Below are 60,948 nucleotides of genomic sequence, written 5' to 3'. Positions count from 1 at the left end.
GAGTGTCCCAGCTGTCACAAGCCGCACCCCCACCCTTGCTACCCCCGCCACTGAAGGGGTAATAGCATGTGCTCCTGATTGCTCAGCTGTCACACCTACACCCTAAATAGACCATATCTGGAACACTCCATTTCTCACTCAATAGGGGTTTGCGTGGTCACCATTTTTCCCTTTCCAAACATTAATTATCACAATATTTTGATTGTCTTGTGCTCTAATTCATTATGTACTTCAGAACAAATAGAAGCAGTGCTAGGAGTTCAAAGCTGAGGTTTCTTGACAAATGGGCTGTCTGATACGTGCTGTGGTCTCCCCCAGTGATGGATGGTTTAGGTCTCCATCCCAGTTGTGTATCAGTCACATAGAGATAAATATAAATGCAACTTGGTGGTCTGTTGCTCTAAGAGTAAAAGTTCATAAAGAGAGCTGCAAGAGAGCACATGGTCAGCCATTGCTGAATTGACACTAACTACAGGAAACTACAGACACCATAAAACGGTATGTGAGTAAATTAATGTTTTCCACAGACTGGAATAGTTTTTATTTGTTTTATCTGTAGTGACTGGAATGGAGCATTAGGATGATAGCTTATCTTTTAAATAATAGACATTACTGGCTTTACCTTAACATTGTGTGACAGTAAAGCCTCCAGGAGGCCAAAGTTTTGCCCATATATGGCATGAGGGTATGGACATTTAAAGTTTGAGATAACAGGGGTGTCTGGCCATTTGCTAAAAACAGTTCAGAAACAGAAGTAAAAGGTAAGTAGTGTGAGTGCAACATAGTATATATATTGTATAATTTATTATTTACAATTTTCTGCATGTTTTTGGAACTAACAGGTTTGAATAAAAAGATTTTAATACATGCTTACAAATGTTTTATATATATCTATGCAATTTATATTGTGCATGTAGCGAGTGGTTTTTTGATATACTTTTAAATGTAATAAAGGTTTTGGGGTTTTTTTTGGTAAATTGGTATATCTCAATATTAGCCAGATATATCAAGGTGGATGTATAGCCAGATATATCAAGGTTTATTTAAGAATACAGAAAAATATACCATTGAAAGCCTGTCTTCATGCATTCAGATGGGAGAGATGGGAGACCCAGTCCAGCTGAAAGATGAAGGTAACATGCACTTCCAGGCAGGAGAGACTGACAAAGCTATTGAGTGCTACACAAAAGCTCTCAAAGTTTGCAAGGACAAGAATTCCCAGGCTGTCATCTACAGAAACAGATCTGCCTGTTTCCTAAAGAAGGTATTTGACAGTATTTCGATGACAACCCTCCACTAATAAATATTTTACCTGTTTTAGATAACTAATCTTGTGTTTTGTATGTTAGGAAAATTATATCAATGCTGCTTCAGATGCCTCCAAAGGTAATAAATGGAGCTATGCCAAAGATTTAAATAAATTATTATTAATGAATATTAATATGCTAAGATTCTGACATTATTTGTCTTTGTTATGTTTTGTTTTGTTGCTGCAGCCATAGATGTGGATGCTTCTGATATCAAAGCTCTTTACAGAAGATGTCAAGCATTAGAAAAACTGGGAAAACTAGATATGGCTTTTAAGGATGTCCAGAGATGTGCAACACTGGAACCTAAAAACAAGACTTTTCTTGAGACTCTCAGGAGACTCGGAACTGAGATCCAACAAAAGGTGAGACTTCCTTATATGCTAGATGTCAAAAACTAAACTAAACTAATCACACTTTTGTTGTATATCAACAATTGGAATATGAACATTCTTCTAAATGCAATTTTTGTGTTTTATGAATTTAACATATTGAGAATCTTTTTTTTATTCTTTATGATATGACAACATTATTTTCTCCACAGCTGAAGACCACCTTCTCTACAGACTCCAGAGTGCAGAATATGTTTGATATCTTGCTGAGTGATGAAGCAGATAAAGATAAGAAAGAAAAGGTGGGAAACTATGTGTTTCTTGGACCATCATACCTTCACCTATAGATAATAAGATTTATTTGAATTTGTTTCTTTGAACTGTAATTCATTATGGTTGGTCTTCAGGCAGCTAATAATCTGATTGTCCTGGCTCGAGAAGATGCCGGCTCAGAGAGAATCTTCCAGAATAATGGAGTGACTTTGCTTTTGCAACTCATTGAGACTGGAAATATTGAGATGATTCTGGCTGCCATTCGGACCTTCTCTGGAATGTGTACAGGCCACCGAGCAAGGGTAAGTAATGCAGGACATGTAGCCAGGTAGACACCTAAGACACCTATATGAGACCTAATATTTAAGAGTGATTATTATAATAATAAGTTAGTATCTTTGAGGTTAATCATGTTGTTTTTTTTGGATATACAGGCCACTGCCATCATCCACATGGTAGGAATTGACAAGCTGTGTAGCATAATGGCCATGGAAAATGAGGAGATTGTTCTAGCAGCATGCAACTTATTCCAGGCCATCTATGACTCCCTGTCTGGAGCAGACAACAGGGTTTATGGCAAAGAGGAGGCCATTGTGCTTGGTAAAAAATAATGAAAATATTTGCTTATGTATTTTAGCCATTGACGGTGGCTCTGTAAAGTTATTATTTAACTGTATTCCATTACTATACTATAATTTAGCTACATCTTATAAAAATGCATACTATTAGCATCTTATGCATATCACACCTGTCATAAGATAAGACTTCCATACATATGTGTGTAAAATATGGTTTCCAGAGAAAATCAGTAATCATTATCTTAAAGGATAAAAGATAGGGGTGTCAAGAACTCTATGATAAGAAATTAATAATTTAGCTAAAACACCCTCTAATTATATTAATGCCCATTTAGAATGTAACTATAACTTCAACATTTGTAACTTTATTTCATTTAAGATGACTATTTGTTTTTATTTGTTTCCTTATCTGTGATTATTTTTCATAATCCTGCCCCTGAGTGTTTCTTGAAATGTCATTATTAAGCTTTTTTATGATTTAGCCTAAGATGGTGGTGGAGGTTTAATGAAACTTCGCTGTCTGCTGATTTTCCTGACACTGAACCATATAAGGTGCAGTATAATCAATAAAATGTGAATTTCTCCTTTTTTTTTACTGTTTGTCCTCAAGACTCAAGCAAGGACTTAAAGACTATTCTTCTCAAACTGCTGGACATGCTTGTCAATAAGAAAGTGTCAGGACATGGACGAGACCAGGCACTTAACCTGCTTAGTAGAAACGTGCCCAGAAAATGCAAGAAAGAGTCGGACAACTCCAGGTCCTTATTTACAATCGACCATGGTTAGTACTACATGATAAAGTGATCTGGATCATGTGAATAGAAAGCTAATGTCTTGGTCTTAATATGTCTATGTTAAATCTCCATCCCAGGCCTAAAGAAGATTCTGAAAGTGTGTGGTCAGGTGCCTGAGCTGCCTGATCAGTTGCCCTTGACTGATAATACACAGCTTATTGCCAGCGTGCTTCTTAACAAGCTTTATGATGACTTGCGATGTGATCCTGAGAGAGAAAACTACAGAGACATCTGTGATGAATACATCAAGTCAGTTGAATATAATGTGAATTATATTGTCATGAATATGAGCTTTCAGTCAGGTCACTTAACCAACTTATAAATCTGTCCACAGGAGCAAATTTGATCCCAATGACATGGACAAAAATATCTATGCCATGAACATTTTGTCAGGCCTGATGCAGGGTCCCTATGAAGTGGGAAACATGCTTGTAGGTCGGCAAGGAGTAATGGAGATGATGGTTGCACTGTGTGGTTCTGAGCGGGAGGTTGATCAGCTTGTAGCCATCGAAGCTCTCATTCATGCCTCCACCAAAATGAGCAGAGCTTCTTTCATCATCACTAATGGAGTGTCTTTGCTTAAGGACATCTACAAGAAGACCAAAAATGAGAAGATCAAAATCAGATCACTTGTGGTAAATCTGCTTTCTGAACTTCTGAAATGAGTGTTGGTCAGATATGTACTTTGTACCTATTAATATACAACATGCTCAATTTGGATCAGTCAGAGCAAAGCAATTCCTAAACAGTGGTTCAGCTGCACAGTTTTTAATTAATGCACTGGTTCTATTTATTAGCATTAATGTTTATTTCTGTTTAAAACAATATGGTCAGGTGTTCTATGAAGAGATGCTTATTTAGCATTTTTGGAAGGAGTCTCCAGTGTTGGTATTTTGTAACACCTGTAATTTAATGTATTCTCACACAATAACATGATAAGCTGTGTTTATTAAAAGTCTTATTCTAGGAAAAAGAAAGGCTACAGAAGAAAAGATTACAGTTTTTAGCTGTTCTAACGTCAATGAAATCAGGAACTAATTTGTTTAATGCACTTTCAGATCCATGGATAAAATTTCAGTCAACAAAATGTCATGTTAGGGTTAGGATTAGCACCCTTACACCTGGCACCTCAATAAATTAAAATGGTTAGCCCTGGGGTATGCAAGGAATAAAGCAGTACAGGTTGCTTTGTCAGGCCACATCATAATTGATTAGTTTTGCATAAGAGCACATCCCAATACAGGCGTTATTCCTTTCTATGTTTCATTATAGACTATAGGCACAATTATATAATCACCATTTCTATACAACACATTAATTTTCACAAATTATTGCTTATGTAATCACAGAGTGCAATCTATTAAACCAATAAATGCTAAATAAACATAATCTGACTAATAATTGTGCATTCTATTCTCTGCAGGGTTTGTGTAAACTGGGCTCTGCTGGAGGTGACGATTATAGCATGAGACAGTTCGCTGAGGGCTCCACTGAAAAACTGGCCAAGCAGTGCAGAAAGTAAGCGCCCTGCTTTCAGGAAATACCAGTGAAATTCTTCAGCAATAAACATGATTTTAGTGAATAATACTTTTATAAAGCATGTTTTGGAGCTTAATAATGATTTAATATTATCAAACACTTGATTTCAGGTGGTTGTGCAACCCCACTCTTGACGTTCGCTCAAGAAAATGGGCGATCGAGGGTTTAGCGTACCTGACCAATGATGCTGATGTGAAAGATGATTTTGTTGAAGATGATCCAGCAATGATGGCCATGTTTGAGCTTGCCAAGGTAGGATAGGACTCAAAACATTTAATGTTTATTTCAAAATAGAAGACATGAGATGACTTCAAAGATGACCAATTTGACACTGTATTGTTCTTTATGCATTAGACGGAATGGTACACTGTTGTGTATCTAAAATCTAAAAATGTACTGTAATGAATTTAACTTCCTCTTATAGTCCACAGATAAAACTATCCTGTATGCTGTTGCCTGTACACTGGTGAACTGCACTAATAGCTACGACAAGAAAGAGATCATTCCTGAGATGGTGCAGCTGGCCAAATTCTCCAAGCAGCACGTCCCTGAGCAGCACCCAAAGGTAATAAACACACCTGAGGCTGGTTTAAAAAGACCAAGTAGCTGTGATAATTACGTGAATAAAAAACTGATAACGCTGTGCATTTGCATGGAGGTCTGGGAAAATCATTCACTGTACAAACCCACTGTGCTGTACATTATAGTCTGACTACTGCACTTTTTCCTTAAACTAAAATGTTTCTCATGTTCATTTAAATCACAAATCAAGTATTCACATATTAAAGTTTGCTTACTTCCATAGGTTCAAAAAGGAGAAAATTACATTCTAAAATTATAGTCTAACTCTAGCTCAGGAGTAATCCAGAGATTTTGACAGTCATTATTTGAATATTTTTTTTATCTGAATTTTTTTGCCTTATGTCTCTTTTAATATGACATCTTGTTTAATGTATGATATTAACCTTGTAAAGAAATGACATGAAGCTAACAAGGGTATAGATTATAAAAACACGATTTCTATAAAAACACATTTTTCACAGATGATTTCACAGTAGTCATCGATATAGTTTGTGTTTATACCACCAGGTTTATTATTTATCATTTATGCTAAATATTTTCAGATTTGTCCATTTGGCTGTTTACAGACAATGATATCCAAAAGGTTTTCCCAGATCACTATGCAGATGTCCTATTATGTCCCTAGCATAATGTGCTATAGTTTCGAGGAAATAATAACACATATTTTAATTTCAGGACAAGAAAGATTTCATTCAGAAGAGAGTGAAAAAGCTCTTGAAAGCTGGAGTGATATCAGCACTGGCTGTTATGGTCAAAGCAGACAGTTCAATTTTGACTGATCAAACCAAGGAAATGCTTGCGAGGTATGGTTTCAAAACTTTGCTTTGCCCTTGTGGTTTGAACTGATCTGACATACTCTATTAGTATACATTTACCCTAAGTCAACACAAGTAAAAATTTTCACTGACTTTTTCATTATTAGGGTGTTTCTTGCTTTGGCTGATGATCCAAAAGATCGTGGAACCATTGTCGCACACGGTGGTGGAAAGGTATAGAAGAAATATCTAATGTTGGGTCTAATGCTGCTTAAATAAACCATGTGTTCAAACAAGATTCTTAATTTTTGTGTTTGATTGGCACAGGCTCTGATTCCTTTGGCCCTAGAGGGAACAGAAACTGGTAAAATAAAAGCTTCCCATGCTCTGGCTAAGATTGCTGCCATCTCCAACCCTGAGATTGCCTTCCCTGGTGAGAGGGTAAGAACATTTTAAACCCTTCTAGTGGGGAATAGAGACATGACAGGTGGGGCGCAATAAATGGCATGATTTATATAAAAAAGATTTTCTGTTCCTTTTGTGGTAATTTTGTTTTTTTTTTTCTATGAAAAATAAATGTCATGCACTCAGAGCAACCACAAAAAAACAACCAAACAATTAGGTCATTAATGGAAATAAATTAAAACAACATCAAACAACTACACTTATTTTCTCTATTTTTGAACTTGATGCTATTTGATGTTATTGATATAAAACTCAAGATTTTAAAAACTAGACATTTTTTAACTTGAAGTATTCATTACTATTTTTGGGGTGAAAGAGGACAGGTGGGGCTTGAAAAGCACCCCCCTAAAGTTGGCAATGGCAGAAAATGTTTGAGAACCACTGCTCTATAGCAACATGCAGAGTCTTGATAGCAATCAAAACAGGTACCTAGGTTCAAATTATGTTTAATATCAATGCTTTTCTCTCGCCTTCTCTCAGATATATGAAGTTGTACGGCCACTGGTGTCCCTGCTAAGCACAGAAAGAGATGGTATTCAGAACTATGAGTCATTAGTGAGTCTCACTAATTTGGCTGCAATAAATGACAAGCTTAGGTGAGTACTGTACATCACAAATTCTAACAAAAATATATACTGACCTTTTTTTTTTAAAATAACCCTATTTCTATTTTGTCCTTGTCTCAGAGTGAAAATTCTGAAGGAAAAGGCTCTTCCAGAGATCGAAAACTACATGTTTGAGGAGCATGAACAAATCCAACTGGCTGCTACACAGTGCATGTGCAATCTTGTGTGTTGTAAAGAGGTGAGCAAGAGGGGTTGGTATGACAGACAGTAATCAATCCTGTATCTAACCTGCTGTCTAAAATAAATGTCTACCACGTCTAGAAAATAGTGAAAAGTGCTTGATCTTGTCTTGACAGGTTCAGCAAAGATATCTGGAAGATGGTAATGATAAGCTGAAGCTCCTCATACTGCTTTGTGGTGAGGATGACGAAAAACTACAGATAGCAGCAGCTGGTGGTTTGGCCATGATCACGGCAGCTGAAAAGAAGCTGTGTGTCAAGATGACCAAAGTGGTATGTACGATGATCCATGACCTTAACAGTATAACTGAGCAATTTAGAGCAAAAAAATTACATACAAATGGTAGTCAACTACTGTGTAAAATGTAGACACCATACATGCATGGGTGACAGACTTGTTGATTCAGTGCTCTGCTTCATCTTTGTTAACCTTTTTAAATGGCAGACTGAGCAGTGGCTTGAGATCCTTCAGAGGCTCTGTATCCATGACAATCTTCAAATCCAGCACCGAGGCATTGTGATCATCTTTAACATGCTGGACGCTGATGCAGAGTTGGCTAAGAAGCTAATGGAGACTGAGATACTGGAGATCCTTACCTACATCGCAAAAATGGAGGACAATCCCAAGAAACAAGAAGCAATTGATGCAGCACGTGCATGCCTGTCCAAAGCCATGGATCTTGGCTTTATCAAGCCTTTCACACAATAAGACAGGAAAACTGGTTCATTAAGATTTGTAATTATAATAATGGCAGAATGGTGTGCTTTTGAGCAGTGGTGTGTATAGATTTTTAGACATGGGTTGGGAAAGGGGTGCGGGGGCAATAATATAACACTCTTTTATGATTATTATTTGTCATACTGTATAAGATACTCATAAGATATACATTCTTGGCTGAATTTAATAGCAGATGCTTCTGTACTGTGTTCTCCGTCTCTGATTATATGATGAAGATTCTATCAGACCTATGATTATAAAAAATGATCAAAAGGAAATCTCCTGAAAAATTTTGTAAAAGTTAGCTTGAAAAAATAAGATTAGTTTTTCTAAAGCCGATTTAAAGGGCGAATTATATATGGTTCATTTTTATATTTCTAAATCTCTGATGTGTTACTTAGTTAGCTGCATAACATTACCATAGTTGTTTGCTATACATTTTCCTATTGCCTATAAGGGTTTTGGCCTTCAATGCTACAAAAGTTGGACATAATTCTGCATTAATTGACTAATAGAACATTCAAGTTAGGGTTAGACCTTTTTCTAGGATAGCAGCTGCACCCTGTGGCAGCCATAAGGTCGTGCCTCTGCCTCTGACACTGCTCTGCTTTCTGGGAAAGTGTCAGTATTGCATGATTTTTTTTGTTCACTGTTTTAACTGCTTTTATTTTTGTTTGTTTTTTATTGTAGGTCTGTATTTGACATATGTTTATTTAAAAAAAAAATACAGATTTTTGACAAAAACAAATGTGGTTTGTGCATCTTTTTCACTGCATCTGCACACACAGTAGAGTGAAGTTCTGTGTTCAGTTTATTACAGTACAATTCAGTTCGGTTCGGTTCAGTACAATACAATACGTTTGAGTACAATTCAGTTCTGCTCCAAGCATAGCGTCACCGAAGTTGAGCGAGACGAGCATGCGCACTGGCACTTCGCCTCTTTTCTCCCTGCCTCTGGCCGCCTTCCCGCCTCAAAGCGACTCGGAACAAATGTGAACATTTCAAACAAAAACACCGGCTCATCTGTCGCGCTCGCTCTCGTCTCGTCTACGGGGAACCATGGCGGTGAACTTCGGTAAAATTGTCGTAGGCATTTACGTAGAGATAAAACGGAGTGACGGTGAGTTCACTAGTTAAGTTATTTCTCCTTTTTATAAGCTGAGGTAGGTTGTAACGAGCTATGAACGGTTAGTCATTTTTTGCTTCGCCCAGCTAGCATTGGCTAGGGTAAGTGCTAGTAATGCTAGCATTAGCAAGCCGACAAGCCTTTTATATGAACTAGTGCCACTTTGTTGACTAGCCTGCGTTCTACATCTCTGTTGCTGTGGTAGTTAAGCTAACGACCTACATTCCTAGCGCAGTCAACACAGCAACGGTTGCTAAGCTAAGCTGACTAGCCTGTGCGTTGACTTAGTGATCATGTCTACCAAAGACGTATTAGAGTAGTACAGTCATTTTCTCTATAGACTTTGACCAATAATTGTATTCACCACCTTTGAATTTCTGAGTGCCAATGTTCATCATTTACACAAAACACCCAGAAATGGTAAGGTTGGGTTACACAGCTGTCTTTCCAGAGCTTCCTGTCAGAAGTTAGGCATTAACTAGCTAGTTTTTTTTTTACTAACCCGTGTGACCTCGTTTATCATTGCTTTTAACACATAGCCCTCTTTTTTAATGACATCCTAGTCAAAAGTAAGTATCAATCTAGCATGATGAATGAGGAACACAAGTCCATCAGCTGGACGTCCTTTAGGTAACCACTTCATTTACTAACACACATGACACGACTGGTTTAACAAAACCAGTAGGTTTAGGGCCAGCTCTTCTACAACCATCACCATACAGCACTCTACACTACACTTCTAGGGCACTCATGGCTCTAATGTTTTACTGATTTTACTGCCAGTAATCATTAAGGAGTTCAGCTGCAACCTGTACATTCTGTCATTTCCATATAATTATAGGCATATATAATTGATTGCACAATGCATAATATGAATTCATATGCATAATAATTCATTGCATAGCCTAGATCATCTTCTACATGTCTGTGTATCATCTGTATATTCACTGTAGGTGCATAGAATGTGCGCGCGCGTTTGTGTGTACTAGGGCTGTCAAAATTAACGCGTTACGCAAATATTTACTTTACCGCCACTAATTGTATTAAAGCGGCACGAATTTCTGTTTGACCATTTTTAATAAAAATATAAATAAATATCAAAGAGGGGAAATTTAAATCTTCAATGTATAACACATATTTATTCACAATGTCCTTTCTTTACTCAGATATATATAAAAAAAAGTTTAATCGCTAAACATTTGTTTTGTTGATGCTCCCAAGTCTCAAATAAAGCACCAAAATCCGCTATGATACACACATCTGGCAATTAAAACCGTCCAACCAACGTTCAGTGTGGTGTCCTGATTATCAATGTAATAAAAAACACCATAATTACTTTAAAACATTCACATATATTTTGTCTTTGTGCTTTATGTTGAGTATGGTTTCACTAATAATAAACATACATTTGCATAATGCATCGATATTTGTCTATGCCCATGTTGATTTGAGTATTAAAAACTTATAAACATACACACACACACATACGTATGTATGTGTATGTATATGTATGGAGAATGTAAAGTTTGGAGCTGAACTACATGATGATTATTGGCAGTAAAATCAGTAAAGCATCAGTGTCCTAGCAGTGTAGTGTAGAGTTCAGTAGGGTGATAATAGTTGAAAATAGCTAGTTGAAATGTATGTTACAGCAGCTATATATAGCTAGATAGAACTTACACACACACACACACATATATATATATATATATATATATATATATATATATATATATATATATATATATATATATATATATATATATATATATACACACACACACACACACGTGTGTGTGTGTGTGTGTATATATATATATATATATATATATACACACACACACACACACACGTGTGTGTGTGTGTGTGTGTATATGTATGTGTATGTATATGTGTGTGTAAGTTGTATTTAGCTATATAGCTGCTGTAACATAAGTGAGATTAAGCACTAACCTGTCTAACCTGATGCATGCTCCACAAAAATAACTAACTATAAATTGTTAAAAATCATGACGTGTCATTCCTTCATAAATGATTTTTCTAAAATAAATTTCCTCTCATTTGATGAGGGCTGTAACTATCGATTATTTTAGTAATCAAGTATTCTATCAAATTTTTTTTTATATATATAAAGAGCAATAATATAAACAAGAGAAAATAAGACAGGTCTCTTAACATAACATCTTTCAGTTAACATTATATAACTAAGAAAGATTAAGTTTTTTTTTTCCCTGAAAGTGCATACAAGAATATCTGTGAAAGCTAAACTCATTTAGTGCATTTAATTGCCATGTTACATCTAAATACAAATATGTAAATAAAAAATAAATATATTACAATACATTTCAGATTATTTCAAAAAAGTAAACGCACTGTTCAGTGTTTGGAACTTTGGAAACTTTCTGTTGTTTTCGTTGGCCTGAATCTGTGGAAGCCTGTTTTTGCCACAGAAAACAGACTTTTTTCTTGTAATTCTATTTTTTTCTAACAATTATGCCTTTTTTTCTCGTGACTGCCACTTCGTTTTATTTTTGGTGCATCCACCTTTACCCATGCTGCCTGCCTGGAGTTTGAAGCTGTTGGTGTATGAACGATGCCAACTCAGCTTCATCTGTCTTGTTCCGTCTTCTCCAGAACTGATTGTTAGTTCTCTTTGGATTGGAGGCTTAGTTTGATACCATGCGATTCTATTGATTTGTAGTCTTTTTCATTTTCAATGTGTAAAGCTTTCTGGCACTACAGAGGGGGTGACACTGCTTGATTGGCTAAAATATAATGTGGGAATTGTGAGAAATAAAGTCGCAAATTTTTACAAGGGGGAAAAAACTTGCAAGTTGCAAGAAAAAACTCGGAATTTCAATAAAGAAAGCCGGAATTAGGAAAACTTTTTTTTAACGTGGCGGAAATAGGGTTCCATATGAATCTTCTCGTCGCCCCTCGCTGTATCCTCTATTTTTCATTCTGCAGTGTCGTCTGTGTTTAAATGTCCAGAGCGCTCTAGAGTTTAGCGGGTGGTGCACCAGTAATAATGGTCCATGGGGAAACACAATGCTTTGTGTGTGGTTAAATAGATTAAACAAAGCAAATAATTTGCCTTAATAATTTTTATAAAAAAAAAAAAACTCAAATTACTTGAGAAATTGTTGCAGACCTACTTTGAATACTTACTTTGAATACTTTCCCTTTTTTGTTTATTTTATATGTATAACGAGGAGATTAGATCCTAATGTGTTTTATTGTTTGTTGGTTAATAAGTGGTTTGGCCAATAAGTGAGATCCTATTCACTGGTGCAAAATTATTGTTTTTGTTAATATTATTAATATCATTATTATTATTATTATTATTATTATTATGACAGCAGGTTTGGCATGGGGATATTTTTGCAAATAATACATCAATACTCTGATAGAGTAGTGTCTGGTCTACAAACAATTTCTACCTCACATATAGTGTTTCTGGAAGAGGGAAAATACTTTTCCACAATGCACATTTATCGCCTGTATTAAATATTAAAATGTGTTTTTTAATAGTGATTTGCTTAATAGGGAAAATGGAGCTGGCTTTTTTGTGTGACAGTTTTTCAAAAATGCATATTATAGTGTGTTTAACCCTGTATTATCATGTTATTGTATTAGTAACATTAATTGCTGTTTGTCCAGTATCTGACAGATTCTTTCATCTGGTGAAAGAAAGTTCTTAAAACTTTACACATAATTTAGAGCATTGGATTCTTTCATGTGAAGTGTCTGTATGATTCTTATTGTCTTGTTTGTTGATGACATGCCCTTTAAAACAAACCAATGTTAAGACAGAGGCAGCGTTTAAAGACTCGTCTTACAGGAGAGGTCACAGTGTAAACACTTGAAAAGGTCTTATATAATGTACTTTTTTGTACCTTGTTTTTCATTTCTAATTTTGTTGTTAGCTTTTGTACTACTAATAAATAAATAAATAAATAATTATAAACGAGATCCCCCCCCAGATATTTTGTAAGATATTGTAGATACTCTTAGAACACTATTGTTACTGCTATTAAATAATTACACAGTGAGTGAGATGGCTTTTAATAATGAATCAGAGACAAGGCTGTTTCCTCAATAGTGACAATTACATAAGAAATGTTCTGAAAACATCAGACATTTTTTCCAAGATCAGACTTAGCTTTGTTTCTAGATGATCTTAAATAGCATATCTGTTGTTAGGGATGTGTAAAATATGTATACAGAGTTTCTTGTGCAACATTTTCCAAATATTCACCTCTCAGCATTATTTTGGTTTTATTGCAGGACGAATACATCAGGCCATGGTAACGTCTTTAAATGAAGATAACGAAAGTGTTACTGTTGAGTGGATCGAAAATGGAGACACAAAAGGAAAAGAGGTAAGTCTTAAGGTCTTGTGTAAGCTTATAACACTCAGCAATGTATGGAAGAACAGAGCCAGTGTTCAGAGGCCGGATGAGGACAACAAGCTGCACTGCACAAAAGTGCTCATTGTGCTCTGCAAACACTGATGCCATTTTCATGTATACAATAAAAATGTAAAAAATAAATAATAAAAGTAAATGAACAAATTATATCCTAGTTGTGTTTGAAAATTATAATCCGGAGACAAAGATTTCTCTAAAATATTTAAGCACTTAGATGAGAACCTGAAGTTTAGTAACCAAAAAAAAAAAGAGTACAACTTTTGTGTGTTCTGGCCTAAATGCCATAAAAAATCATCTTAAAAAGACATACAATATACAGTGCAATTATAGATATGAGGATTGTGGGTTTTGCTCAAGGATTATTTGTTGGATCTGTGGCAGGCCTGAGTATGTTTATATCTATACATACAGAATATTTATTGTTGGACATGAAGAGATCAGCCAAGTGTGATTGTATAAAAAAAAATTGCAAAAATTATGACCATATAGATTTTTTACTATAAGGGGCAACTCAAGTAAATATTGACATTTTTAATGCAGTTTTGACATGTTTGCTAAAAGTATTTTGACAATAATCGCTGTATGATAAGGTATTTTCAGAGGACAGTAAATCTATACTGCTATACAAGCTGCATATTGACTACTTTAATATATATCCATATATATTTCTATGGTGTTGTCCCTTGAGAAGATATGCTAAAATGGTTGCTAAATTGTGAGGGGTGTACTCACTTTTTTGAGATACTGCAAATTAACCATTCTTCCTCATTTGTACTGCATACTGTGTTTCCACAAGGCCAGTGTTAGTTTCATTTGAAAGAAATCAGGAATTTAGGTTGGGGTACAAAATGGATAAAAAAAATCTGTCTTTTCTCTTTAAACAGATTGATCTAGAGTGTATATTTTCACTAAACCCAGATGTTGCTCTAGAGGAGGAGATATCTCTGAGCCCTGTAACACCACCTCCACCCACCCCAACTTCTATGAAGGTCAACAAGTTACCCAAAGTTAGTATGAACCATCCAAGCATGATATCAAACTTGCCTTTCATATTAATCATAATGTCTCAGGTGAAGCGTTTTTTTTTTTTTTAGTTTTTATAATTAATGCTCAAACCTAAGACATTCGCTTCACTTTATCTTTAAAAACTTACTTTAGTTTTTTTTTTTTGCTATGTAGAATCGAAGGACAATTGCTCCTGGAAGGGCTGAGGTCCCATCCAGAGACAATAGAGGTATGATTGTCTGTGTGGCTCTCAGACTAAGTAAGGTAGTGTTTTAATTGTTAGGTGTATAACCATTGCTCACTAAAGTTTGTCTGTGCGCGTGTGTGTTATGCTTTCAGTTGGATCAACTCGGGCGCGTCCTGCCCAGCAGCAGCCAGAGCCAGCACTCCCTCCACCTGCTCAGCAACCAGCCCAAACTTTACAGTCCCAAACACAACAGAGCCAACAACAGCAGCAGAATGGTAATCACACACCACTGATTAAAATAGCACTGTTCTTGACACATAATGGCCTCCAGTGGAGTGGATTGTACTGCATCTTTACAAGTCTTTTTCTAATATTACTTTTCAGACCATTTTGGCTTTCACAACCTAAAGTTCAACACCTCAAAATAAGCTTCATGTGGTGTCTTTCCTGATTTGCTATGGTTTTGTTGTACATTTTTACAGCTTTGTAGATAGATAAATTCTGCAACAAGATTTCAACGAGAAATGTTATTTACTCTTATACTTGTCCTTCCAGTTGGTAGTGATTTGTACTCCCTGAATTATTTGAATTAATAAACCATTTTAGTATTTGATTAGTTGTTCCCTAATGCTGAATCTTTAGAAGTGTAGGCACAGAAACAGAGAGAAAAGAGGAAAAGATCCTTTTACAAAGGAAGTGAATTATGCTATTGTTTAGTCAGGTTTGTCTGACTGTATTGTAATGTTTGGCAGCAAGGAGGAAGTCCAACTGCGTGAAGGAGGTGGAGAAACTGCAGGAGAAGAGAGAGAGGCGGCGACTGCAGCAGCAAGAGCTAAGGGAGAAGAGAGCGCAGGTCATTGCAAGCCTGTGACTTTCAAAATTCAATCACAATGTTGCATAGATTATCATGTCTTTTTTTGACATAGTAAATTGAGTACTACACATGTACATAAAAACCTTAGGGCAAAGTGTGTGTATTATTTGTCCTGTGTTTGGTTATTAATATATTTATTTATATTAAAGAGTTTTGCAATTATTAATTCTGGATAGGGGAGCTGGTTATACATTCAGCTTCTATACAAGTGGTTATACCTCTGATTTTTTTCATGATTGATGCTCTTTGAAGGAGGTGGACACGACAATCCCCAATTATGAAATAATGCAGATGATCAGAGACTTTAGGGCAAGCCTGGATTACAGACCATTAACCACAGCTGACTTGGTGAGTTACATTATTTAATTTTCCATTAATATTTGGCAAATCTTTTATCAAAGTTTTATTTACTGTGCTGATTTAAAAAAATGGTGGTATTGTAGCTGCAGTAGTAAAGATACCCTTAATGTTGGCAGATTGAAGATCACCGAATATGTGTTTGTGTGAGGAAACGCCCTCTTAACAAAAAAGGTACAATACATTTTTGCATATTTTCTGAATTGTTAATATTATCATAATGTGGCCTGTAATTTTCTTTAATTTTGTTATGACTCAACTTCAGCGATTGTTTTAGGTTCAAGATATTGTAACCAATTCTAAAGACTAGGAAAATAAAACTCAAAGTATATAAAATAAAGCCTAAATGCAACAGATGTCTTACAAATTAGTGATTGTGAGGTGAGCTATGGTGTGTCTCATTTGTTGTAGAATCTACTGCAAAGGAGCTAGATGTTATCACCATCCCAAGTAAAGATGTCGTCATGGTCCACGAGCCTAAGCAGAAAGTGGACCTCACCAGGTACCTAGAGAATCAAACCTTCCGGTTCGATTATGCCTTTGATGAAAGTTCGGCGAATGAAATGGTTTACAGGTTTGTATTTGTTTTCAAACCTTCATCTTAGTCTGCTAGTGATGAGAGCTTGTTGCTGTCTAGGGTGGAAATGTAAATTAAGGAGTTCTTCTGTGCAGGTTTACAGCAAGACCATTGGTGGAAACCATCTTCGATAGAGGAATGGCTACATGCTTTGCATATGGCCAAACTGGAAGTGGAAAAACACATGTGAGGGAAAAAAAAAGCATTCTATGATAGGTTCTTAATTTAAATATATCTTTTTTTTTTTTTAAGACTACTACCCATCACATATTAAAGAAAAACATATCCTTCAGCATAAAGTTTACACTGATGCTTTTGTTTTGTTTTTTTAGACCATGGGTGGAGATTTTTCAGGAAAGAACCAGGACTGTTCAAAAGGAATCTATGCATTAGCTGGTAAATGTTTAACAATTTGCAACTTCTTCTAAGATTTTAAAATCTTTTAAAAATTAATGAATAAGTTCAGTTTTAGCACTTTTAAAAATTTGGTTTATTTTGCTGCTTCTCCTCCATGCAGCTCGTGATGTTTTTCTCATGCTTAAGAAGCCCAACTACAAGAAGATGGATCTTCAAGTTTATGCAACTTTTTTTGAAATTTACAGTGGAAAGGCAAGTGACTTAAAAAGGACTTACTTCTGGTCAATCTGCAGAAAACAGTGCTTTAGACATTGAAAGGCAATTCTTAATTGGTTATTAAAGGCTTAGAGGATGTGCAATATCGGTTTATAAGTGCATATATTTCATACTTTATGTGGCCCAAGTGACTTACTTGTGCATATCTTGGTGCTGTGCCCAGGTGTTTGACTTGCTGAACCGTAAAGCAAAGCTGCGTGTACTTGAAGACGGGAAACAGCAGGTGCAAGTGGTTGGGCTGCAGGAGAGGGAGGTCAGATGCACTGAAGATGTCCTTAAGCTTATTGAGGTTGGAAATAGCTGCAGGTAATGATATAGAAAAGTCTAATACTCTATCTTGTAAAAAAAAAAAAAAAAACTTTTTACTTATTCATTGTAAACTGGTAATTATTATTTTTTTAACCTTTCGATCCCCAGAACGTCAGGACAGACCTCTGCCAACGCTCACTCGTCCCGCAGCCATGCTGTCTTCCAAATTATTCTACGCAGGAAGGGGAAGATGCATGGAAAGTTTTCATTGATTGATCTGGCAGGGAATGAGCGTGGTGCTGATACATCCAGCGCTGATCGGCAGACAAGACTGGAGGGAGCAGAGATCAACAAGAGTCTGCTTGCACTGAAGGTCATTCAGTTACCAGAGAGAAGTACAGTTACATTCAGAGCCAGAACCTATTTATAAGAAAATTCAGGACACTGATTTTGATTCATTCAAAATTATTAGATTGTGTTTTCCTGATTTATTAAATGCTAAATTTGAGAATTGGCATATATATTTGAAAGCACCTTGAGATGGTGTCTAAAATGGGTGGTGTCTTTGTCTTCATTAAGGAGTGTATCAGAGCCCTGGGACGGAACAAACCACACACACCGTTCAGAGCCAGCAAACTTACACAAGTTCTTAGAGACTCATTCATCGGAGAGAACTCAAGGACATGCATGGTGAATAGCCAATTTTTTTTCATTAACACAACTCTGTTTTTTATTTAGTGGAACCCTGTTTATTTATTTATTTTTTTTGACAGCTCTTGATTAGAATTTAATTTATAAATTATTCTAAATAATTATCTTTTTTTCTGATTAGATTGCCACCATCTCTCCTGGAATGGCTTCCTGTGAAAACACTTTGAACACACTACGATATGCCAACAGGTAAAAATTTGTGCTGTACGATTAATTGTATCACAATCGCGATGTCACCTTGTGCGATTATATGATGGCAAACGTTGCGTTTTTTAATTAAATAAATAAGTGCATGTGTGGACACATTTTCTGAGAATAGTTTGCAGATTTTTCGCACCACTAACTAAACAAAAAAAGAATGATAGTCTCAGTTTAGGCAGTGCATGTATGTGGTCGCGTGACTTTCCGGAGCGCAGTGCGGAGGCCATGTAAAGATGGTTGCCGAGCAGACCGACACTGAACTGGAAGCCAAAAAATCTTGATGTACTGTGCAAGATTTGCTAAATTAAAGTTGACAAATCTGTAACTGATCGCACTGGGCACTGGTTCCGGGTTGGAAGAAAGAGACGACAGGCAATGGTTCCACAGACAAAGCTTTCTTTTATTTTTAATTAACTTTTGTGTTGCCGTTTTCCTTTCCTCGTACTCAAGCCGGGGGACACACCCATTCGCAGTAACGTAAATCTTTCCTCGAAGGGGCACACGCGGATTGGCGCACCTTTACCTGGCAACCTCCACTTTCCCACGCACATCCCCGTGGCTCTGCACTCCCACCACAATGCTCCACTCCCACACCACACTAATAATTAGCAATTTTCTATTAAAAAAAAAAAAGTTTAAACACATTTAATAATAACGATTGCAAAATGACCTGAATTCAAAACAGGGCAGTGACGGGACATATCCTGTTTGTTTGGGCAAAATATATCATATCTTATTTTTGTGAAAACGTATATTTATTTATTTATTCTTATTTAATTCTGCTGTTCTTTGTTATTTCGTTAAAAAATGATTCATTTTAAAATCCTTTATATTTTCACAAATACACATTTCAGCATTATCACTAATCTGTATGCAATTTTATTGATAACCAATCAAGTGGACTCACGATACCATTTATTATATTGCAATATTGACCAAAATAATTGCAACGTGACATTTTTCCCCAAGTCTTGCAGCCCTAGTAATGCAATCTCTTTATTTTTCTACATGTGTAGTAATTACTGAATTTCACATTTAGTCGGTTGTCTTTATTTATGAAATACAATCAAGTGAACATTTTTTTTTTTTTTTATTCTTTATATACTGAAATAGTTTATTAAGAGACATAATTTGGGTTAAAAAGGAAAATGGTTTTGTTCTTACTCTTTCTGATCTGCTTACTGCTCTCTCTTTCTCTTTACTTATCTTTCCTGCTTATTCATTGCTGCTTCAGAGTAAAGGAGTTCGGGATTAGTCCCTCAGATATCCCGTTTTCTCAGGGAGGAAGTCGCTCTGGGCTCTCTCCTACTTGCGAGTATGAGCACAAGCTTATTTATCCAGCTTCCCATCCTCCTTATACAGCAGATGCACATTCAGAATTTGACCCATGATGCATGAGAAGAAGCTTACACCTTCATGCTAGTCATATGCATAAATAACACGCACGGCCTCCCATTAGAGCATTTACAAATGCCACTTCTCCCTCTCATTCTGAGTGGTTTGTTTGGTGAATATTTTTCATCAGCTGCCTTCTCCCTATTATTAATCTGCTTTCATTTCAATTTCTAACCATGGTCATGTGCGCTGTGCCTTTGTTTAGAGCATTAAAGCATCAAATGTAATGACACCATAAGCAGTAAGATAAGCAGTGGGAATCTAGGTATTGATTTGTGTCGATTAGTGTCAAATCAGTGTGCATATATACATAATGGTTCTTCTTTATGCACCTTGATGCATTTTAGATTTCTACAGATTTTCTTTTTCAAATACAACCACTTCCTTTTTTCAGCATGCTATTATTTGTTACTAGGCTTGGTGTTTTTTCTATTAGAACACATTTCATGCTTCAATATTATAATAATTATTATTATATTTACGTATTTAAGGGGAAGGGTATGCTATCTGCTGCTTTAGTCACCTAACAGTGGTATCTGGCCTAGTACCAGCAGACCAATTTAATTGGTTTGCTGGTTTGATCTAGCAGACCAATTTGAGCATGCTTTCTTTCATTCGCATAGAGTGAAGGAGCTGACTGTGGACCCAAACGCCATGGCTGAAGGAGTCCGAGCCAACATTAATGCTATCACCCAGCTGGACATTATGGAAGAGGAGTGGGATTTGAGCTGCTCCCCTCAGAGAGATGACCTCAAGCTACTCTGTGAACAGAATGTATGGAACAGACTAAAGATTACTTACTCAGAAACCACTACTAAAAAAATCAACGTATTTAATGTTTCAAAGAAAAACTAAGTGCTATTAGTAATTTTAATAATTATTCATTTTTGCTTGCAGTAAAATAGTTTTGATTTTTTTTTTCTTTCAGGAAGAGGAAGTGTCTCCACAGCTGTTCACCTTTCATGAGGTGGTGTCCCAGCTGGTAGAGATGGAGGAGCAGGTCTTGGAGGATCACCGAGTAGTGTTACAGGTGACCTTCTACACGTTTATACTAAGAGCTAAAAAAAAAAAAAAAAAAAAAGGCTATGTTTCGATGTTTCTTTTTTGATTAATATATCTCCATAGTGTGAAATGTGTGTTTATTATTTTGCTTTACTGGTCATTTCATGCAAGTTTTTCTTTTAAATTATCTTCAGTTAAATTTTCTGTTGTTACCTGTGTGTGTTTAATGGTGCGTGCATATCTGTGTCCAGGAGTCGATTAGGTGGCTGGAGGATGAGAAGATTCTGCTGGAGATGACTGAGGAAGTGGATTATGATGTCGACTCCTACTCCACCCAGCTCCAGCAGATACTTGACCAGAAGATTGATGTCCTGATTGAACTCCGAGGTAACTGAAATCTGGAAATCCTCAGATCGTTCTTTTAGATTTTTGCTGATAACAGGCATTAATCACGTTTAAGTTTTGTTTTTTTCTTCAAAATATACTTAGGTTAATAAAGGGCTGAAGCTCCTGGGAACATAAATCTGTAATGACTTTTTAATTATGATTAACATGGCCTTGTGGGCACAAATGATTGCATACAGTTTAGTTAACTGTGAAAATAACTACCAAAATACCAGTAAATCAGCCAACTGTAACTGTATACATGTACTTCACTAGACCTTCAGAACTAGTACTTCAAATCAAACAGCAGGTGGCATCAGTGATTTGCCTCGAGGCTGCTCTTGTACTGTATAATGACTGCAGACTTCTTAGCTATTCCAGCACAGACGAACCTGGAAAAACTCTGGATTTTGCTGTTAGTTCCAGCAATCGGTGCAGATTAATTGATAAAACCGATGAATCGGTCGACCTCTGCTTATAATCACCACATAGCTTTTATAAATACTGCACATTCATGTAGACTAATTAGTAAAAGATTACTTAAGACCACCTATTAACATTAGCTCTCTGATATATCAGTACCTGTTTGCAGCATCATTCATAACTATGATTGACACGACAGCCTGGGAGACTTAAGTTCATTAGAGCTTAGAATATGATGATTATTTTTATTTTTAAATAAAACATTTTCACAATCATCCACCTTTCATACTATGAAAATATCTAATGGTATGTCCTTTTATCTGACAGATAAAGTGAGGTCATTCCGCTCAGCCTTGCAGGAAGAGGAACAAGCGAGTAAGCAGATCAATCCCAAGAGGCCTCGGGCTCTGTAAACTGGGACTAAGGTCTCAGGCACAAGCATAATGGCTAGACACTTGGCAAAGTTGCAGCAGTTTCAGCAAAATACCAAATAACTGTAATGTCTGTCCGTGCTATACGACTTGCTAGTGTCCAGCAGAGTTTCTCTGAATATGAATGTGTCTGTTTGACTCACATATGAAATATTCAAAACATTAGCTCATTGCATTGATGTACTGCCCTGCTTTAAGTGGACTGCTGATCTTCAAGCAATGTCTGTCAGAAGCTGCAACCGTGCCCATCTACTAATAAAACATCTCATACAAAATTACACTGAATAACGTTTTGAAGATCAGCATGTGCCTTAAGACAGCTGTACAAGCACAGCCATTCACATAAGCAAGTGGGATTAGCATTTTTGTTCCTATGCTTTCTGAAGTGAATCTCTGACATAGACTTGGGAAATTGATTTCTTTTGTATTTGATTTGTATTTATTTACTTTTTTTGTTTAGGTAAATGGCTGTTAAATACATGTTCCATTTTTAGGGTCTTTACCACCACCTTTATTTGATGCCGTCCTGAACTGAATGCATGTGCTTTTAGTAACCTGCTCCACATTCTCCATTACCAGCATGGCAGACCAGTTGCACTTCGTTTAAGTTGTATTAATCTATCATCATCTTTCGTATGGTCAGTTATATCCTTTAGTGTTTGTCACACTGTTGAACTTAAATTGTCTAAATGAATGCCCTCGTGGAGGCTGCTGCTACTCTGGGGTGCGAGTAGATCTGTATTCGTTAAATAATACTGAAGTTTGTTCTTTCTCTGTTTTGCTAGTGTGTTGTCCTCTTACATTTTTTTTTACTCTGTGCTGTGGCACTTTTTAAACAGCTGCAGAAATCTTTGTGCATTAGCTGTGTCTAGAAAACCTAGGTCTACCATTTTTCTACTTTCAGAAAAAAAGATATTTCGGACAGATCCTGTCATCACTTCTGTTGTTTTCACTGTTGGCACCAAACTCTGGTGGTGACACATAAACTGACGTGACAAGAATATTATGATATTTGTAAAGTTTGCAGTGTAACAGCTGGCGCTTTTCTTTTAGAGCCTCAGGAGAGTGGGACAGTGCAGGTACAGACAAATCCAGACCCAACCTCATTGGAGCCAAGCACTAGGAGGACAAGTTTAGAACCAGGTAGTCAGAAAGACAAGACTAGCTATACTGTTAAAAAGAAGTGATGTACATAGTATTTTAAGATAAAAACCCAATGTGTTTGCTTCATAAAAGATTGTTATATTTGGAAGGGGAAAATTTGAAACACATAAATGCACTAATCTTATGTAAGCAAAGATGACCGCAACATTAGTCAGTATTTTGAATTGTATGTGGGGTACACATGCATTGGTACCAGTACTTAGTACAGGTATTGAGAATTTGAGGCTACTGCCAATGCTATGAAAGTTCTTAAGCTTTATGTACAATACACCTGAAATCATCCTATAAAGCATTTTAACAATCTAAGACATTTACCCAAAAGGTTTGTTTCCAGACGGTGGCTAAATGACAGGAAGAAACCAACACGAGTCTTCGTGCAGCTTGTTAAGAGGTATAAGGGTTCCAGGGACCAGAGTTCCTCTTTTATGAAAGCAACAGAAGTATATTAACTGTATCATCTTTTTTTAAGATAGGAAAAAAATCTATTGTTTGTGGTTAGAGGTTCAGCTTTTCCTGATACTCTTCCTGATCCAGAGAATTCTTAATCTCCTCTCGTAGTGTTTTACTGTTTACATTTCTTTTATAAAATTAGGGGTGGGAATCTTTAGACTTCAATGTCATTTCGGTTCAAGACACAATAATGCAGTTGCTCTTATTCTCAATAAATCTTGTTTAATTTGCAATGTTATGTTCTATAGGAACAGAGACATTTTCCCTTATAGATGAATGTGTGATGTAATTTAAATTTTAGTTGTAGTCTCTAAATCATTTCTTGGTGTGACAGAGCTCAGACATGGCATGTGTCCTGTCCAGCTTTTCTTTCTAATTTATGACATCCAAAATTTGCACATACATTTCTATTCAAATAGAGACCATGGATCAGAGTTTGTTCACTTCCAAACCTAGCAACTTTTTCACACACATACCACACTTTGTTTACACTGAATGCAAATCATTTTGTGGCTTTTCATTGAAACTTTAAAGAGTATGTAATAGGAAATTTGACTCTGGGTTGTTCTCAACCGCAGTTAAACTAAAGTTCTGAAATGTTTGCTGTTTTAGTGCCACATTAAAAAAAATCTTGACATATTTTGAAATGTTATATTTTGAGAAAAAGTGTCAACCTTGCAAGAATAAAGTTGTAGCAATATGCTACAAGAGAGGCAATTTCCACAATGTCTGATATTTTCTTATGAATAAATAAAGTTTCCCACATAACTGCTGCAGTGTCCATTTACTAATTATAGCTCTGTGCTGATGCACCAGAAGACAAAGTATTTAGTTATTGCTAAATCCTAACCCGATGTAGGATTTAACCAAATCCTCCACATCCCTTTTATGCAAAACGTTTCTTGCAATTCTACAATTTCTCTCAAAATATTTAAACGCTTCCATCTCATATTTCGAACAATTTCTCTCATATTTTCGACTTTATTCTTAACATTTTTTACTTCTCAAATCGCAGCGACTTTATTCTCGTAATCTTATTTTAACGTGGCACTAAAACACCGTTGTAGAAACGGGTTCAAAACACACAGAAAAAAAGTTTTTTCTGTGAAATACTGTGTTCTTTATAATGAAGGAAAATTGTTCATTGCACCTTGGGATTAGCATCAAATTATAAGGTGCACTATAAGTAAAATGCATTATCAAACATCATTATTCAGTCCAGGTATTCTGTGTTTGAGCTTCATGAAAAGTGGATCCCAGCAGAGTTGAATGCATGAAGTAGTCTGAGGGCAAGAAAGAAACAAGAAGCAATGTAATTATTTATCTATATATTATTTATCTATATTAAGATTAACTTCTGGGGGGAAAAGGTTTGTCCAAAATATCTTCACTTACACCATGAAGTCATCGATGTCCATTGATCGTGCCCGTTTTTCACTAAAATCAGCTTCCTGTAGAATGCTCTGAAGTTTCTGGGAAATGCTGAAGTCCTGTGGTACTTCCTAATAACAGAATATTAGAGTGGCCAAAAATCTAATGTCAGACACCAAATGTGCCAGAAATATATTAACAGCACCACTGAGAAAATATGAGCAAATTCAGATTATGTACCATAGAGAATATTCTGATGAATAGTGGGATTAACTTTTACTTACTATGTTGTGCATGGAGCAATGAATTCTGTAGTTCTTCTCCAAAAGCTGCTCAACAGCAGAGGATCTTGGAGGGAAAATAAATACAAGACGGAGCTGAAGATGTTTGCTTGTAGGTACAGCTGACAGATGTTAAGTCGTTCAACTGAAATAAATACTTACTTGAAGGCTGCGCTTAGAGTTTTGTTCTTTCTTACAAATGCGATTCGGACAAGACCGTCCCATTCCTGCAGTTAGAGATAAATCGAACATTTTAATAAATAATACATATAACCTAAAGTTCATATTTAGTGTTAAATAAACTGCACTGACTCAATAATCTGACCACCTGCCTAATATAATGTTTTTCCCCTTTTGCTGCCAAAACAGTTCTGACCCGTCTAGCATTAATAGCATTTATATTTTCAGCAATTTAAAAATGTCCTGGTCTGTGGTGGCTCTCTACAAATTTCGGTCAATATTTTTATACACAAACCATCTTTCTGGTGTGCATTCCTATGAAAAAAAAAAAAAAAAAACCTTCTCATCCTAAAATTCTCATGCACATGAAAAAAAATCGCTGTGAGACAGTTAAAGGTGAACAAACCTGAAAATTGATGGGCGGTGGTGGATTTTTGGGCTCTATCCTAACCACACTAGATTCCACTTTAGGAGGGGGTCTGAAGTTGTTTTTCCCAACCTGAAATAAGAAAGCATAATCATGTGACCCTTTCGTTCGCTGATTACATGATGAAATGCAGCAGGGTATGATGTTTACAACTCAGTGATTTTCCCCAAAGTGTTTTATTCCAATTATACCATAAACCTTAAGAAGTGAAGAAAAAAGTGCAGGCAGGGTGGAGAAGAGTGATAGGAGTGATTTGTGATAGAAGAGTATCTGTGAGAGTTAAAGGAAATGTTTATAGGACTGTGGTGAGACCTGCAATGTTTGTATGTTGTATAGTTTAGAGACAGTGGCATTGACTAAAAGACTGGAGGTAAAGCTGAAGATGCGATTTTTTTAGATTTGTATTGGGAGTGACGATGATGGACAGGATTAGAAATGGCTTTATTAAAGGGACAGTGCATGTAGGACGTTTTGGGGACAAAGTGAGAAAGGCCTGATTGAGAAGGTTTGGACATGTGTAGAGAAGGGACATGGGGTATATCCACCAGAATGGCGCCACCAGGAAGGAGAAAAAGAGGAAGACCAAGGAGTAGGTTCATGGATGTGGTAAAGGAAGACATGCAGGTATTTGAAAGAGGCAGATGTAGAGGACAGGGGGGTATGGAGACAGATGACCAGCTGTGGCGACACCTAATAGGAGCAGCCGAAAGAAGCAGAAGAATATACCATCAAACTTTCTGGGCAATTTATTATTGATTAAAAAGCACAAGAGCTGCAAGACTGATCTATTTATAGCTTGCTTATTTGTCCTTAAATATAATCACTCCCTGATGAGTCTCTCATTTTCTTTTTCTTGACTGTAATACATAAATTAATTGTATAATTTTATAAAAAATAAAAACTTAATTTCAGCTGAACCACTGTTACGCTGAAGAGTCCCTCTGAACATACAGAACATCTCACTTAAAACTTTAGTGTAAACATTTTGAAATCTGTATATGGGGCAGGTTTGTCCTATGTGCATGTTCTTGAACTGATGTCAGAGCTGTTGCTACAGATAATCATGTGACTTATAAGATTCTGTAAATCTGCACTGGAATAAAAACAGAAGCCCTACCTTCATGAGGTGGTCTACTCTGGAGAGTAGTTGTGTGTTGATGGACAGTCTGCAGTATAACTTATCTCCAGGCTTCGCAACAAGCCGCATGGCAAACTCCCTCTGGAACATCAGCACTGCACATCTGTCTCACACACAGAGGACTCCAAATGAGCCTAACATTACTGGTACTACAGCTGGAGCTGATCAGAAAAAGGGGTCATGCTACAATAAGGTTCTTATGTAGCTGCTTAGGGAAAATTGTACTTTTCTGATTCAGAATAATCAGGGAACAAACATGTCTGTCTATTTTTCATACCTGAAGAAAGGTCTGTGAAGGAGTAGCTTGAAGACAAATGGTGATGATATCTGTAAAATACATTACACTGCAGTTAGTGTTAAAATGTAAAAGAAATTAATTTATATTAAATTCACACATACACACACATTTCTGTATTGTCACCTGATAGGGTAAATTTGCTACACAAACGTCAAAAAACGGCAGTTCGGTCTTCAAAACGTCGCCAACCAAAATCTGAAGCTTCGTCTGCATTGGTCTGGAGAAAACAAAACACTGGATAATTTAGCCAAAAGAAAAAAAAATCAAAATTAAGGTACAAAATAAAGCTCGAAATCACTTACGTGCACTGCACTCGTTTCTGAAGTTCAGCCACAAGCCTGGTGTCCAGCTCACATGCAACAACCTTAAAAAAAAAAAGTAATTAGTACGATTTATCTTTGTTCAGAATCAGGACATAAAACCAACAATATTAAAGCACTGATACTTTTTTGGCCTTTTCCAGAAGCTTCACGGTCATGTTTCCAGTTCCAGGTCCAACCTCTAGTACCACATCTGTAGGTCTCAAGGCTGCCTGTTGATACACAATCAGTAAACATTCATTCGATCACCCTGGGGGTCGAGAGAAACGTGTTTTTCTACGCAAGTAAGTAATACATATAAAGTGAGCTGTTATAAAAAATAATGCCATGGCAGTTATCACCTTGAAGACAATTTTCCAATAACAGCTGGTGTTTTATTCCCCTTATATCAGAGCCAGCCTTTTTGAATAAAGAACAATCTGACCTTTTCAAACAGGTATGAAACATCATGAACTGGAATAGACATCAGTTTTACCAAATTCTCACCTCCAGAAACCTGTTGCTTGATATAATCACATTTATTTGCATTGGTTATTTTACTTTGTAACACAACTGACTGATAATTAAGTGAATAGCTAATACTATACAACGTTTCTTTTATTAAAGGGACAGCGCATGTAGGATGTTTTGGAGACAAGGTGAGGGAGGTGAGATTGAGATGGTTTGGACATGTGCAGAAGAGGGACATGGGGTATATCAGTAGGAGAATACTGAGAATGGAGGAAGGAGGAAAAGAGTAAGACCAAGGATGTGGTTTACGGATGTGGTGAGGGAAGACATGCAGGTAGTTGGTGTGAAAGAGGCAGATGTTGAGGACAGGGGGGTATGGGGACAGATGATCCACTGTGGCGACCCCTAATAGGGAGAAGCCGAAAGAAGATACTCTAAGACACCAATCTAGATGATGCACATATTAAAAATGTGTTCATCAGAACAGAATAAATTATCTGCACATATATGTATTTTCAAACCAGATTCATAAAAAACTAACCTGTTCCTGATACTATTATGTGATGGTTGGACAATGGTGTGTTATAATTCTGGAAGTATGAATAAACATCATTCACGAAGGGATTAACTTGATGTGTTGTCCATATACAGGGTGTCAAAATACATAGGGGATAGAAACACTATTTAGATGTGTCTTCCAAACTCATATATTTACTTTTGTATTGTATGTCTGTAGCATTAAATTTGTTCCTTTACTTAAACTAGGAGACCCAACCCTGTTTTAGCATGACAGTGCCCCTCAGCTTTGGTTTGTCTTTAAATGCATTGGAATGGAAGATCTTGTATGGCCTATACAACAGCTATAGAGCTCTGACCTCAACCCACCCAATGAACACCTTTGTGATGAATCGGAAGACTGACTGCACCCCAGTCCTCCTCACCCTACATCAGTACCTACGTTTACTAACACACTTGTGGCTGAATTCACAGAAATCTCCAAGTGGAACATCTTCTCAGATGAGTGAATGTTATTATAACAGTGAATGGGGACTAAGTGTGGAATGGGATGTACAAAAATGTTAGGTGTTCACACATTTGTCCATATAGTGTATATACTGTATCTATCCAGTCAGCTTTTATAAATTCCTTGGACAAATAATAATGACTAAAATCATGATCATGGCTTGCTCTGGAAACGTTTTAAGGTTGCAAAAGAAAAGTACAAAAAAAAAATCTCTGTTGCCAAATTGGGAGGCAATGCTGGGAGAGATGCCTCTCTGGGTAATTATAAAGAAATGGCAATCATGTAGAGGAGATGTTTTGGGTTTAATTCCTCATATGTACGAGAGATTTGGGACACAATGTCTAATCATATCCTATATTACTCTGTAAGGACAATTTGGTAAATTTAGTCTGCAGTTCTGGTCTGACTTACTAAAGCACTTTGGTAGTTTTTCAACCCAGACACCTTCAACTGGCTAAGTTTATTAAACATCTAAAATCAAACTAAAATGACAAAAAGTGGCCTAAATCTGGGCATCGGTGTGTTATACGGATTATTAGTGATAAATAGGGAGAAGCAGGCAGATTTTACCTTCTCAATGATTCCATTTACGACCAAGGGATTCTTGAGAATGTGCTGCCCAATCCCGGTATTGAACATGATCCCTGAAACACAAACATCATTCACTACATTCACGCATCACAGGAATGTTTTTTGATATTTTTGAGAACACTGATGACTGTTCGTTTCCAAACAGCTGACTGACATTATACACAGATCTCATAAAACCCGACTCCCAGGACTTCATTCAGCAGCACTCACCCTGACTCTTCACCTCCTGGTGTTGTCGACATTTCTTTTCCGCTTTCACTTTAGGCATTGTGATGAATCCTCTCCTAAAATCCTGCAGAGAAAACTGCAAAGTTTTTAATCCAAAGTACGAGCTTTTCTCAGCACGTGTGACACCGGAAATACGTCAGAGAGGAAGACTGTACCTTCCTCGGCTGTAAATGAGAAGTGCGTTGGGTTTTATTTTTGCCGTTGCTTTACTGCCAACTAGTGGCGAATGTGGAAACAAAGAGAACGGAAGTGACGTCTGGATGCTGTTTTCGCGGCAATCCTGACTTGTCATATAATCCACAGCAGCGATAGTAGTGACAGAGTGCGAGTTATTTTATCACAACGAGCAGGTAAATACGCTTTTTATTCCGTGTTGAAGAGATAACAAAATAGATAATATTTTAAGGATTTGTTTTTGATTTGGGAAATAGGATGAAGCTTGTTCCTGTTGGCTCGCGCGTTAACGTTAGCCGTTAGCACACAGTGCTTTATGAAAGCGCGTCAGTATTCTGTCCTCATGACGAGTTTTCCTGTTTTTGTCTCAGGTGAAATTGAATTGAAGAGGAGAAATAAAAGCGCGAAGTTTTTGTCTCCAGCCGGACACGATGGCGGCGGTGACGGCGGAAGACTTGAGACTGGAGCTGGAGACGTTTGATATCTCCTGTGAGGAGGACGCGGTGCTGGACAAAAGTGAGCACGCACGCACTCAGTACTTTGTTTACATTCATGTTTACATTCATGTTTACATTCATGTTTACATTCATGTTTACATTTATGTTTACCTCTCTCTCTCTCTCTCTCTCTCTCTCTCTCTCTCTCTCTGTGTGTGTTTTGTGTGTGTGCGCCAGTGCTGGAGCAGTGTATGTGCCACAGACTGAAGGGACAGGATATTGTGTATGAGTGGGTCGCTTTCAGCACCACTAAAGGCCAGTTGAAGCTCACGCTCAACAACCTGGAGATATTCGAGCATGAGGTGAGCACACCACGAGCAACAGTTTATCCTCCCTGCACACATCTGCTCTGATGAGTTCATCCCAGACTGTAAAGTTTAGAGACCATTTTTAAAAACTATGAAAGAAAAGAACACCTAAAACGGACAAGACCCATAGCTTGTCTAAAATAAACTGGTTTTCATGTACAAAAATTTGTATTTCAGCATAAAATGCTGAAGAAACATGAAGAATTCCTTACTGATTTATCTGTACACCTACACTACTTATTTGCAGATTTTGAACAAAAAGCTGAAGAACAAAGGCTCATCAAAGAGCAGCAAGTTCAGCACCACCAGGGATGTTCACTCCATCCAGGACCTGTATCCTTCTTCTATTGCATAGTGTTCTCACTTAGACTTTGTCAATAATTATGTAACATTGTGTGTAAAAGTCTGTGGTAATCAGATGAGTACCCCATCTCACAATAGTAACATGGAGGAACGTGTCAGCTACTTAGTTATTTGTGTGTGTGTGTGTGTGTGTGTGTGTGTGTGTGTGTGTGTACACAGCACAATGTTGTGGTCTGCTGTTAGGTTTGATGTGTGCATTGCTTGAGTTTTGGTACACATCCTGGTGGATTTCTTATCCCTATCTGACCAGAATTAAAGCAGAAGAGGAAGAAGAGAATTTACTAGATTCCTACACAACACCAGGGAAGGTGGGACATGTTTTGTTGAATGACAATTCTTTTTTTTTTAAATGGTCTCATTGCTGTTGCTTTAGTGTGTGTGTGTGTGTGTGTGTGTGTGTGTGTCTCAGGGCTCTCAGAAGCGCACTCTCACCACTCCAGAACATCCCAAGTCCAAACGCACTGCTGCTCGACTGTCCAGTCCGGGTCTGCTGTTCTCACCTGCCAGCTTCTCTCCATGGTAAATCTACACACATACTGTTCTCTCCTGGCATAGATAATACCTTTCCTGCTGATTTGGATAGGTTCAGCTGCTCTTGATATCTTAATCAATTAAATTCTTAAAAAAATATGCTACAAGTGAAATGCTTATTTCTTTCACTTTAGGCTGTGCTTACCTGCTTGCTAATAACTGTTTGCGTGTGCATGTACATTCGCAGTGCGACGCCTTCTCAGAAGTACAGTGCGCGTGGTGCACGTGGAGAGGTGGTGGCCACATTCGGTGCTGTGCAGGGTCCCCGCTGGACAGGAAAGGGTCAGACTGCAGTGCACGTGGATTTTTTTGAGGGACCTGAAGACTCGCTCACCAGCTCCTATAAATACATGTTCCAGAGGCTCAGAGATATACGAGATGGTATGTCCACCTTATTACCTTTTCCTGCCCAGATTGGCACAGTAATTCCAAAGATAGCATTTTGTATATCACAAAATCTCCCCTATTTGAGCCAAAGCGATATAAATTATATACACTGATCAGGCATAATATTATGACATTTTAACATCATGACCGGTGAGTGAATAACACTGATTATCTCATCATCATTGCACCTGCTAGTGGGTGGGATACATTAGGCAGCAAGTAAACATTTTGTCCTCAATGCTGATGTATTTAAAGCAATGGGCGAGCATAAGGATTTGAGTTTGACAAGAGCCAAATTGTGATGGCTAGACGACTGGGTCAGGGCATCTCCAAAACTGCAGCTCTTGTGGGGTGTTCCTGGTCTGCAGTGGTCAGTATCTTTTAAAAGTGGTCCAAGGAAGGCGACAAGTTCATGGGCAGCCAATTCTCATTGATTCAGCTAAGTCTAGCCCTTGTGGTCCAATTCAACAGACGAGCTACTGTAGCTTAAACTGCTGAAGAAGTTAATGCTTTTATGCTTGACGGTTCAGGTGTGTTTAAGCAGCAAAAAGGAGACCATCACAATATTAGGCAGGTTGTCATAGTGTTATGCTGTGTTAGTCTGTGGCCATAAAGTTATGCCTGATCGCTGTATGATTAAGCTGTTTTATCAGAATAGAAGTTGATCAGCAAGAACAAATCCTGTCTTAAGAGTTGCATTGAGTTTTATATAAAAAAAATTTAGTTTTTTCATTGTAAAATTTCATTGAGTTTTACTAGAGTGGAATAAGTTGTTTTCTCAATAGAATATCTGCTTATAATAATAATTGAATTGTTTGTTTTAATAATCATACATTTTTGACAATAGAATGGAGTTTTACTGGGATAGAAAGTGAAATATTGATTATTGTTGTTAAAAGCATTAGTTCAGGCTTTACACACTTAAAGTACAGAAGATCAGAGAATAGATGGAAGAAAAGAACACCTGGAAGAGGGGCAAGAATTGTAGCCTGTCTAATATAACCCAGTTTTCATTCACAATAATTCCTCTATTTAAACCATTATATAATTTTTTTTTTGCCATCATAGAAGTTTATAAGGAAGAATATACATTTCAGAGTAGTATAGACTTATTATGCGATTTCTTCAGTTTTGATTGAGAAGATTGACTTGCTGGGGGAGGAGCTAAGATCCCACTTCAGCATAGAGGAATTTTCTCCCGTCTCGCTTCCTGCTCAGGTACATCAAGCTCTTGCTTCCTGATCTGATTGCTAACTTTGATTTAATATTTTTTTACATTGTTTAACTCAGCTTGGTATCTTTGTGCAGGACACCGTATCTGTGTTAGGTCAGGTGTGCTGTGACAGTAACGGGAAGCTGAACGCTCAGTCAGTACTGTTGGAGGCGAGTCAGGAACACGGGGCCAGACAGGTGCCTGTAGATTTGTCCGAGCTCAAAGACTACTCGCTCTTTCCTGGACAGGTGAGCACAAATGTATATGCATGTTATTTTTACCTCATAGAGGTGGATTGAGTACATACATCGGTATTACAGACTAATACCGTTTTATTGTAAACAATAACTAGAAACTGAGCTGTTGTTTCAGGTTGTCATCATGGAAGGATTAAACACTTCTGGTTCGAGGTTTGTTGCTTCCAAACTCTATGAGGTATGTGTCTGGTATAGAATTAACACTATTACTGTATTTTTGTAATATATCTTACATTTTATCTCGCTTGTCTTTTCATGTTCTCCAGGGTGTTCCATTGCCCTTTTACTCAAGTCCGGAGCTAAAGCAGGAAATGAATGACCGTAAGAAAAACTGTTAGAATTGTCCTGTTTTAATACACAGCAGCTCACTGTGTTCTATAAATTGTACTTGTGTTTTTGGGTGCCGTCTCAGAGCCTGTGATGGTATTAGTAGCCTGTGGGCCATACACCCCTTCTGACAGCTTGACCTACGACCCTCTAATTGACCTGATTAACATCATTAATAAAGACAGGCCTGATGTCTGCATTCTGGTAAGAACAACATGCTTATAATGGAATTATGTTTATTTATTTATCCTTCAGATTTTTCATTTCATGTCTTGTCTGTATTAATGTATTTGTCCTGACATGGCATCTCTTATGTTCTATTTCTAACACAGCTTGGACCGTTTGTTGATTCCAAACATGAGCAGATTGAGGTAGATTATTATTATATTTTTTTTTTATGTTTGAAATTTTTTGAAACATCACTACATGCAGACTGTCTGATTGTTTCACAGAAAGGTCAGGTAACAGAAACATTTGAAACCATCTTCTCCAAATGTATAGAGAGCATTGTGGATGGAACCAGAGGGTGTGTATTACAGACACTAGTCCATTTTGCTGTATGTGTTCATTTTTCTGTTTTTAATATCTTTTTCCCCCCCCTTTCAGGACAGGCTGCAAGTTAGTGTTTGTTCCCTCTCAGCGAGATGTACATCATCATTACATTTACCCCCAACCCCCTTTCACTCTGCCAGACTTGAAGAAAGACGATGTTCCAGTAATTTTATCCCTTTATGTTTCTCTGAAACCGAAATAGAAACTGCTGTATAGTGGAAATAAACCCTTTTGGTAACTTCACTATGTCTGATTTTGCACCCTAGAGAGTGACCTTAGCCCCAGATCCTTGCACACTCCTGATTGGTGGTGTTGCATTTGGTATGACATCTACAGACATTCTGTTTCACATGGGAGCTGAGGAAATCAGCTGGTAAGAATTTGGGGTACTAATTATAATTACAATTATAACAATTGTATAGAGTGCAGAAACATAAAGTGACATCCGAAGTGCTATTACTTGTCACTGCTGGAGGAGGAAATGGTACATGTATGTTTATTGTTGCAGTGCTACAGGCTCAGACCGATTCTCTCGGATCATGAAGCACATGTTGACTCAGAGGAGGTTGGTGGGAAATATCGATAGCACAGCTTTACTTCTTGTCTCTTAGCTTGTTCTTAAAGTTTCTCGTTTACATTGTAGTTATTACCCTCTATACCCCCCTGCTGAGGAGGTCAATATGGACTATGAAAGGTTCCAGCAGTATGGCCAGCTGCCCCTCACTCCCGATATTCTCATCGTCCCTTCTGAACTGCGCTATTTCATTAAGGTAATGTGGCTCTTACCAATATATTCATTGGATTGTATTCATTATTATATTATATAAATCCAACACGTATACTTAATTAAAAGTATCTAAACTGCTTTTTCAGGATGTGATTGGCTGCGTGTGCATCAATCCTGCACGTCTGACCAAAGGGCAGGTAGGAGGAACTTACGGGCGCTTACTGATCCAGCAGAACCCAGTGCACGAGGAAGGGAAGCGAGTGAGCCCCTGTATAGCAGCACAGGTGGTGAAAGTATAAAGAACAGTTTTGTGTCTACTTATTGATTTACATTTGTATGTACAATTTCTTTTAATGGCTATAAATCATTTTTTACAATAAAAAATAAAAAAATAAAATGTATAGTAATGGAATCATGCACTTCTCCATGTTTTCTGGTTTTTGGAAATTTAGTAACGCTTTCTAAACAAGATTTGGGAAACTGCAGAAGTGAAAATCACGAGTGGGACTAAGTATCACATTAACTCGTATGTTTGTCTTGGTACTGAAATCATGGAGAAATACTGATGCATCTTGTGTGCAACCTTAAGCATTTACATCTTTACTAAATGAGTTTTCATTCCATTAAAAAAAAAAAATCTGCCTCAGGGCCCCAATTTGAACCTGAGCTTGGTTTCTGTCAGTGAGTAGTTTTCTATGTGTCTTTGTGGGAGTCCCCTACCATCCCATAAGCACTCTAGAGTTTACTTACTTGATACAAAGTAAACATTCCATCTAAGATAATGTTCTCAGGTTAAACCCAGATTCAGTTGGTTTGACCAGGACAAAAGTTACTGGTGATGAATAAAATGTTTTAAAACACCAGGATGACAGAAGAACTGAGTAAAGGCATGCACATACATTTATTTTTTATATATATATATATATAAATATATTTATATATATATAAATAAATATAAATATAAATATATATATATATAGAGTGTGTATGTATGTACACACATACAATGGTCATGTTTGTTACATTCTTAACTCGGATTAACCTGCATCCTATATTTAAGATATCTTGTGTTGTCACAGAGAAGGGTTTCCTTGTCAGCACAAATTTACATTTATACACAAAATAGTTACTGTACATGTGGACTTGGACATTTTTTCCCCCATATGATAAATTCCACAGCAGGTGTGGAATGTGTGGTTTGTTCAGCAAAAAAATTATCACCAAGCAAACTATTTTTTACTTATTTTACAAGATATCTATATAAAAATCTATACAGTAGGCAGTATGTTATTGTGTATTTTGTTTATAAAAGTCCTCCTCAGTTAGGAATGCTCTCCAGCGCCATGGCAATGTCTCTCAGTTTTGGATCATCGATCCAATTCACCCTGCTCGCAAGGATGATTCCCTGGAAAACAAAACAGACATTTTTAGGAATAGACCTGCCGGTTTAATACAGAATTCACTTCTTAATTGATGTTTTTTTAGTATCTTTTATGGTATGGGTGAAATGTTAATGTAAAACTATTAGAGTGCCAAAAAAACAAATACGTACTCGAAGGACATTTTGAGAAATGGTAGCTATCTTTTTGTACTTCTGCAGGATTTCCTCTGCTCTTTCCATGGCCCGCTTCTGCACCTCACCCTGATTCTCTCCCATTTGTTTCAGCTCATTGATCTCCTGCATCTTGTTCTTAATGAGACCCTTCAGCTCTGGGAAAATATACAATGCAGTCAAACACACAGAACATCCTTCTTATGCTTAGTGTTCCAGCATTAATTGGTTTATATAAGACATGTTTATTTCATTATAAATATGAAGAAATTTATACAGAAAAATCTAATTAAAATGTACAGCAGAGGTTCTCACAGAATTGTAGAAAGTAACAGTAGTAAGTACCAAGTCTCTCCTTTTGAATGTCTGTTATTTGGTCCTGAAGTTCTCGAGTTTCCTAAATCACATGGAACAAATAACATATGTAATGGATGATTTATACAATATATGAAAAATGTAATGACAGATTTTAGGTGTTATAAATTAAAAACTATTAACATACAGGTATTAACAAATTTCAGTGTTAAAGCGATATTTTAAACAAATATATAAAACAATACCTTTATTACTTTCATGGTCTTTTCACAGAGATCGGCATTTTCATCAACAAGTGCCTTCAATGCCCTATGTAACAATATTATGACAATGTATTTTATAAAAATGATCATGCCTTTTATCATAATCATTGACATGCTGTTTCATTATTTATTTTACATCAGCTACTTAGCTATATAGACAAAAGTTTGTGGACACCTGTCTATAAGAATAAGGAAGAACCACACATGGCTGAAAACATGAAATTAAATTTGATCCACGAATGCACTCACACTTCCTCAGCATTCTTCTTTATCAGTTTCTCAATGATGACATTCCAAACCTGCATCCTAAAACACAGTTCACCACATTACAATTCCAACCTGACTTTAACTTCACACTGAATAACTGTGACACAAACACAATCACAACGATCAGGAAACTTGCAAGCAGGTTGTGTTACCGGTGTAGGGCCAGCGTTTTGTTGAAATGTGACGTTCTTGCCTCCTCGATTGATTTTTCATATCTGGCCCTGAAGACGATAACAAAAAGAGAACGGTTTCAATTTCAAAGCCATATCATAGAGAAAGACTAATTTTTCCCAGTCAGATTAAGACTTACAGATCTGCTTCAGCATCCAATGTTTCAGAAAACTTCAGTTTGCCTGCTGATGAAATAAAGATGTGACTCAGATCCTAAAAACAATGTTTGTAAATATTAATGGATATGTGCTTCTTAGCTTACCCATATTGACCTTAATATTCATGTCAAAGCACTGGTTAGACATTATCTCTTTCATCCTGATGAGACACACACACACACACACACACACACACACACACACACACACACACACACACACAATGTAATTACATACACACGCAGCGTCTTGTCCTCAATTTAAAGCCTTTTATATTCCTATATATCCATTATACGTTTATATATAAATGAATTCCAGCTCACCTCAGTAAATGGATAGGTGAAATGGATGATGAGAGATGATCATTTACTCCAGCAACATCAGTATCTTCAGAATCCATCTGCAATAACAAAAGGAAACATCTGTTACACTGAAATGTTGTTAGATGGCTACCTTTTCTAGTTGAATACATGTCCATCACTTTGAGTTGTACAAGCTTAGAGTCAGGACGCCATTTTTGGGGAAATAGGACAATTAATCAGAGAAAGAGAAAATGTTGTATACCAGTTATTACAATCTGTATATACACCCAATTCTGATTTGTAGATGAAGATGCGTAAACTTTTATACTTTGCTTCACTAATTTGCAGTAAAGGTGAATTTATTCAATGAGAAAACAATACGAAACAATGAGACACATACAAATAATAATAAAATACGTAAGAAATACACTTAAAGCTTACTGTCGTTTTCCGTTGGTTTTAATCACCTCGCTGACTAGCCGACGAGTTTTTGCTAACAACCAAATTTACCGCCGCCCGGAAGTCCTATGTCACGTGACACGGACTTGTCTCGACTTAAACTAAACCACGCCTTGCTCTTGCAAAGCCACGCCTCCTGTGCGGCCATCAGTGCGCCACAGGCTGTATCTCAAATACATACTTTATGCTTTAAATATTAGTGTACTACATCCTGTATAAATTAATAATCTAGCGTTCCATTTCTAGTGCACTATATGTTGAAGGTCAAACTATTTGGAATTCAGCCACTGGTTTTTCTCCTCCAGCCTACCTCTGTTATTGTAACAGGATTGTATTGGAAATTAAATGGTCGTAGAACGATAGAGATGTTTAGGTAAGAGTGAAGCTTTTATATATATATATAATATAAATATAATACGCAAATAGATATCTGGCTAATATTCATTTACATGGAGGATTGTGATTGGCACACAATTTGGCTAATGTCTTCCATTAAATGTCCCACAACCCAAATGTTTAATATGATAAAAATATTCTGTAAATTATCTAAATGATAAACATGATGAATATGATGATGGTAATGGGTCTTCAGCACGTTGTTATGTATAAACTTAGTATAAAATTGCACCCTTAATTTTTTTTAGCTTTCTGTGTAATACCTTTATATATATTTATAGTTATAATTGATCGCATGCATTGCAAATCCAATCAAATAATGTCCCATTTATCTAATTCTTGAAAATGTCAACAGCTCCCTTGTTTAACCCGGAAGCAGTTCTGGGAGGTCACAATGGGAAGTAAGGTTAGCACTGGCAAGATGGCGGCTGCCGCTCGGGTCGTGCAGGTAAATACATAAATGTTCTGGATGAATCATAAAGTTTATTGTCTCGTAGTGAAAATATTGACATCTTTCTCATCTGTAAGTTTGGATTGTAAACAGAGAGGTTGTTTAGCCTGATCACGTGACCTTGAGCTGTTATATTTTTATACCCAGAGTTGCTGTGTTGAGTTTTTCAGGTGTCCTTGTGTCAGTATAACAAGCTATGTTCAAACACTTCCCTGACAGCAATATATTATATGTTATAGACATTTATATAATAGGTCTTCGGGATATTTCTAAACACAATCAAGAAGTGCAGCGTCAATGTATTATATCTGTAAAGAAAAGAACAGAAAGAAACACTAGGGTTTCTTCATTTCCATCATCATTCTGTCCATTTTACAGGTTGTGCGACCTCATGCACCACGGATCAAATTCCCAAATCGCCAGGACATGCCCAGGCCAAACGGTGAGCATGAACAACACACCTCCCAGTTTACAGAACCTGCACTCTTTTCTTCACTTCTCTAATACACTCTCCATTTCTTTGCACAGTTTAACTCAACTAGATCAACTCAAACGTTATCATTCTTCCACATACACAGTATACAAAAAGAACGAAAAGTCGTTAATAACAGACCAAAGTGCAAAGGCCGTGAACATTAAACATAACAGAGCTAAGGTCTGATAAATATGACCATAACCATAAACAATATTCATTTAGCACTCAATACTTATATTCAACATTCAATACCCATTAAGCATTTAATTATTATATGCTGATGCTGTAATTTATTGCTTCTGATTGGTCAGAAGGTCTTGATTTCATTTTTATTTATTTGTAAATGTTTGTATTGTGAGAGGAAGCAAACATTTTTGGTTGTGCTGTTATTGTGAAAATGACTGTGTTTGGGATAGTAATGTCAGGGTGTATCATTGTATCTTTCTGCTGATTATTTATAATAACTGTGATGAATGACGAATGAATATAATATAATTATGTGTCTCAAAATCCAGACACACCAACCAGTTGATCTGTTCTATATTTTAATCACTTTACTTATTTTTACAGGGGTAATTTGGATGTAGCTTGAATGGCTGAAGTGTAATAATTGTTGATGTTCTTCTGATGAAGCTTTTTCATATTAAGGGACCATTTGATTATTATTCTTTGCAAATTTGAGTAACTCTAACAGTAGTGGACAGTGCTATCTACTGCTATAATGTTTTAAGATTAAATTGGTAGAAGATGGAGGACACTAATTATATGTAAACAGGGGAAATATGGCATTTGCTTTTCTTTTTGAGACTGAGAGAGAAGGAGAAAGAGAGTGAGAAAGAGAGAAGGGCAAAAATGTGCAATATTGAAATGGTATTACTGCTACATTGTTGCTAATAAGCCTCTTTTACTGCTACATTAAACCTGACACATTTTTGGGACACCTATAAAAAATGTTTTAGTTGACCATCAGAGAAACTTTTCATAGTGTTTTATTTCACATAATATTTATTTTTTTTTCAGTGCAAGAAGCAATAAAGTTGCTCATAGCCAACATGCCACACACACCGACACCTGAAGCAGTGCAGTCCACTACACCAGCTCTCAGACCCACTGGACCCATCAGTCGACTCCCCGGCACACCAGACAGCATCACTATTGTTAAAGAGCTTCCACAAAGATACCGGCGACGAGCCCTTGCAATCGAGGAGATGGACTATATTCAGGTTAGTGCTGAGGCAGAGCCTGTGTGTGTGTGTGCACACGTGCACTCTTTTACTCTACTACTGTGGTTGAGGGGTTCGGACAGGTTGATGGACGAGGTCAGGACTCCCTGGACTATGATGTTTGCAGATGATATTGTAATTTGTGGTGAGAGTAGGGAGCAGGCTGAGAAGAGCCTGGGAGGTGCAGGTGCATGCTGGAGAGAAAGGGAATGAAAGTCAGTAGGAGTAAGACAGAGTACATGTGTGTGAATGAGAGGGGGGGGCAGTGGAGTGGTGCGGTTGCAGGGAGAAGAGGTGGAGAAGGTGGAGGAGTTCAGGTACCTGGGACAGTGCATAGTAATGGAGAGTGTGTTAGAGAAGTGAAGAAAAGAGTGCAGGCAGGGTGGAGTGGGTGGAGAAGAGTGACAGGAGTGATTTGTGATAGAAGAGTATCTTTGAGAGTGAAAGGGAAAGTTTATAGGACTGTGGTGAGACCTGAGATGTTGTACGGTTTAGAGACAGTAGCATTTAGTAAAAGACAGGAGGTGGAGCTGGAGGTAGCAGAGCTGAAGATGTTGAGGTTTTCGTTGGGAGTGACGACGATGGACAGGATTAGAAATGAGTTTATTAGAGGGACAGCGCATGTAGGACGTTTTGGAGACAAGGTGAGGAAGGAGAGATTGAGATGGTTTGGACATGTGCAGAGGAGGGACATGGGGTATATCCGTAGGAGAATTCTGAGGATGGAGCTGCCAGGAATTAGGAAAAGAGGAAGATCAAAGGGGAGATTTATGGATTTGGTGAGGGAAGACATGCAGGTAGTTGTTGAGGACAGAGGGGTATGGAACCGATGATCTGCTGTGGCGACCCCTAGTGGGAGAAGCTGAAAGAAGAAGAAGACAACGACTGTGGTTGAGAGGATTAAATCTCAGTTCTGTGGATTCATGACCAGGGTTTCAGTACATTCTCAGTGCTAACACTATGCATAATCTCTAGTGCATTCAGTGTGCAAAAACATGTAATATTCTAGAAAAATGTTATCTTTTATGTCAAGCGCTTTGAGAAATTTCTTTTAAAGGCGCTATACAAAATAAAGTTTATTATTATTATTATTATTATAACACCATCTACCCCCTTTGTATATTAATACTTGAGCTACAGTGCATTTAGAAAGTATTTAGACCCCTTCACTTTTTCAGTTGTTGCTTCCACCTTCATGCTTCACTTTTTGGATGTTTTTTTGACAGGTGATAAGCAGTGCCTGATTTGTTCCAGAAATAATGTTTAGAATTGAGGCCAAACAGTTAAATCTCTTTTATCAGACCAGAGAATTTTGTTCTACAGAGTCTGTTCACTCCATCTAGCCACTCTGCCTAAAGACCAGATTAATGGAGGAAGCAGTGATGGATGTCCTTTTGGAACTTTGTTGTCCCATCTCCACACCTGATCTCCGGACCATCAGGTCACTTCTCTTACTAAGGCACTTCTCCGATTTCTCAGTTTGTCTGTGTGACCAGCTCTTTGAAGAATCCTGGTTGTGCCACACTGCTTTCATTTGAGAATTATAGAGGACACTGTGCTTTGGGGAATCTTCAGTGTTACAACAAACTTTTTGTGCCTAGCAATAATCCTGTCTCGGAGCTTTGCAGGCAGTTCTTTTGACTTCATGGCTTGGTTTTTGATCTGATATGCATTGTTAGCTGTGAGGCCCTCTATAGAGAAGGCTACAGGTAGACTCCAGTTAATGTATAAACACCTGAGCTAATTTACATATACATGTGAAATTTCATTTTTCTTTTAAAAAAAAAATACATTTCTTTACAGACATTTCTAGAATTCTGAGTGTGGATTAATAAGAAAAAAATAAGAATTTGATTACCATGATTGTAGTATCAGGCTGCAACATGACAAAAAAAAAAAAATAAATGTGATCCCTGCAGCCCTCCACCAATCTGGGATTTATGATAGAGTGGCTAGATGGAAGCCTGCTGAAGGTTTTACAGATTGTGAGGAACAAGCTCTGATCTGATCTAATGAAACCAAGATCGAACTGTTTGGTCTCAATTCTAAACGTTCTGTATGGAGGAAATCAGGCACCGCACATCCCCTGCCCAAAACCATCCTAAAAATAAAGCACGATAGTGGTTGCAACAACTTGGAAAAAGTAAAGGGGTCTGAATTCTTTCTAAATGCACTGTAAATACCAGACATTTTTTTAACATGGAGACCACATGGATAACATAGAGAGCAATTTGACCATAATAATTCAAGACAAATTCTACTTGCATCCACTTGCCTGCACTGTTACTGCAACAACCAATGTGTCAATACACGCAAACGTAACTACTTGTATATGTTAATATTGCTGTATTTCTCATCATTTGTCAACCCTAGTTTTGTTCTGTTCTTGTTCCTGCAGCGCGGTGGGCCTGAGTGACGAGTCATCATTAAATTGTTCCAGCACTGATAGCTGTAGAGGCCATGGACAGAGGGCTTCACCTTACAAGAATAAAAAGTCACTGTTCAACTGTATATAGGGGTGATTTTCAAAAAATATATAATTCTTAAATAAGGGACAGGTAGTTTTCCTCATTTCAACCTAAGTGTTATGTTTGCAGGATGGACTTTTTGAGGAGAGAGTTATTTCGAGCTGCATTGAACTATAAATCGACTTTTCTGTTTATCATCAGCCATCCACATTATTACAAGTAGATCATTTCACTACTTCACCCCAAAGACACGCTACTCAGTGTCGGTGTGGTAGTTCGGCACAAGAAGGAATATCGGTTCACTGTATGGACCGTGTGTAAATTGGGGTATTAAATTTATATTCAATTATATGAGTGTGCTTTGTCTTTTACTTTACTAGGGAAAAATATATCTGGAATGACTTCCATATTGACTTAATCAAGCAGATTATATATTCTATTCAAGTTATAATTGTGTATAAGATTTATATTATGATAAAATTCAGGCTTATCTTTTTAGCTTTAACTGTTGTTTTATGGATAGTTTGATCTCTTGCCACTTTTTAATTAAAAGGTTTGTGACCAGATCCCTGAACACATGATAAATAGCATTTCAGGTAGAATGTTTGTTTTAAAACATTGGTATAAACAGCTTAAAAAATGGCCATGGTGTATTTTTTGCTTGCTGTTGGACTTTAATTATAAATTAGTTTATGGTAAAGTTTTTTCTCGGTACAGAGAGATGTATAAAAATTCTCATCTGTAGTAATCACACATACACTGCACATGTAAGGGAAAAATGAGAGTTTAAACTCTCTCACAACTGTTTCCAGAGCTTTATTTCTGGATGTTTTACATCAAGTATTAAAGTAGAACAAAAAAAAAAAATACAAAATAATGCCTAAACAAATGCAAAAAAAAAAAAAAAAAAAAGCAATATAATTGTATTTACATGTTATAAACAATATGCTGGAATAATTCAGTTATTAAATGTTATGATTGTCTATATTTCTGTATAAACATTTTATAGTTACATGTTGCTGTTATTCACACTCGTATTCTGCCCCCAAACTCCTTTTTTTATTATACGTTACTCCCATGAATGAATATTTTCTGTTGAATGAAATGAATGTGATAAATACACAAAACCCAAATCTACTGAATACTTTTGAGCAATTTAGAAACGAGGTGTGTAATTCGATACAACTCCCACACTAAGTTTTCTTATCATTTTATATAATATTTAAATATGAAAAACTTGCCTCAGTGCACATCTGACAGGAATGTAACATGGCAGTGTACACGAGGAGACAAAGCAAGGAGCTATCAACTGAACCACTTTCACATGCAGTGAGTGGGGGAAAAACACGATCTTGATCTGAAAAAAGGTAAAAAAACAAAACAAAAGGAAAACATTTTTGTTTTTACATTCTCACTCCAGCAGAAAACTCAGTGTTGATGCACAAAGTTTTTTTCTTCCACAACCCATTTCTTACTATGACAGAAAACCAAAGCCACATATTTTCAACAGGTGTGTCCTTGCCTTGAGTTATCCATTATATCTTGCATTGAAAAAAATCCCAGTCAAACATCTGCAAGACACTTTCTACTCCAGCATGACTCCTGGACGTACACACACACAGCAGCAGCAGTGCATTTCAACCACCAGCTCAGTGATTCTGTACACATCAGGTGCAGATTTTCACATTGATTAATAGCAGCTTCTTTTAATGAGAACAAATGAAATGCGTTTCCACACCCGCGTGAGCCGAAATTAATCGTCTTGCACTTGGAGTGGAGCGTCCCGAAAGAAATCACCAAAGAGAAATGTGCCAATGCAAATCTCAATACATCTCCCACTTGTAATATTTTAGTGGTAATTTGCAAAAGAGCCTCATAATTACAGGAATGTTTCTTACTGCAAAAAATTGTTCAAAAAAAGAACGAAATGTCTTTAAGGAATATTAAAGAGAAATAACAGTTAAACAATCTTTACATATCTACATGTTATTGCCATTTTAAACAAGAACCTTATTTGATATAGATTTATATATATATTTTGCATTGACCGTCCCCCAAAATATGTTCATGTTTGAAAAAATGTCTGGAAAAAAAAAATTAACAGTATTTTGTACTCTGGATGCACAGAACAATAAAACTCCTTGTTTTGAGTCCCATTTGCTCAGTGCATACAGTACACAAAAATGGCAGAAAATTAGAAGGGAGTTTTAAACACCACAGCAAGCCTACCAAATAGGACGAAGCATCCGAGTGTCTTCAGTACATCAGGCACAATGTCTGATTCTGAAATAATCACAACAACAACCAAAGCGTTAACTAATATTAGGTTTACCATAACCGCACGTGTGTGACCCGTAATGGCAGACTGGTGTTTATAGTGAAATCTAAAGAAGTTTCATTTTTAACCTTAATTGTAAACCCTCAGTGAGTGATAGCTTAGCATCTATGCGACATAGCATATTCACAACAGAAAATGTGTAATGCTGTCACCAAACTTTGCATGGCTGACTTTTACTAATTTTCATTGTAGGACACAATTTTTCTACTGATCCCAAACCTCAATAAACTAATCGGACTGAGTAAAACACCATCTGCTCACTTATCAATCAACACATGTCCTAGTTAAAAGGTGTACCTAATGTTTCAGCTGCCTTTTTTTTTGGAGGTCTTAGAGGAGGGAATAATATTGGCACCCCAATACTCATTCTACCAGACCCTCCACAAGAGGTTCATGTTAAACCCTGATGATATGTGGAGTTGAACATCTAAAGGTGAATCCTTAAAGCTTAAATACACTTAGAGCCAGCCAAACTAGAACAATCACAGCTACTAACAAATCGGACAAATACGGAATTCTCGCCTTACAAAACACTAATAGCCAATGGCAAGCTCACGTTTCCTAAAAATGCAGGCAGGACACATGGCATGCATTCACAAGAGCAAAAACTAAAATAAACTAAATAAACTAAACACCACAGGAAACGTGGTAGCCAAAATATTCTAGCTTGTCAGAAGTGCTCTTCATTGTAATAGATATGTGGTTTTGCTGCAAATCCCCAATTTTAAGAGAAAAAAGTTTCCTGATATACAAAATGCTACATTTACCGAACCCCGATGTCTCTCGGCTTGTGTAAACATCAAAAACAGTACCAATAAAAAAAAAAAAAAAAAAAAAAGTAACAACTTACAAGTGATAAAATATATAAAATAAAATAATTCAATGCAGTTTCTGGCAACAATTCTTTTTTTCACAGGAAAGTGAAACTGAAGGCTTCGGTTACAGGGATGAGTTTATGATGAGAGCAACTATAACAGCTCTCTACCTCCAGCATTTATGTTCAACTGTAAATCGGTGCTGATATAGCGATATCATCTAAAGAACCAGAAAAATAAATGGCTATTTAAACTCTTGAGAAACCAAGACTTCGTAGCTCTGTACAATAAAGACATCACTGATGTCATATTACAAAAAGTATATTTATACACAATTAGAAAATAAACCAAAGTTCAGTCAGTGTTTGGATCTGTACAGTTTGGGAGCAGGGTGTGTGTGTGTGTGTGTATCTCAGTCAGACTGCAGTGCAGTGTGCTGGTGATGGCGTGAATGTGAGCTGATGAAAGCGCTCGCGTCTCCACTCGCTATGCTGCTGAAGTCCGTTAGCGACACAGCCATCTTGGCCCCCGTGATGCGGTGTGTGTCGTTGATGAACGAGTCAGCAAGGCCCATCCGAAGGCGTTTGGAGGGACGCTCGCACTCCTTGCTGCTGCACACGCTGAGTTGGCTGAGCTCCGATCGATACAGAGTCGAATCGAGGACGCCTAGGCAGCCAGCATCACCGTTTGCTCCGTAACCCATAGTAGCTTCATCATGAGTCAGCCCTCCACGGTGGAAAGTCTCCAACGGGGGGAAGTAAGACGAATCTAAGCAGCTCACATCGGCCTGACTGCACACGGACGCCACGCTGTTACTTAGAGCTGGAGAGAAAAGAGGAAGAAAAAAAAATGATTTATAAAAATTTAATAAAATAAAGAAATAATACTGGTTTGTCCGTTAGCCATTCTAAAAATTTTTTACATAACCTAATTAACCTGGAACACTAATATTTGGATGTGTTTAAGAGCTCAGTAAGAGCCTGAGCCTGAGGGCAAGGGGATTGCATGTTTCTCAGGAATTATTTTTATAACTGCTATAATCTGTGCATAATTCTATCTATATTTATTATTATTTTCTTTAAAAACATGCTTGGCCATGTGAAAAAGGTTTTAGAGGATCATCGGTCGATTTAATTTGTTTAGTTTAGATTTAGTTCAGTGTTATTCGAAGGCTTTAAGCTACAAGACTCACACTACAATACATTACAGTTTGTCATTTGGAAGTTTCTAAATGAATCTGGAGTAAAGACATTCACACACATTCATATACATATGTATTTCAGACAGACTAGTCATAAAAGTGCCAAATAAACCATTTTTGTTTTGCTCTAAATTGTACAACAGTATTTTGAACTTCAGGCATGCGCCATGTCACACTGTGAGTAGGATATGGTAGTTTTAAAGAGAATGGTAAACCATTTCTTTATCCAAATAAGTCTAGCCATGCACAAGCGCGTCTATTTTAAATCTATGGAACATAGTAGAGGAAAATGCGTACAGCTGTGAATATGCATGTCATAGATACTACATTTTCTTGTGGTGCAAGCAAATTCTGTGTTTGTTTATCCATGCTTCAATGGATCAGATCGCAGATTCAGCTTTTTTCAGTTGCAAAAGCTATATTAAATTTATACACCAGAATTACAGAATAAATCAATACAAAAACAAAAAAGAACAACTTCAGGTTCTGTTTGCAGCGCAGCTGTAAGTTTGCTCCAGTTTGTACAAGTTCACACTGTCCACAATGTGGTGAATTATGCAAAACAAATACTCGTCTTGAATGCCTCTAAAACCTTCTTCTCTAGAATATCTGCAGAACCACTTCTATAATGAGTGTCCTCCATCCTGAATGTGATGTTCTATAAAGAAGCACCCCAATGCAAGAAAATTACTATGGGCTTTTACCAAAGAAGTTAAATTAAACTGAACTTGACAGCAAATTAAATTTCTTATGGGTTAGGGTTAGACTGAGACTTTGCTCATGGTTTCCAAAGAGTGACACTCACCTGTAAGGTCACTGGCAGTGATTGTGTTGAGAAGGCCAAGCTGCTGTTCCGCAGACACCTCCATTCTCCCTCCACCTCCTCCTGAACACATAGACGAAGAGCCGTCCACGGCCAGACCCTCTGCTTCATCCACTAATCGGTCCATCAGGTCTCTATGAGGTGGAAAACACAACTATAACTATTGTTTTGAAGAATATTTGCAAGATTTTCTTTACGTATGAAATGAACTGTTTGTTACTGATATGGCTAATGATGTGTCCCACTCTTTTTTTTCTCCTGATACTATTAACTACATTTGTTTTATTGGGTCAATTTTTTTAGTACCCTAGTTTGTGACCACAGAGCAACAGGAAAAATCTAATTATATGTACATTTTTCTATCACATTCAACAATTATTTATTGTAAGCTATATGATTTACTTACGTCACACCAGGGTAAATGCTATATTTCTTTTTCCCAAACCGGTTTTGCTGAACAAAATAGTCAAACCGTTCAGACTTTTTCCACATGTAGTAAAAGGCCACACATTCTGCTACTGTCCTCGTTGGAACCTAAAGGTCACAGTTTGAAAAGGGAATGAATTAAAAAGGACCACATTTCAATTTTTGTTTTTCTGAATTTTCTGAAAGTTAAACAAAATAAACGTTAAAACTTTGTCCTATTCACAAAAAAACATACCAACCTTGTTTTTCTGAATTAGATGGAAGTTCTTTTCATAAATCTGTAGCGCATGCTCAAAATTTCTACACTCCTCTTCAGACCAGGGTGGTGATTCTGCTACACAAACAATAACCAAGTGATTGAGTACCTTTAAGATTTCAAACGAACTTGACACAACGAACTTGTTCAATGTTAGGAAACTCACCTTTTGAGGATTTAGGATTATTACAGTATCCCACTAGGGCCTCGGATGTTTTGTAGTTACATTTCACAAGTTCGTACAAAGCCTGTAAAGAGACAGATGTAAACTCAGTCAGCAAACACATCTAATAATAGACTTTAAGACTATTTGGAAATACTTCAATATTTCTGAGGCACTCAATTTAGAGCTATGCATGATGTTTAAATAAAGTATTGGTCAAAGCTTTGCTCTGTGTAGTCTGAAGATATAAACCTGTTCATTGTCTCGTATGTGTCCTCCAAATGTAGGGTTATCTGTGCTAACATCTGCAGTCTGAGACAGCACTTTTCTGAGGTAGTCCTCCACTTTCCTCTCAGATAAAAAGTCAGGGCACCAGAGCAACTGATCCTCTTCTTCAAACACTGTAAAACAAATTACAATTGATTACTTAATTAATTAGTAATTTAATAAACAACTCTAGGAAATATACATAAAAAACCCCCCAAAAAAAACATTAAAACTTAGAAAGTATGAAAAAATTTATTTAAAGAAAAAAAGTGCAATTCTTCAATTATTTTCTTAAATATTAATAATACATGCATGTAAATTAATCTGACTTGTAAATCAAGCTATGAAGTAGCACAAGCATGTTTCAGACATTTTAACTCATTTCAAATTAATCTTTTTGTCAACTGAGAAAATTTTAATTAAAATATTTTAAAAACTAACGGCAAACAACATTTCTTTGCCCAGGCCATCTAAACTACTGATCAGTCCTCTTCAGCTTATTATAAAGAATATATAAACTGCATTAAATGTCCACCTAAATTATCAATATCATTATTTTTAACTATCCATATTCCCTGTTAAAATTAAAATGTTTAAATCAACTAAGGCACTCACTTTTGTCATCAGAGTAGAAGCTCAAGCCCACAGGAACCTCTGCTTGGTACTGCGTTCCAACCATTATTTCCTGGAAAGGAAGAAAATCCACTCTATTTGCATTTGAACCTCAACACAACACAACGAGTTTTAACTACCGTAATTTCCGGACTATTAAGCGCACCTATATATAAGCCGCACCCACTGAATTTGACAAAGATTTTTATTTTGAACATAAATAAGCCGCACCTGTCTATAAGCCGGTGTCTACACTGAAACTAATGAACTTTACACAGGCTTTAATGAATGACAGTGTCTGTTACACGGCTTGTATCTAAACAGTAGCCTACCGAAAAAAGTCATTGTTCACTGTCTTCCTCCTTCCTTTCACAACTATTACTCTCGAGAGTTTTTCTTTTGGCATCGTTGTGCGTTTAAAAATCACCATCGGTGAATCTTTTCTCCCGATGCCGTGCAGCTCAGAACACAGGTGAAGTGTGTTTTTTCATGCCCGGTTGTTTTCAGCGTGACGAATGATTCGCATTTCCTGTTGACAGTCCGAGTGAGCGGCAGGTCAAACGTCAGAGGAACCGCATCCATATTTATGACGTGGTGCGGCCCGATTCAGTGGGAGCGCATCTGATTTAATATAAAGAGTTTCATTGGTTCACCTGAACCCGATCGGCAATTTCATTGGTCTAATGTTATGTCGCTCAGTTTTTTGGCTTGAAGTTTGTGAAACCGGGAAAAAACCCGGAAAAATCCATAAATTAGCCTCTTCATTGTTTAAGCCGCGGGGTTCAAAGCGTGAGAAAAAAGTAGCGGCTTATAGTCCGGAAAATACGGTATGTCTTGACAAGCTACAAAAGAACATGTAACTGGGTCTTTAACCACATATATTACTACAGCGTACTATTTAAGTCTATTCAAACACTGACCTTCCTTGAATCCTCTGGACTAAGACCTTCCTCCTCTCCCTCAGACTCTTTATCACCGTCATATGTAGTGTTGGCTGAGATTAGAAACAAAGTGGATCATTAAATGATTACTGGCATTAAAATAAAAAATGAAAAAGATTAAAGTGAAACCAAGTTAACAATGAATCACCATAAGAACCTCCAAAAAAAAGTCTGTAAAGAGAGGATTATCAACATCACAGACTCAATCAGATTTAGGTGATAAAGTCATTTCCACTGTCATCCTAAACTATTTTCCATTAAAAAAAAAAAACAAACACTGTATAAAATTATCTATAAAATTATTTAGAACATATTCATCCATTATTATAGACTTTTATTATGTTCTTTGTTTAGATATGAGCATTTTTGTCCAGTACACTGAATTTTAAAACTCATGAGGTATTAGTAATAAAAAAAGCAATAATCACATTGGTTGATAAAATTAATGTATTACTGAAATACTTTACACTTTATTACAAATCATGATGTGCTGTGTTTTTAACCAATATTATACTCCTTGGTCTATATAATATTTCATGTCATAAAATGTTATGTTTGTTATGTGAATAGCAGTTTCAAAGTAACATTTGTTCAAATAAACTCATGTAAAATTATAAAATCTGCGAACACTAGTTCAATATTTTTCCGTTGACTCACATCTGAGTGTTCTGGGAAAGAAGTCTGTGGCTTCATGGGAGGTAACAGATGGGGTCAGATCATCAGCTGAAGACTGTGTCTCTTCCTCATAGTCTCCTGACAGCAGATCTTTTGCTATCTCTTCCTACAGACAAGCCCAAAACATCATCTCCATTTTCCCCCCACAAACTGAATAAACCAAACAAATTATCTAAAATAATCACAGAACACAAAAACAGCTTACCTTATCCAAGGTCATGTCCGGAAGGTCATCAGCTAGCTCTCCAGAAGAGCTGTCCATACTCGACCCTGCAGTCGTGCTGACTGATGGTTCATAACGATAGATGGCCAATAGTTCGTCAAGAGGCATATTCCCTTCCTGCAATCAGAATCCATCAAACATAGATTACTATTATCCTTTTATTCAATTTACCAGTAAACATGTGTTACATTGAGCAGAAATGCAAAATAGTAGCATCCAGCTGTATTTGGATTACATGGCAGGCATGTCCTGGTATTAGAGTTTAATGACAATGTAAATAAATTCTAATACAGTCCTCATGGAAAAAAAACTTGTGTGTTGGGATAAATAATTTAATTATTCCTGTGTCTGGTTCTTCAAATTAGTAACCGATTTTTGCATTTTATCAGCCCTGCTGTTAGACAGAATTTCAGATAAATTAGACTTTTGAAGCAGCCTCAATTTGATACATTTCAGACAGTGTTTTTTTTTCCTGTTTAATATCATCTCTTTGTTTTTGCTTTTTTAAATAAAGCAAACATTTAACGAAGGCTGCAATCTACAATAAGCATGCAGTGAATTGTAATGTGGACATTGGAATGAAATTTGACAGTAAATTTACAGTAACTTAGCACAAAAACAAATTAAAAACTTGCTAAATATTATATTTAGATAGGGTATAAAACAAGTCAGGATTAGTAATAGTTTTCAAACGTGAATGTTTTATTCCTATTCTATTACAGCAGTTTGTCAATTATTACTGTCAATTTTTTAACGGCAATGACAATTAAACAGTTAATTTTCATTTAATGTTGTTGCACAGACATAATACAAGTTAGTTCCTGTTATCACTTATGTTGTTGCAGGTATATAATCCCTCATTCCACTTTCTTTATTTTGCTCGAAGACAAAAAACTGCAGCTTAGAATGATAGTGAGAAATCTGCAGGTAAAAACTTTTCTGTTCAGAAAATAAATATCAGTAACCAGTTTTTTTAGTCACATTACTGAAAACTCCACCATAACAATATGAAATATTTTCTCTCTTTTTTTTTTTTTTTTTTTTAAAAGGTAAAATTTTTCAATAATTTATTATAAGGGTTACATTTTGTGCAATATGCTTTATTCTATTAAATCACAGAAAATGATTTTACTACAGAAACAATTATGTATGAGCATGCTAATATAAACCTACAATTTCAATCACACACAGAAATATGATCAGAACTGCTGTTATATTTACACAGCGTTTTTTGGAGCAATCAAAATCAAGCACTGTGAAATACATGATATAAAAAATATATTGCACTGATGGCACTTAATGAAAATCTTGAAAAAAAATTTCTGGTGTAAGAAAACACAGAAGAGATAAAACAATATTTAATGAGCAGCAAATAATATTTTGAAAGATGACCACTTTCCCTGTGTACTTTCCCAGTTTTTTTACTCATTTCTTTTCTATGCATAAATAAATGAAGCTCCCACCAACTATGCATTAATGAGTGGAGTAGAATTTCCCTCATATATGCAATAAGTAAATGAAAAATAATATGATATGTATTATAATAATAAAACATGCACATTATTGTGCATAATATATCATGCACGTTGTATCATACACATTATTCCCCAAGCCGTGGAAAAATTTGTCTTGCGTGAAACTAGTCTGTCGTGCAAAAAAAATTGTGGGGGCTGCTGGTTTAAAAGCTCACCTTCTCCAGATCAGCCAGTTCAGCACTGAAGTTCTTATCTTCCTCCTGTGCCTCTTCTTCCTCTAAAGTCCTCTCATCATCATACTCATGAACCAGCATCTCTGCTGTCGGGTCAAAGTCATGATCCTCCGAAGACAGAGAGCCAACTGTAGACAGAGAGCATTAACCACAACACACACACACACACACACACACACACACACACACACATATATATACACACTTCCAGAACTCAGAATGCAACATGCAATACAACGTATTAGTAAACAAACATTATATATTGGTACGTACCAGGGCTTGAACTCCCGAGGGAAGCCTGGGAAGAGACAAATAGACATATTTTCAGAAAAAAAAATAAATACAAATCCCAAAAGAGTTTAAAAAAAAAGAATAATGTTTGAGCACAGTCCATATTCAAACTGGCGGCTTTTACACAGCTCCCTAGTCCAGAGGCCCTGATGAGAGCGGATAAGCATCACTATGAATTCATAAAACGGTTCAATTACAATTTAATTAACGCATAGAAAAAATGCAAAACGTTTTGCACATTTGCGCAAAACTCCGAGAAGTTTTTATATTAGCATTTACGATTTTTTTTATTTTTTTGCTAAGGGAGCAACCCTGCTTATGTCCGAGCTGCGGGAAAAAAAACATAAACAAACCTTTAGTGCAAGAAATACAGCCGTATTTCACTATTCCCACATATACACTGCAAACAAACGACCCCTTAACACGCACAGAACATCTGGAAAATAATTACAAAAGCAATTCCCGTATTTTTGCTTGAGTATTTAAAAAAATAAGGGGCGACAAGTAATGGGAGGGAAAAGCGCAGTTTTGTCGGCCGTGTTCTCGCCGCGGCTCTGAGCGGACAGCTAGGCTAGCTAACGGGACCCGACAGCAAAAAAAAGGCCTATCGAGCCCTGGTCCATCCCTCTATAAATACATCTTTTTAATAGGAAATACCGACATATAAGGAAAAAACAACACAGTATGACAAATAGAGAGTTTTCTAAACGATCTGCTTCTATAAAATTAATACCCGGCACTCGAAATGAATAAATAGACGGATTTTAAATCTGACACTTCTTTCCAGCTTTCCCTCTTACCTCCGCCATATTGGTAGCGTTAGCCTCATAGGCCAGCTCGCACTCAGTACCCGGATGAACTCAGGTAGCCAATGGGAAGCCCAAGCGGTGGTCCGGTCCAATTCAACTCACCCTCACTGACCACTAAGGGTTCAATAATTATATTTAAAAAAAGGTAAACACATACTTACTTTATATATTCAATGTGTATAATATATACAGTACAGACCAAAAGTTTGGACACACCTTCTCATTCAAAGAGTTTTCTTTATTTTCATGACTATGAAAATTGTAGATTCACACTAAAGGCATCAAAACTATGAATTAACACATGTGGAATTATATATGGAATTATATACATAACAAAAAAGTGTAAAACAACTGAAAAATGTCATATTGTAGGTTCTTCAAAGTAGCCACCTTTTGCTTTGATTACTGCTTTGCACACTCTTGGCATTCTCTTGATGAGCTTCAAGAGGTAGTCACCTGAAATGGTCTTCCAACAGTCTTGAAGGAGTTCCCCGAGAGATGCTTGGCACTTGTTGGCCCTTTTGCCTTCACTCTGCGGTCCAGCTCACCCCTAAACCATCTCGATTGGGTTCAGGTCCGGTGACTGTGGAGGCCAGGTCATCTGGCACAGCACCCCATCACTCTCCTTCTTGGTCAAATAGCCCTTGATGCCTTCAGTGTGACTCTACAATTTTCATAGTCATGAAAATAAAGAAAACTCTTTAAATGAGAAGGTGTGTCCAAACTTTTGGTCTGTACTGTAAAACTGTAAAAAACTGTTTTTAAACTTTTTATGCATATTTATTTGTCTTTGACAATATAACAATATATCCTCCAATCTTCTGTTACTCATTTGTATTTGTGCACATCATCTAATATATAATCTATATTGTACTACTATATCTATATAATCATCCTGTTACTATTCAGTTTGCATTTCTGTCATACACACGCACTACTGCAAATTCTTTATCATGTTTGAGAAGGATCCAAAACTTATTCCAAGAACACCAAGTACACTATGGGAATTAACGCTGTGAAACATCTCAGTGCCTGTGTGGGCACCACACACACACACACACACACACACACACACACACACACACACACACACACACACACACAAACAAATCAGACACTCATTAATAAAAGCAATAATAATGCTGCTACCATTCAGTTTGCATTTCTGTCATTCTCATGCACTACTACTTTGGTCATGGTTGAGCTGGGTCCAGAGCTTATCCTAAGAATATCGGGTACAATATGGGAATTAAATCTGGGAAATATGTCAGTAAGGGACCACCACACGCACACACAATCAGACACACTTTATATCAGGGGTAATATATAGTAAGGCAAAACACATGTGAGCATGTTTTTAGATAATAGGAGAAACACATGGAGAGAGAATATGTAAAACTTCACATTTACAGTATTTAGGATGGAGATACTCCACTGCACTATCATGCTGTCCTCTACTGCTGTCATATTTAGATTTTTTCTCATATTATGCATTATATGGTTATATTGTGTTACTCTAACACGTAACCTTCCTCGCAAGAAGTTATTTAAAGTAATCAAAGTTAAAGTTGTTGCCTAAAACACAAGTGTATTGTATTCGCAAAAGTGTTTCCTTAGTGGTCATTTAAATGGTTATGGGGTTCACCTTTCATAAGGGGTTTGCTTTTAAGATAGAAAATTTGCATGCAGAACAAAATGACTGCATGGGTCTGTCATATCTAAGACTGTATAATAACTCTGCTAGATTCCTCTGACAAGGTTCCAGCATCCAAACTATCTTTGTCATCAGTTAAGTCCTAGTAGAAAGGTAACAGATTCTGAAATTATCACTCATTAAGACAAAAAGGTGAATAATGAGATTTGGAACAAGCTGTAGCACAATGATTCATTAGATTTCTTGCATAATCCAAAATGAGTACACAAGATGCTGCTGCATGAGTGTGTTAAAAATTTGTAATGGCAAAGAAATATTACCAATGTTCTCTAGAAATGTTCAACGCATCACCTACCTACTGAAATGTAAAAACATTAGAGAATCACTGGTCAGTTTAGAATTGTTATATAATCATATAGAACAAATTCTATAGAAGTTACTATATAATTTAGCTTTATAATTTATTAATCAAGGGAGAGTTTTGTACAGGAGTGGGAATGCAGAACTACAAAGATTTCAGATTTTGAACGGGATATGATTTGACATTTACCCACACGGTGGCAGTAAAACATATTACATTGAATCAAAAACAAAAAGCTTCACACAGAAAAGATTTTTCATTCCAACAGGTAAACAGGCATCTTTTTCTGTGTTTTATTTGGAACTTAAATCATACATGGACACTCATTACTTCGAGCAACTCCAAAGCTCTTAACTGTGTCATTTGTTTGATATTTGTACAATCATTTTAATATGTAACTTTAGTTTGTACCCCTGGCATTGTTTTGTAGTTTTTCAAGTTGAATAACAATAAAAAAAAAAAGGATGGCAGGCATCTTTACCAACTTGGGTTTGAGAAATGTGCGTTCCTTCTAGATAAACAAATCATTCGTGTTAACTATGGTGAACTTATGGAAGTATATGATACTTATATGAAATTATGCATATCGAACTAAGATGTAAGGTGCACATTTCCCACAGAACAATAAATTAGGTCTGACACCGTACTAGACATGTTTCTTCCCTTTTCTTTGATCAGATTCAAGTTTAACTTGAACACCAATAACATAATTATTTAATTAACATTTCCAATGAACAGTTTTTAACATATGCAATGTTGCAATAAATATTTAAACCAGCATTACTTTTGATTTATTTACTTTTAGTTAAAAACAATTATAAAAACATTATTTACATTCAGTGTACATGCACTGGCTTCACACCCTGTTTTTCCATAATTGGTTAGAGATTTATTGCAGCCTTGGCAAGGGTAAAACAGTTGAAGATAAATGAATATAAACAAACAAATAAATAATCTGTTCGTGTCCATATGATACCTTACAAATGTATCACATGTACAAATGTAGCTGTTTTCCAGAAGTTTTTAAAAACAAAAATAAATAAATTGATTAATATATACACACATACCTACATATATACATAAACAAACAAACAAACAAACAAACAAACAAATAAATAAATACATTTGAAAAAAAATTGTAAACCATTGTAGAGTTTTAATGCTTATATTACGCAAACCCTACAAGGGTTTAATGCTTATATTAAGCAATCCTCTTCTTTCTTGACTAAATTTAGACCATATTTGTTCATCATGGTCCATCCTAGAAATTCCTTAACATTTCTCCACTACATCAGAAACTTTGAAATATTAACTAAATTACCATTGCAGAAGCAGAAATACGTAAAAGTATACTTATAAGCCTTTTGTGTTGTTAACTTAAGTCCACTTAAATGTTTCAATTCAAAGGGAGGTGACTCATATCGTGATTTTCACTGATGATGTAATCGTGAAGCTCAGCTTGTTATACCACTTATTACCATAAGAGCTTTGTTCTGTACTCGGAAGTGCATGGCCTGCTTGATTAAACCCAGAGCACACTGACCTGGGTGCTACCCGTGTTTTTGATTGTGTTCAGAGCAGAAACCTTACCCATACTGTTCTCTTCTTAACTCAGGAAGTCCTAATATAGTGTGTGAATCACATACACAGAGCTGCCCCAGGATGCCTCTCCCAAAGTCTGATAATCCTCTAGGAAAGGCAAGGAGCATGTTTACCTCTACAGATAAGCAAACTGTCACACTGTTCTCTTTGCTATATAACTCAAACAGACTTTGTTGCTTCAATGAACAGTAAAAGTTGGTAGCTAGTAAAATAAATTGGGTTACATAGACCAATTATATGAATAAAAAAGGTTTTTAACTGAAACACTTTTTCGTTTTTTATTATTGTTGGTAAATATTTATGATATTGAAATATGATGATATATACGATATTAAATATAAATGAATATATCTTACACTGGTTGTTTTACTGTAAAGCACCAGAGATCTTTCACTTACTCTTCGGCTAACCAAAACCCACCCAAATCTCGAAAATGTTCTTTTTGTGGCAGACCAAACTCAAACCATGGCTTAGCCATACAGACACAGTTTGCCTTTTTTTCTTCTGTTGGTTGGCCAGACTCCAGACAGAGATCAGCCTAATGCTGTTTAATGCTCGGCCCAGGCTCTGTTGCTATTTGGGTTGTCTCTCATCTAAACTCTTTTAAAGATAAAAGATGAAGATTTGTTTACTCAAACCTATGAGTCCTTTGGATTAAAGTGTGAGAATGAAGCAGAATAAAACCCATATGTAATTGTCAAATGGAAAAATGACATAAAATAAACACTTACAGTAGGCGATGAAGTCCAATTCTTCCATAAAATATTCTTCTAGATTAATAGTTTTGTTTTCTTCAGTCACTAGGGTAGACCATGTTTCCCTAACTTATACCTTTTAAGGGAATTAAACTAACTGAAAGAGCGACCCCTTTGCATTTTATTTCAAGCCTTTATCAAAATGTGCTAAAGACAAAATAGCATCATATTAATTTGATGCATAAGTCTGCATTACTTTACAGATTGTCAAAACCTTTTTCTTTTAGCATGATAACTCACCCTACAATGACGTACTGTACAGCAATGTAATTTTATCATCAAATTTTCAAAACCAATATTTTTTTTATTTGTTAAACTGACAGAAAATGTACAACACTAAATCTCTTTTATAACAAAGAAACAGGAAAAGGCCACTGCTAGTGTGTGTGAAGTAGAAGTGCAGTGTATGGCAGGATGATATTATGTTGACCGGAGCAGGCAATATGCTGTAATCAGGCAATTTACGCTGTTGCTTAAAATAGACCCATCACCACCAACATATCACTGGCTTCCTGGCCATTTCCTTGTTTCATGTTTTCCAAAACCTCCCCCCACACACAGTGATAATTTGTATACGGCTGAAATCAAGCATGGCTCTAGAAATGGCAGTTATTGTTGCAAATATTAAAAAAAAAAACCTATTCCAATCTTCCAATTACTTTTCAGTTTCAATTCTATTACTATAAATATAATCATGGCAACCATTTACATTTTCAAATATATTGTAGTATCCAAATAAACACTGTATTTAAGCATAATTTGAAGTATAACATTGCGCTCGAGGGAGAAACACATCCCCCACTACATGAACTCCAGTCTATCAAAGAGCACCATGTGCACACAAGTTCCCACCTAGGGACAATTTAGAGTAGCCAATCCGCTGTGGCGACCCCTAATGGGAGAAGCTGTGCATACTATAGTCAGTAGGAGAAAACCAGAGAACCCTCAGGAAAATAATTCAAGGGACCCTGTGAGGTGGCAGCACTGCACCATTTATCTATCAGTCTATCTGTGAATTTATCTATCTATACCCAAGTTCATTATTTATACTGCAAAGGATTATTAAACATGTTTATTTCAGGATCTACCTCAGCAATGCTATTTCAACTAAATATCTATCTATAGATATTATTATAC

The 60,948-nt window shown here is 36.6% G+C and overlaps 7 protein-coding genes across 11 annotated transcripts; 4 read left to right on the top strand and 3 right to left on the bottom strand.

The window, feature by feature from the left end:
• Positions 1–378: 378 nt before the first annotated feature.
• unc45b (unc-45 myosin chaperone B) lies at positions 379–8,843 on the top strand. The gene is made up of 20 exons (XM_046870803.1): positions 379–498; positions 1,094–1,264; positions 1,350–1,386; positions 1,497–1,672; positions 1,852–1,941; positions 2,047–2,214; positions 2,347–2,512; positions 3,101–3,271; positions 3,362–3,533; positions 3,619–3,919; positions 4,708–4,802; positions 4,934–5,075; positions 5,248–5,388; positions 6,081–6,208; positions 6,328–6,394; positions 6,488–6,601; positions 7,106–7,221; positions 7,312–7,429; positions 7,548–7,703; positions 7,876–8,843. Exons 2-20 carry the CDS (start codon positions 1,094–1,096, stop codon positions 8,137–8,139), a joined length of 2,793 nt encoding a protein of 930 aa, XP_046726759.1. The 5' UTR covers positions 379–498; the 3' UTR covers positions 8,140–8,843.
• Positions 8,844–8,970: 127 nt separating this feature from the next.
• Positions 8,971–22,411, top strand: kif2a (kinesin family member 2a). Of its 2 annotated transcripts, XM_046870804.1 has the most exons (21): positions 8,971–9,268; positions 13,562–13,656; positions 14,589–14,711; positions 14,884–14,938; positions 15,049–15,171; positions 15,649–15,749; positions 16,023–16,118; positions 16,247–16,301; positions 16,539–16,701; positions 16,800–16,890; positions 17,037–17,100; positions 17,222–17,313; positions 17,501–17,643; positions 17,755–17,959; positions 18,166–18,276; positions 18,419–18,486; positions 19,733–19,813; positions 20,517–20,667; positions 20,822–20,923; positions 21,147–21,282; positions 22,030–22,411. In XM_046870804.1, the coding sequence occupies exons 1-21, from the start codon at positions 9,208–9,210 to the stop codon at positions 22,113–22,115; spliced, it is 2,202 nt and encodes a 733-aa protein (XP_046726760.1). In that variant the 5' UTR covers positions 8,971–9,207; the 3' UTR covers positions 22,116–22,411. The 2 variants fall into 2 exon arrangements, with proteins under 2 accessions (XP_046726760.1, XP_046726761.1); XM_046870805.1 differs by lacking the exon at positions 19,733–19,813 and having other exon boundaries at positions 8,974–9,268.
• Positions 22,412–23,947: 1,536 nt separating this feature from the next.
• dimt1l (DIM1 dimethyladenosine transferase 1-like (S. cerevisiae)) lies at positions 23,948–30,232 on the bottom strand. The gene is made up of 12 exons (XM_046870814.1): positions 30,038–30,232; positions 29,807–29,880; positions 27,888–27,974; positions 27,745–27,806; positions 27,566–27,659; positions 27,422–27,471; positions 27,124–27,247; positions 25,986–26,078; positions 25,562–25,626; positions 25,403–25,466; positions 25,143–25,249; positions 23,948–25,030 (listed from the first exon to the last, which is right to left on the bottom strand). Exons 1-12 carry the CDS (start codon positions 30,093–30,095, stop codon positions 24,988–24,990), a joined length of 921 nt encoding a protein of 306 aa, XP_046726770.1. The 5' UTR covers positions 30,096–30,232; the 3' UTR covers positions 23,948–24,987.
• A 27-nt stretch (positions 30,233–30,259) lies between these two features.
• On the top strand, positions 30,260–35,803 carry pola2 (polymerase (DNA directed), alpha 2). The gene is made up of 19 exons (XM_046870806.1): positions 30,260–30,405; positions 30,601–30,745; positions 30,904–31,028; positions 31,282–31,367; positions 31,648–31,705; positions 31,807–31,916; positions 32,116–32,309; positions 33,445–33,533; positions 33,624–33,776; positions 33,901–33,963; positions 34,052–34,106; positions 34,198–34,316; positions 34,445–34,483; positions 34,565–34,638; positions 34,719–34,827; positions 34,931–35,037; positions 35,173–35,229; positions 35,308–35,434; positions 35,538–35,803. The coding sequence occupies exons 2-19, from the start codon at positions 30,661–30,663 to the stop codon at positions 35,688–35,690; spliced, it is 1,803 nt and encodes a 600-aa protein (XP_046726762.1). The 5' UTR covers positions 30,260–30,405; positions 30,601–30,660; the 3' UTR covers positions 35,691–35,803.
• Positions 35,804–36,273: 470 nt separating this feature from the next.
• Positions 36,274–39,002, bottom strand: cenph (centromere protein H). Of its 2 annotated transcripts, none has more exons than XM_046870815.1 (10): positions 38,861–39,002; positions 38,441–38,517; positions 38,222–38,277; positions 38,099–38,144; positions 37,941–38,009; positions 37,771–37,827; positions 37,504–37,567; positions 37,289–37,340; positions 36,944–37,101; positions 36,274–36,796 (listed from the first exon to the last, which is right to left on the bottom strand). In XM_046870815.1, exons 2-10 carry the CDS (start codon positions 38,515–38,517, stop codon positions 36,710–36,712), a joined length of 666 nt encoding a protein of 221 aa, XP_046726771.1. In that variant the 5' UTR covers positions 38,861–39,002; the 3' UTR covers positions 36,274–36,709. The 2 variants fall into 2 exon arrangements, with proteins under 2 accessions (XP_046726771.1, XP_046726772.1); XM_046870816.1 differs by having other exon boundaries at positions 38,099–38,141.
• Positions 39,003–39,092: 90 nt separating this feature from the next.
• On the top strand, positions 39,093–44,240 carry mrps36 (mitochondrial ribosomal protein S36). Its single transcript, XM_046870817.1, has 5 exons — positions 39,093–39,251; positions 39,630–39,722; positions 40,104–40,167; positions 41,221–41,423; positions 43,822–44,240. The coding sequence occupies exons 2-5, from the start codon at positions 39,669–39,671 to the stop codon at positions 43,837–43,839; spliced, it is 339 nt and encodes a 112-aa protein (XP_046726773.1). The 5' UTR covers positions 39,093–39,251; positions 39,630–39,668; the 3' UTR covers positions 43,840–44,240.
• Positions 44,241–47,349: 3,109 nt separating this feature from the next.
• On the bottom strand, positions 47,350–55,460 carry mier3b (mesoderm induction early response 1, family member 3 b). 3 transcript variants are annotated; one of them, XM_046870807.1, is made up of 13 exons: positions 55,431–55,460; positions 54,613–54,637; positions 54,322–54,467; positions 52,614–52,748; positions 52,391–52,514; positions 51,713–51,786; positions 50,796–50,865; positions 50,166–50,314; positions 49,917–49,998; positions 49,734–49,828; positions 49,475–49,602; positions 49,051–49,202; positions 47,350–47,866 (listed from the first exon to the last, which is right to left on the bottom strand). In XM_046870807.1, exons 1-13 carry the CDS (start codon positions 55,437–55,439, stop codon positions 47,457–47,459), a joined length of 1,599 nt encoding a protein of 532 aa, XP_046726763.1. In that variant the 5' UTR covers positions 55,440–55,460; the 3' UTR covers positions 47,350–47,456. The 3 variants fall into 3 exon arrangements, with proteins under 3 accessions (XP_046726763.1, XP_046726764.1, XP_046726765.1); XM_046870808.1 differs by having other exon boundaries at positions 49,734–49,825; XM_046870809.1 differs by lacking the exon at positions 55,431–55,460 and adding an exon at positions 54,984–55,400.
• Between the last annotated feature and the right edge of the window lie 5,488 nt (positions 55,461–60,948).

Source organism: Silurus meridionalis, chromosome 17 (genome assembly GCF_014805685.1).
Source record: "Silurus meridionalis isolate SWU-2019-XX chromosome 17, ASM1480568v1, whole genome shotgun sequence".
Lineage (NCBI taxonomy): Eukaryota > Metazoa > Chordata > Actinopteri > Siluriformes > Siluridae > Silurus > Silurus meridionalis.
This window is presented reverse-complemented; position numbering and strand designations above follow the sequence as displayed.

Excerpts from the sequence above, each read along its gene's own strand:
- unc45b (XM_046870803.1), top strand. The coding sequence starts at position 1,094 with ATGGGAGAGATGGGAGACCCAGTCCAGCTGAAAGATGAAGGTAACATG. Across the intron at positions 1,673-1,851 it reads GAACTGAGATCCAACAAAAG|CTGAAGACCACCTTCTCTAC; the intron begins GTGAGACTTCCT and ends TTTTCTCCACAG. Across the intron at positions 5,076-5,247 it reads CCATGTTTGAGCTTGCCAAG|TCCACAGATAAAACTATCCT; the intron begins GTAGGATAGGAC and ends TTCCTCTTATAG.
- kif2a (XM_046870804.1), top strand. The coding sequence starts at position 9,208 with ATGGCGGTGAACTTCGGTAAAATTGTCGTAGGCATTTACGTAGAGATA. Across the intron at positions 19,814-20,516 it reads GGGCTCTCTCCTACTTGCGA|AGTGAAGGAGCTGACTGTGG; the intron begins GTATGAGCACAA and ends TCATTCGCATAG. Across the intron at positions 20,924-21,146 it reads ATCACCGAGTAGTGTTACAG|GAGTCGATTAGGTGGCTGGA; the intron begins GTGACCTTCTAC and ends ATCTGTGTCCAG.
- dimt1l (XM_046870814.1), bottom strand. The coding sequence starts at position 30,095 with ATGCCTAAAGTGAAAGCGGAAAAGAAATGTCGACAACACCAGGAGGTG. Across the intron at positions 25,627-25,985 it reads CACCGCCCATCAATTTTCAG|GAATGGGACGGTCTTGTCCG; the intron begins GTTTGTTCACCT and ends CTCTAACTGCAG. Across the intron at positions 25,250-25,402 it reads ATTGCTCCATGCACAACATA|GAAGTACCACAGGACTTCAG; the intron begins GTAAGTAAAAGT and ends TTCTGTTATTAG.
- pola2 (XM_046870806.1), top strand. The coding sequence starts at position 30,661 with ATGGCGGCGGTGACGGCGGAAGACTTGAGACTGGAGCTGGAGACGTTT. Across the intron at positions 32,310-33,444 it reads GCTCAGAGATATACGAGATG|TTTTGATTGAGAAGATTGAC; the intron begins GTATGTCCACCT and ends CGATTTCTTCAG. Across the intron at positions 35,435-35,537 it reads AACTGCGCTATTTCATTAAG|GATGTGATTGGCTGCGTGTG; the intron begins GTAATGTGGCTC and ends CTGCTTTTTCAG.
- cenph (XM_046870815.1), bottom strand. The coding sequence starts at position 38,517 with ATGGATTCTGAAGATACTGATGTTGCTGGAGTAAATGATCATCTCTCA. Across the intron at positions 38,278-38,440 it reads TCACCTATCCATTTACTGAG|GATGAAAGAGATAATGTCTA; the intron begins GTGAGCTGGAAT and ends GTGTCTCATCAG. Across the intron at positions 38,010-38,098 it reads TTGGATGCTGAAGCAGATCT|GGCCAGATATGAAAAATCAA; the intron begins GTAAGTCTTAAT and ends TATCGTCTTCAG.
- mrps36 (XM_046870817.1), top strand. The coding sequence starts at position 39,669 with ATGGGAAGTAAGGTTAGCACTGGCAAGATGGCGGCTGCCGCTCGGGTC. Across the intron at positions 39,723-40,103 it reads CTGCCGCTCGGGTCGTGCAG|GTTGTGCGACCTCATGCACC; the intron begins GTAAATACATAA and ends TCCATTTTACAG. Across the intron at positions 40,168-41,220 it reads GGACATGCCCAGGCCAAACG|TGCAAGAAGCAATAAAGTTG; the intron begins GTGAGCATGAAC and ends TTTTTTTTTCAG.
- mier3b (XM_046870807.1), bottom strand. Across the intron at positions 54,468-54,612 it reads CCTCGGGAGTTCAAGCCCTG|TTGGCTCTCTGTCTTCGGAG; the intron begins GTACGTACCAAT and ends CTCTGTCTACAG. Across the intron at positions 49,603-49,733 it reads ATCTAATTCAGAAAAACAAG|GTTCCAACGAGGACAGTAGC; the intron begins GTTGGTATGTTT and ends TGTGACCTTTAG.